The sequence below is a fragment of the Dermacentor silvarum genome, unplaced genomic scaffold (genome assembly GCF_013339745.2).
Source record: "Dermacentor silvarum isolate Dsil-2018 unplaced genomic scaffold, BIME_Dsil_1.4 Seq652, whole genome shotgun sequence".
Taxonomy (NCBI): Eukaryota; Metazoa; Arthropoda; class Arachnida; order Ixodida; family Ixodidae; genus Dermacentor; species Dermacentor silvarum.
This window is the reverse complement of record NW_023606579.1, coordinates 2,017-74,105: the sequence shown is the minus strand read 5'-3', so window position 1 is coordinate 74,105 and position 72,089 is coordinate 2,017. Positions and strand designations below refer to the sequence as shown.

The following is a 72,089-nucleotide window of genomic DNA, read 5'->3' as shown; positions in this document are numbered from 1 at the left end:
GAAGATTATTATGCAGAAGACAAACATGATGTTCAATAGCCTGGCAAGGGAGCAAGAATTCAGGATCGGCAGTCAGCCTCTAGAGTATGTAAAGGAGTACATATGTATCTAGGTCAATTACTCACAGGGGACCCTGATCATGAGAAAGAAATTTACAGAAGAATAAAATTGGGTTGGAGTGCATACGGCAGGTATTGCCAAGTCCTGACTGGGAGCTTACCACTGTCGTTGAAAAGAAAAGCGCACAATCATTGCATTCTTCCCGTGCTAACATAAGGGGCAGAAACTTGGAGGTTAACACAGAAGCTCGAGAACAAGTTAAGGACCACACAAAGAGCGATAGAACGAAAAATACTAGCCCTAAAGTTAATAGTAAGGAAGAGAGCGGTGTGGATCAGAGAACAAACGGGGATAGCCGATATTCTAGCTGACATTAAGTGGGGAAAATGGAGCTAGGTAGGCCATGTAATCCGTAGGATGGATAACCGATGGACCATTAGGGTTACAGATGGATACCAAGAGAAGGGAAGCGCAGTCGAGGACGACAGAAAACTAAGTGGGGTGACGAAATTAGGAAATGTGCAGGCGCAAGTTGGAATCAGCTGGCGCAACACAGGGGTAATTGGAGAGCACAGGGAGAGGCCTTCGTCCAGCAGTGCACATAAATATAGGCTGATGATGATTATAGAATTGAAGACAACGTGTATACATACATACATACACTCATATATACATACACTCACATAGCCTCGAATTTCCAATCAAATCAAAACAAAATCGTATTATTTCAGGGCATTTCCTGTGAAGACAGGATCAGATCGCGGGATCGAATCCCGGCCGCGGTGGTCGCATTTCGATGGAGGCGAAATGCAAAAACGCCCGTGTGCTTGCGTTGTAGTGCACGTTAATGAACCCCAGTTGGTCAAAATTATTCCGGAGCCCTCTACTACGGCGTGCCTCATAATCTGAACTGGTTTTGGCACGTAAAAGCCCAGAAAGAAGACGAACACGGTCACTTTCTATCGCGATTGGGCCCGGTCCACCTATAGCATATCCGTCATATCAGCTCCATTAAATGCACTGCAGGGCAATGATCTCTCTAATGGTTCTCCAGCACCGTTGTCCAAACTCACCCAATACACACCGCAGCCGCAATTCCTTACTGTCCTACTCCATCTAATGTGTAGGGCAGCCGTACAATGCGTTTTCGTCCACACCACCGTCATATAGCACTATGTTAAGCCCTTTCATCTATATTAGAGTTTACTTTTAACATACCGCGCTAACCTACTTGCTACCATAATCCAGGCAAATAACACTTGTTCTCTCTTAACGCACACATGTGATTACACCCAAATTATTGCACGTGTAAACGTGGCCACTCTTCATGTGGATCGCCCATGCTGTAATTACTCAGCGTTTGCTTTCTCTGCATTTTATTTTACGCGGGTCGACACTAACTGGTAGTAATGTATAACAAACATGGCTACGCGACTTTAGCCTTGGCCTCACGTCAACCCAAAAACAAAGGCGATGACTTCATAAGGGACATGCTAGTAGAAGTGATCTCTAGAACAATAATTGTGGTTCGTTGCTCTTGTTAGACGAGTAATAGTCGTTGCCTGCATTTGTGGTAATAATATCTAACAAATAGAGAGATATACAAGGTTTATTAATATGCTGGAGATGTTAGCCTAACTGATCGCCTAACATTGCAACTGCTGGTTATGATTATGATACACAGTGATAAACACACAGAGAGCACGTCCAGTCACACACGCACACATACGCACTATAGAGATATTTACAACGTTTCGTTAAGGCTTGTGGCCCGAAAAAACATCAGCAGCACCGCTTTCGTGGTGCGTAGTGCGCAGGTCGTGCTTTGCCACCAGCCGAGAATGTACCGCAGTTCGAAGCTCGGGCCCCTTACAGGTGTAGCGCCACCTTCAAAGAACGTCTCTCTGGCAAGTAGGGGCAGCAGTCGCACGATTATGTTGCAGGTGTTCAGGGGCGTTATGTCAGAGGACGCTGGCGAGTCCATCAATTGAATCTTGCACTTGGAGGAGTTCGTGTAGGTCACGCTGAGCCTGAAGCTGGGAAGGCATTTTTAGTTTTGCCTGTTGAGGCCTCGTGGCATATAAATGTCACAAGATGGATCGATATTATACATAAGGATCTGTATTTGTGGCTTGCATCTGTCCAGAGGAATCGTTGTAAACACCAAGCGTGTGCGAATGAGAGTGTCACCGCATATCTTCTCGAGACAGGTATCTGGACCATTTCTCTCGGACAGCCGTGTCTAGCTTTCGCAGCACAGTCAGCCTTGACGTTGCCTTGCATACATCATTGGAGTGGTAACAACTGCAATACAATGATGTGATGCAGTTCGAAGGCTTTGATGCATAGGCGTCTGATGTCCATGACGAGTTGCCCCTGCGTGCGCGGCGACTTCCGGGGCTACAGCCGCTCTTCAGTAGCTGAAGATGCCCCAAGACTTAGCTCTATGGCCCATGATGCAAACAAAAGCTGCCCGCATTGCAGCTAGTCTCGTGGCTCTAGCTGAATAGATAGAGAGATAAACTTTAATGCAAAGATAGTTTTGTCTTGCCCCAGTGGGGCATCGCTAACGATCGGGGCCCCTAGTCCAGGGCTCCGCTGGCTCTTGCCATCTTCTCTGCTCTCTGGATCAGCTTGAGCTGGTCGTCGAGGGCCGAGCTGGACAGCAGTGCCTCCCATTTATCCCTCGTGGTGTTCGTGTCATGGTGTTCTATGTTGTGTAGCGTGCACTCCCACGTAATGTGGTATAGGGTTGGTGTGGCCCCACACCACAGGCATTCGTCCCTGTAGGCTGTGGGGTGCATGCGATGTAATGTGTAGGTTCGTGTAAGTGCCTGCCTGGAGCCTACACCAGGCAGCGGCATCCTCCGTCTTTAGTATTCGATGCGGTGGGGGATATCGCAAGCGACTCCCTCTGTGGTAGTTCAGGATTGCTGAATACTCGGGGTCAACTGGGTCAGGGTCATCTGCAGTCGGCGTGATGAGTGCTAGGTTATATGCAAATTCTCGAGCTGATCAGTCGGCATACAGGTTACCCGTTATGGCAGCGTGACCCGGTATCCAAACGATGGTTTGGATGGTGTTGTCGTCAGTGTCCTCCTTGGGTATTTGGGCTAGGACTTGTGCCGCAGGTCTTGCGATTTTTCCCTGTAGGAAGTTGCGGCAGGCCTGCTGGGAGTCCGTGAGGATCGTCAGTGGTTTGTTTGCGTGTTGGCCTTCGCGGATGGCTAACGCGATGGCCGGCTCTTCGGCTTCCGTGATCGTGCAGGGGCGGGTCGATGCACTGGAGGTGGCCTCGGCGGTCGCAGACCACTGCCACTGCGCCCTTTTTCTTCGTTCCGTACATAGCGGCGTCCGTAAAACGGGCCGTGGTATGGAACCTGAATGTTTTCTCTATTTACTGGGCCCTCGCTTTCCTCCTTCCGGAGTGTAGGTTAGGGTCCATGTTGTGTGGTATTGGGACAATGTGATACCTGTCCTGGACGTGACGAGGTATCGTGCAGGTTTCTTGGGTTCGTATTGTTGTGGCTTTGAAGCCCAAGGTTTGTAGGACCTGCCGGCCCGTGTGAGTCCGTGCAAGTCTCTGTTGTTGTGAGACGTGAAGGGCTTCTGTGAGTTCGTTGAGGGTGTTGTGTAACCCCAGCGCCAATAATTTCTCAGTCGATGTACTCATCGGCAGGCGGAGAGTGGTCTTGAAAGCCATCCTCTAGAGCGTGTCGGCCTGTTTCGTCTCGGATTGTGTGAGATGGTAGTCGGTGAAGAGCAGTGACTGAGAGCGGCAGAGATAGTAACACTCGCACACGAAATTCATGCACCAATGGCAGATGATGTATGGCATAGCGGAGCCATCCGTGTAATATGACGATGAGCTCTGTAGCTAGTGTCGATATGTTCTAGAGCAAAATATGCCAGCACTGGACCGGGTGTATTTCTCTTGCTCCTGAACCAAGGCACGAAAGTGTCAATTGACCACGAAGTAATTTTTCATGGTGGCTGCATAGGCACAGATGCGCTTTCATAATGCAACTGGAGCAAGCTCTGCACCACAGGATCGCTGCCTGAAGCAAGCGGATGACAGGCACTCTGGCAGCAAAGCGCATATAAACTCGAAGAAACTCTGGCTGCAGAAGCACTGGAACTGATAGCTGTCTGCTTTCTGCAAGGCTTCCTACACATAATGTGTTTTTTAGTAGGCCGAGGCACGCTCTGATGGGTTTTGCTTGCTTACCGCGCTTGTATGTTGGTTTGGAAAATTCCATGTAGCATAAGAATTCTGTATCGCAAGAGACCTTGACAGAGAGCCGTATACATGCGTAGCAGAGTATTCACGGAGTCGCCACCAGTGTTGCTTAATAGCATACGGAAGATGCTTGCGTACGATTCAATGTTTCCCTTTAATATTCGAACATAAGGTTCCCATGTCATTAGTCTGTCAAATATCACGGCCGGAAACTTGTGACTTGATCCATACACAATGGGAGAGTGGGCAACCTTTAACGTGTAGCGCGAGAAATAATTAGTGAAAGCACTGACAGCACACTTATCTGGTAACATCATTAGACCACCTGCGAATAGAAAATTTTAAATAGTATTGATAGCCTTCTACAATCTTGCACGTAGGACACGTCGGTTGGGACCGCAGCCCCTTATGCAGATATTGACTGCATATAAAGAAATCACAACAGATGTAGGAATACGCAATTCCCCAGTCCAATGAGAAAAATGTTAAAGTCGGACTTAAAACACCACTATGGGGAACTCGTCGATGCAATGTCTGCGGAGCTCTGCCACCTTCCTTTGTGCACATGTAGGTGGACCGATCATTGAGGTAGTCTGTGATTCAGTGATACATTCGACCACCAACTCCAACAGACCTCAGAGCATATAAGATAGCCTTGTGAGTCCCGTTTCCGAACGCTGCCTCGATGTCGAGAAATACGGGGATAGTGATGTTGCGTGCAGCTTTGTTGAGTGTGACGCTGTTAGCAAGGCTAATCACTTCGTCTATTATGCTGCAGCCTTTTCTGAACCCTGAGATTTGCAAAGATAGACATTCATGCTCATCAGCACCCATCTAACAGATGAGAGCATATATTTAGCATAGTTAAATGATCGAAGAACATTCGTCATCCTATATGGTGTCGCGTGATCCATATAAAAGGACAACTTCCAATGTGTCCCTTGTTTACAATGAATTCATTATGGACATGTGACCCGGTGCAGCCCCCAAATGTCAGGTATATGTTTTATTTCATTACCGAAAAAAAAAACGCGATGACATCAGAAATGGCAGGCGAGTAGAAGCGATCGCTATGTCTATACCGGTGGTTTCGTGCACTCTATACACGAGTAATAGTGGTTCCTGGCGTACCTGGCAATATTATCAAACAAATGAGCACATATATTTGGCGAAGTCTAATTTTTTACGAAATGTCGTCATGCGGTGGTGGCGTATGAGTAATATGATACGAGCACTTCTTTAAGGTATCTTGTTTACGTGAATTCATTGTAAACATGCGACCCGTAGCAGCCCCGAAACGTCAACTACATGTTTTGTCTCATTCATCCTAACGTCACTGCTCGTTTTGTTTTGATCATATATTTAGTATGTTCGAAAAACGCCGCAGGACCTACAATAACATGTAGGACATGGATTTCGATGCGCGTTAAAGTGGCATGAACTAAGCAAGCCTGTAGATACGTGTAGGGACCTGCAGCAAAAAAAAGGAGTAAATGCGCTGTTGTGTTTCTAAAGATGAAACGGCGCTCTACGCGACGTGTTATTCCACAAGACGTACAAGGTCCACGGCCATGTTCCTTTCAATCAGCTACGCTGGTAACCATATAACGAAGGCGGATGCCTAGATAACAAAGACGAAGGAAGATACCATGCAATCGAACAGTGACATTCAAACTCTTAAGATAACCCATCGGGTATACCGAGACCCCAAATTAAAGTGCGCGGCAAAAGTACAGTGTGTCAGCAATTTGCCCATCCCATATCCAACTGCAATACATGCTAACGCTTAGTGGTACTATAAAGCGAAACAAACATACACACGCACTCACATACGCACACAAGCACATACACACAAACACACATACACAAAGGAATGTAAGCAAACTCGATAACGAGCGCCCCTGATTTCTAAAAACAGAATAAATATTTGGTTTGTCAGAAAACAGGCACGAGAACTGAGAGTAGTCATAACATGATAGAAAGCTTTCGAGATAGATTTACTAAATCTACAAAATGATCAAAATACAACCATAGTCAAAGAGAAATGGGAGGTTAGTAACCTCACCAGAACCTACCCTTCTGGAAGAAAACAACTTCTTTCTGCATTTTGCAGATTGTAGTGGCAAAATAGCGCGCTTTCTTTTTTCTTCCAAACTGTGATTAGACAAGAAGTCCGCTTCCATAAAAACAGGCTTTCAGTATGGAGCCTAGAGTACTGTTAGGGTTTTATTAGCGCATAATGCGAATAAATAACGCATTAAAGGTTATGGTGTGTTATTAGGTGCACACTGCGTCGACATTTATTTATTTATTTATTTATTTATTTATTTATTTATTTATTTATTTATTTATTTATTTATTTATTTATTTATTTATTTATTTATTTATTTATTTATTTATTTATTTATTCCATACTGCTAGCCAGGCCCTAATCAGGAGTCGGCATACATAATTTTCGAAGGCAAAAAGTTGCATCAGAAAGACATAGCGAACAAAATTGAAAAGTAACTGCACACAGAGAAAAAACATTGCATTTTCTACAATGAAATGCATCATTATACAACCAATACAACAGGAACAAAAACGAGGATCGGTTCCTCAGTGCATTTATAAATAAATTAACTGTTTCACATCCTAAAATATCATCTGGTAAACAATTCCATTCACGAGTTGTTCTTGGAAAAAAGAATTAAGGAATTAACGGGTTGTTCTTGGAAAAAAAGAAGTAAGAAAAAGTAGGCTTATGAAAATAACAGAACTCAGTAATGACAGCTTCTGTCTTCTGTTTGCATATGGCTGATTAAAGTCCCATTAATTCGTAAATGCCGGCGCAGATTCTTTTGTGCAGCGGACAGCTATTACCTCCAAGTAACAATAATGAGGCGTTCTTTTTCGTTCGTTACACAGCAGTACTTCTTTCTTGATGGTGGTTGGTTTTAAACAGAGCAGGAGAGAGCTGCCGTTAATTTGTGTAACTCGAAAAGACCTTCTCCTATACATTGGTATAAGGGTATTATAGCAAAAGAAGGCTGGCGCACTCACCCGACCGCCGGTCTGGTCTTGAATCGACGGGAGAAATGTCTCCCAAACGCGGGCTGCTGCCGAGCACTGATTATACTTATCGCTTCTCCGATTGACTCCAGAGTGTGGCGGGCTAGGGAGATATGGTCGGCACGTGACGGATGGTCGACCTCGAGGAAGAAGTTGATGTGCCGGAGAGGAAACGCAGTACGCGTAGAGAGTACGAGACCGCGCAAAGCCTCAAGAGGATTGCGAACGCGTCTCGAAGTCCGTAATTTCTTTAGAGCGACAGCGTGCAGCGTTCCTTCTACCAGAGAACGCAGGCGAGAGAACGGTGAATGAAGAGGGTAACTTTTGACTGACGCAAGCGGATGAAACACAATTATGGTGTCCGTGTCTAAGGCGTTGCGCTGCCGAGCACGAGGTCTCGGGGATGGAATACCGGCCGCTGCCGCCGCATTTCCATGGAGGCCAAATGCAAAAACGCCCGTGTGCTTGTGTTGTAGTGCTGGTTAAGGAGCACCATGTGGTCAAAATTAATCCGGAGCCCTCCAGTACGGCGTGCCTCATTATCAGAACTGGTTTTGGCACTCAAAACCGCAGCAAGAAGAAGAACGCGGCCACTTTCTATCGCGATCGGGCCCGGTCCGTATTGCGCTCGATCCGGATAGAGTACTGCTACACCGGTCACTTTCGATCGCGATCTCGCTCAACACGGATCCGGGCAATCTCGCTGGGACCTCTTGATCACGATCGTAGGCTGATGACCATATAGTTCTGAGCAGCAGACGTTCAGCATACGAGCCTTACCCACAATGTCAAACAAAAGACCGTATTTACGCGAGTATAACGCGCGTACGAAAATAACGCGAGGGCGGAGTGTACGCACTTAAGAAATAAAAAACATGCACTCGTCCGCTTGAAACAGCGAAGCTGGACGATCGTAGCCCAGCATTTTCCGGAAGTGCGTGCGAACTTTTCATCTGATTACTCAAGATGATGACAATTTCTTTTCTCGCGTCTCGGACTTAAGGCCGTCACAGCGCGTTGCATAGCGCAGCTTGCAACACCGGCAGCGCGTTCCAATGCCGACACCGCGTTCCAGGAGACTTGCTTCGTGAATGCGTCTCTCTCGCTCGCTCTCCTAGCGCGCAAAACCGCTTCACCTCGCAGAGCACCAGCGTACGAACGCGCCAGCTGTGAACGAAGACGACGACGCTCGAACGCATTCAATATGGTTCGCATTATAGCATGTTCTGCAAGCGTGGATCTATAGCCTAATCAAAAGTGGATACCAATCCTTTCAAGTTTTTGTTATGATGGACGGTGTTGCTGTGTGTGACGTTTTCTCTATATGGACTGCTCGTGGACGTGTCATTACTTCTGCTCATATTATTCTAATAGTTCCTGTACATACAACATTTCATTCATTGTAATAAATGCCATGTTAAAAAAGTGGATCTATAGCCTAGTGGTTACGACGCTCGCTTTGGTACCGGGAAGAAGAAATAAACTTTATTATAACGTGAAAGGATTAATGTGGTTGGGGCCCTTAGTCCAGGGCCCCATGGTACCGGGAGTAGACGGGCTCGAATCCCGCGTTTCCTGAAACGAACCACAAATTACGGCTGGCTTAAACAGCTTCGCTGCTAAACAATATTATTACAATTAAACGCGAGCGCGGGAGTTTTAAAGAGCCCCAAACCACCTCAGACATTTTTGAACATTTCAAGCAAACACGAGCATCGAGTTCAGAATGCCATCATGATCAACGATGCCAAACGCGACAGCGATATATATGTATACGCGCCGCGGGCGCGCCACAAAATCAGGAAAGAATGGCGTGCTCCTCTCCGGGACTTTCCCAGCGGTCGTCATGATGTCACCAGGGTGCATCTGGTGATGTCAACGGCGGCGACGATGTCGATTGGTCGAGGAAGAATCTACGACTTCCGGTTAGTCTGCTAGCAGATACGCGCGCTCTCTGTTCTTCCTCGTTGTGTTGCTCGCTTGTGCGCACTTGCGAATAGGTAACTACAGCCCGCAACGCAAGTGCGAAATTGCTCACGTCCCAGCACAGTCGTGCTTAGCGGTCTGATTGCGTAAACAGAGTGCGATAGTGTTGGCCTTTCTAGAAGTGTTATGTTACACGATTGAAGCAAGGATGCCCTCTGTCACCATTGTTGTTTACGCTTTACGTTAAGGGTATAGAAAGACGACTGGAAAACAGCGAATTAGGTTTTGATTTATCCTACATGCGTAATGGACAAATGGTGCAACAGAAGGTCCCCGGACTGATGTACGCAGACGACATTGTGCTACTAGCGGACAACAAAAAAGATTGACAGATACTTGCGAATATTTGTGGGAATGCAGCGACAAATCTAGGCCTTAAGTTTAGCACAGAGAAATCAGGAATTATGATCTTTAATGAACACACGAGTAACTTCGTGGTGTCAATTCAACAGCAAGTAATACCCATAGTGAAGCAATATAAGTACCTCGGCGTACACATAAACGAAGCAAAGAATTGCTCAAACAATCACCAAGATAATCTGAAAATAAAGGGGAAGCGGAATGAAGCAATAATGAAACACAGAGCACTGTGGGGCCACAATAAGTATGAGGTGGTGCGTGGAATCTGGAAAGGAGTAATGGTGCCAGCGCTAACATTCGCAAATGCCATTATATGCTTAAAATCGGATATATTGGCGAGTTTGGAAGTTAACCAAAGATCAGTAGGCCGGTTGGCTTTGGGAGCCCACGGTAATACCACAAATGAGGCAGTAGAGGGTGAAATGGGTTGGGCCTCTTTTGAAGTCAGAGAAGCACAGAGCAAAATTAGTTTTGAAGAAAGGCTCAGGAACATGGATGAAAATAAATGGGCGGCTAAAGTGCACAAGTATCTCTACATGAAAAGCGCTAGACACAGAATGGAGGAAGAGATGATGATGATGATGATGATGATGTATGGTGTTTAATGGCGCAAGGGCCAGGTATGGCCAAAGAGCGCCAGGCCAGTGGTTATGAGCTGACAGTGGAGCAATGAATTGTCAAAGGTGTGTCGTGGCTGTAAAAGGGCCTAAAACAAATCGCTGTAAAATGCGTAAGATATATATGTAATAAAATTATGGCAGTGACTAATGAGGTGCACTATGATCACGAAAGAACAAATTGCAAGGTAATGACGATAAACGAAAATATATAAGTTTTTTTTTTCAAAGCACTACTGCCTTAACAGACCCTTTGAAAACGTAAGGGTCTGGAGGCGCGCTCTATGCAAAAACTACTATCGCGGCGACATCCTCTGAGGAGAGGATGCGCGACAAAACTATTGGGCAAATAACATGCAGTACAACATCGCCCAGAAAATCTAGAACAGCTTTGGTGTTGAAGAGAGGTTCGTCACCAAGGAACACAGCAGGGTGGAGAGGGAGACGGTACTGGTACGCTAGAGGAAAGTGTCTTTTTCTCTCTCTTTCGGCTTCCCTGCACTCCACGAGCACGTGGAGCACGGCAAGCCTCTCTCCACATCTACCACAGGTTGGCGGGTCATTTCCAGTTAAGAGAAAATTGTGGGTGCCGAATGTATGTCCTATTCTCAGACGAGAGAATAGGACATTAGTTCTTCGAATTTTCGTAACGGGACGCCAGGGACCTATCTGTGGCTTAACCAAGTGGAGCTTGTTGTTCGTTTCGGCATCCCACAAGCGCTGCCAGTGACTTCGAAGTTTCTTTCTCAAGTAGGGCTTGAGATCTGTGGCAGGGATAGAAGCGGTAGGGTTAAAGGCTCGCGATGTAGTTGATGTGGCCATTTGATCAGCCAGAACATTGCCGTCGATGCCTCGATGGCCAGGCACCCAGCAGATAATAACTATGCTGGTTAGACATGTATGCTTTGCACAGAGCAGAATACAGTTCAATAAGTACAGGGTTTTTGTGTCTATGTAGAGTCATGACGGTTTTTACGACGCTTAGGGAGTCTGTAAATATTATTGATCTTTTAAGTTCTGATTTGCCTATACTCTTCACAGCCGATAAAAGTGCATAGGCCTCAGCCGTAAAAATGCTTGTTTCCGGGTGCAGTACATCGGACTCGGAGAACGACGGTCCGACTACTGCGTAAGATACCCCTGCATGTGACTTGGAAGCGTCAGTGTAGAACTGAGTGCAGGACGAGTACTTGAACTGAATTTCTAGAAAGTGCATTCGAATATGTGCCTCTGGAGCGTCTTTTGTGACCTCTACAAACGAGGTATCGCACTCTATGAGTTGCCACTGCCACGGTGGCATTGGCTTTGCTGGGGCCATCAGAGCATTTTCAGGTAGTGGGATATCCATTTGTTCACTAATTTTTCTTACACGTACTGAGAAGGGATCTCTTGCTGTGGGCCAGTTATTAAAGAGTGTGGCACTGGTCATGTCATTTACGGTTGAGAAGGACGGGTGTTGCGAGTTCGAATTAACTTTCAGAAAATAGGTGAGGCTTAGGTACGAACGTTGCATGTCGAGCGACCACATGTCCGCCTCTACATACAGGCTTGCCACAGGACTTGTCCTGAAGGCACCAGTGGCTAGGCGGATGCCTAGGTGGTGTACAGGATCCAGCATCCTTAGGGCGCTTGGCGTAGCGGAATGGTACACTATGGCGCCGTAATCTATTCTTGTGAGTATGAGGCTCTTATAAAGATTCAAAAGACACTTTGTGTCACTACCCCAAGCAGTGCGTGACAATACTTTTATAATATTCATTGTTTTCATGCACTTGTTTCTTACATACCGTATGTGTGCCACAAATGTTAGTTTCGTATCTAAAATCACACCTAAAAATTTATGTTCTGTTTTTACGGCCACACGTTTTCCCTGCAACTCAATGTCAGGATCGGGGTGCAGACCCCTCTTTCTGGAGAAAAGGACGCAGGTGGTCTTTTGTGGGTTAAGGCTAAATCCATTCTCATCTGCCCACTTAGACACCTTGTTCAGACCAAGCTGAATCTGCCGCTCACTGACTGCAAGATTGCACGAGGCGAAAGCTATCTGTACATCATCGACGTATGCAGAGTAAAACATGTTTCTTGGGATGTACAGACGCAAAGAACTCATTTTTACGATAAAGAGAGTGCAACTCAGCACCCCGCCCTGTGGCCCTCCAGTTTCCTGCACAAATGGTCTTGATACAGCATTACCCACACGAACACGGAATGTGCGATTAGATAAATAACTTTCTATGACATTTAACATGTTACCACGTATACCAACGTGTGAGAGGTCTCTAAGTATTCCAAACCGCCACGTGGTATCGTAGGCTATTTCCATATCAAGGAATACAGACAGAAAGAACGGTTTATGGACAAAAGCTTCACGAATTTGCGTCTCAATACGTATTAGATGGTCGGCGGTGGATCGACCCTCTCGAAACCCGCATTGGTACGGGTCAAGCAGTTTGTTTGATTCGAGGAAGTGTATTAGTCTGCGGTTTATCATTTTTTCGAACAGTTTGCAGAGACAGCTTGTTAGTGCTATAGGCCGGTAACTCGAAGCAGACGATGGGTCCTTGCCCTGCTTCAGTATAGGAATGACAATGGCCTCTTTCCAGGCAGAGGGGATCTCGCCGGAGGTCCATATAGCATTGTATAGGGAGAGCAGAGTTTTCTTTGTTTCATGGGGAAGGTGTTACAGCATTTGATACGCTATGCGGTCAGGGCCTGGGGCAGACTTGTTGCAGCAACTAAGCGATGCATACAGCTCAGCAATGCCGAATGGCTGGTTGTGTGCCTCGTGTTCGGTACATTTTCTTTCTAGTTTCAGTTTTTCTATTGCGACCTTGTGTCTTTTAAATATATGTGAATAATGGGATGAGCTGGACACATGTTCAAAATGTGCTCCCAGGCAGTTAGCTTGTTCTTCCAGACTGTCGCCTTGTGTGTTTCCCAACAGGGAGTTAATAAGTTTGTAGCCCTTTTATCTTATTAACTTTCTTCCAGACTCTGCCCTCGTCTGTATACGAGTTGATGCCTGATAAAAACTCCCAACTCTCTCTCCTGGCCTGTCGACGCGTTCTTCTGCCCTGCGATTTTATCTTCTTAAAATTGACAAGATTCTCCACAGTTGGGGAGTCCCGTAGCAACCCCAGGCTTTTTTCTGTTTCCTACGAGCGTTCCGACATTCGTCGTTCCACCATGGGACACGGCGTTTGCAGGTCGCACCACTTATTTTAGGTATACATTCAGAGGCGGCATCAATTATAAAAGATGTAAGATACTCGACAGCAGCATCAATTCCCAGCGAAGATATGTCAGACCACGAGATACTACTTGTAAGACTTTGGAATTTCTCCCCAGTCTGCCGTATCCAACTTCCAGCGAGGTGCCTGTGGTGGTTCGTTTTGTAGTGGTGATCTCAGCAGTATCGGGAAGTGGTCACTCCCGTAAGGATTTTTTATACTTCCCATTTAAGCTCAGCAAATATAGACGGGGAAGCTACACTGATATCAATGGAAGAAAACGTTTTGTTTGCGAGATTGCAGTAGGTGGGTTCCTTCTTATTCAGGAGACACGCACCAGAGGAGAAAAGAAATTGTTCGATTAGGCGTCCTCGTGCATCGATACGCGTGTCGCCCCACAAGCTGATGTGTGCATTGAAATCGCCAAGAAAGAGGCTCTGGAAATTCATCTATAAATGACTGAAATTCATGCTTGTGTAAAGGATAATGTGGGGGTATGTAGAGCGAGCAAACGGTTATGAGCTTACCCAGAAGTGCAGCACGAACGGCTACCGCCTCAAGTGCCGTATTGAGTGGAAGTTGCTGACAGGCTACACTTCTGTCGAGTATGATGGCCACACCACCAGATGATGCGGCAGAATCCTCGCGGTCTCTTCGGAAAACAATATTCTGACGTAGGAAGTTGGTGTTTCTGGAGTTTAGGTGTATTTCTTGAACACACAGCACCTTTGGATTGAATTTATTGATAAGTTCTTGGATGTCGTCTAGGTTGTGGATTAGTCCCCTAACATTCCACTGCATTATTGTGTACATGTTTGAGGAAAATGAAAGGTGCTGTGTGTCTCAAAAGGGAGGAGAGTAACTTACTTTACAGAGCCTTTGTTAGGCCCTGTAATTGGTGTTTTGTCTTTTTTGGAGCGGTCGAGAGAACCTCGCCGCTCCATCGACGCTACTAGCGCCGTTTGGCTTGGACTGGTGTCCATAGCCTCTTGCGAGGCACTGGACACCCGCTCCAGAGAGCGATGTGTGCGTCGCGTAGACTTCATCTCGAGCGACGAAGTCTTTGTCCCCACCGGGCTGGAGGTCGAAAGGACCCCTGTGGCCTCTGCGGTGCCCTGGCTGCTGCCGGAGCTTGTAGAGGCCACTGGTGTCGAGAATTTGAGAGATGGCAGGGCAGCGTTGGCTGCTCCCACCTTAGGGGCGGGTGGCGTTGGCCTCGGCACGCTAGGCGTGGTCCGGGTTACCGCCAGAGGCCGTTGTGGTGCCGCCCGCCGTTGCACCACTTCGGCGAAAGATGTTTTGAGCAAGAATAAAGAGGAGATACGTTGTCGTGCTTCAGGGAATGTTTTGTTCTCCTTCACTTTTACAGTAATTATTTCTTTTCCTTTCTTCCAGGCTGGACAAGCTCTGGAGTATGCAGGGTGACTGCCATCGCAGTTAGCACAATGTACCTCATCATTATTGCAATCGTCAGAAGAGTGACCGGTGCTGCTGCACTGTGCGCACATAAGCTGCCCTCGGCAGCTCTGGGATGCGTGACCAAATCTTTGACATTTGAAGCAACGTCGCGGGTTCGGAATGTATGGTCGAACATGAAGTTTTACGTAGCCGGTTTCAAGAGTCTCGGGTAAAGTAGTTGAACTGAAAGTGAGTAATAAATGCTTTGTTGGGATTTCGCTGTCATTCCGTCTGATTTTGATGCGCTGCGCATGGATTACCCCTTGGTCCTTCCATCCATCCAGGAGTTCTTCATTCAATGTCATTAGGCCTTCGTCTGATACTACACCTTTTACTGTGTTCATTGTTCGATGTGCGCTTACAGAAACAGGAATGTTACCAAAGGCTACGAGGTGTGCGAGTTTGTTGTATTGTTCCTTGTCTTTTAGTTCGAGGAGCAAATCTCCGGTTGCCATTTTTGTTGCCTTATACCCAGCTCCAATGGTCTCTTTTAGGCACTTGGCCACAAGAAATGGGGAAATTGCTCTAGCTTTCGTAGATGGTTGCTCACAGTGAAGGACGTGAAATTTCGGGAAAGTTTCTTTGTTTTTGGGCCAGAATAGCGAGGTTGCGTCGGTGCGTACCCTTTTCGAGGCACGATCGGTTGTAAAAGGGTTTGAGGATCCCATGGAACGAAGTGGTTTATTTGGCAACGGCGTCTGCCACCCACCACGGAGCTCAACAAGGGGACATGGCAGAACATGTAAACAAGTCTGCACAGCGCCAGCAGTATGCTGTTACTATAACCCAATATGGTATACCCAAGGTAGGACAGCCACACCAGGTTAACCCTTGCCGCCAGGGAAAGTCGAAGTGAATGGAAAAGTTGATAAGACAGGAAAGATTAAAAGTGATAGGGAAAGACGAAGATTGGAGAGAGAGCCAGGAAAAGGCAACTACCGATTTCCCCCGGGTGGGTCAGTCCGGGGGTGCCGTCTACGTGAAGCGAAGGCCAAAGAAGTGTGTTGCCTCCGCCGGGGGGCCATAAAGGGCCAACTCCCGGCATCGGCTCAACCCCCAGGATCCCTTTTTCCCCGGACACGGCTGAGCCACGCACGATTAAGCGTGGGAGGGTCCGACCCTCATGCGCAACACACCAAACGCCTGTTGACGCAGACGCCCCTGCGGGGGAGAATGGAGGAAGAGGTCAAGGAAGTTGGCAACCAAGTACAGGATAATCGAAACTGCAAATAGACAACCAGGAGTAATCAGAAAGAAAGTGAGAGAAATAGAGACCGTGAATTGGATGCAAAAAAAGGAAACAAAAAGGACAATGGAGATTTACAAGAATGAGAAGAAAGAAATTAGAAGGGAAAATCTGTACGATAACACAAAGGGCAGTGCCTTGCTATTTGAGGCTCGAGCCGGTTGCCTAAGGACGAAAACATATCGGAACAAATATTCGGAACTAGATGAGACATGTGCATGCTGCAGTAAAGATCCAGAAACCACTCACCACATCCTGATGGAATGCGACGGGATCCACCCAGCGAGAACCGTAGGTAACGTGCAACTCCCAGAAGCGCTTGGTTTCAAAGTGGAAGGAAACATAAACAGATCAGCCGTAGAGATCAGCAAGAGACGATTGGAGTACTGGTAGAAAAAAAGCAGGGAAAATAGGGATACGACCTGATCTCTTAAAATCATAGGCAGCGGCACAAGGTAAATTTTTGAAAAAGAAAAATAATAATGAGAGGTATACAAAAATGCTAGATAAAGAACATGTATAGTATACCTGATTAAATCAAGCAGGCTAGGTGACTATTTGTCGCCGCGCCGTTTCAAAGGGGATGCCAATAAATCATCATCATCATCAAGCAGTCGGCGAAAATCGCCATTAAGTTAAGCTCCTAAGGCGTCGCACTCGAGCGTGCTCCTTTGGAGTTCGGAGCGCGCTAACTTAACGCGCCCAATTACTGTGTTCTGTAAAGTTGACGCAGATTATGCCTTTACGCATATTTTAATTCATTTAGAGAACGCGTAGTTATCTAGCGGAAAAGCTGATACCAGTATTGACACCGTTGGCAACTGAACGAGGCGGTTCTTTACGCTACTGTACTGGAGGGGCCTCCGCTTGCTGCCGATTTGGGATACGAGGCAAACAGTGCACATCGGAAGCTAAATAATGAGTCAGCGTAACAATCCGTAAGGATGCACTTGTATACGTAGTCGCATTTAATTTAAGGAAGTGCCGGCAGGTGCGACTGGCAGCCTTCGAGAACGCCAACGTACCGATGTTGATAGTGCGCCAAGCCGTCGCTTCTAGCTTTTTGTGTGTAAAATGTACGAAATGAATAATGGTGTATTTCAAATCCGTATGGTCAAAACTGAATTATAAGACCAGTTTACTTCATCCTAACGGATTAATTAGCTTCATGTCAGATGAGGTGATAAGCCTAACCTCGAACTGTGTGTGCGGAAGGCGAGGGCTAAATTAAGTTCGTGCAGCCAGCAACGCACCACCGTGTGGCACCCATCTCTTGCCCGTAAACAAAGAACGTAACTTTTCGCGACAGCAACTTCTCATGCCAAACACCAGCTCTCTATCACTAGCTCTATCACCAGCTCTCTATCACTATCACATGCGTTGCGGATGCCGCGCTTTACGTCATAACACAATGTGGCCAGTAGCTGAGGAGTATGCGACAGGTGCTTCGAGGGAATTAACGAAATTCATTTGTAAAAATCTGTACTACTCTCAAGCCTAATCTTTTCGAGAAATGACGGCAGGGGGCAGACGAACGCATTCAGCAAATTTCATTGAGATACGTAGATCTCTAAAAATCGCTGGAGCTGCCCTTTAAGTGGAGCACGTAGGAGGTCGGTTATTCGCCAATTTAAAAGGGTAACCAGTGTTTTCCCACCAAAAGTTGCAACTTAGACTTTTTCAATCTCCTTTTGGGGGACTAAAATCTCCTGCACTCATCTGAGACACCTGTTACTGCCTCTGAAATTGCCTCGCTTTACGGCTGTCGGCTATGTCTTTTCCTAAAGCGAAATAATTTTTCCGTGCTCAATTTTACAGCTACGCTGTTGAAAGGAGACCTATAACGGCTCTCGCGTGATGGCGGTGACTTTGTCGTTATTCTGTGAAAATAAAGGAACAGCCAGCAGCGCAGCTCGCGCTGAAACCCCGAAGTAAACATAAGTATCGAGTGTTATAGAGTGAAAACCTACCCTGCACATACCTCACTCGAATAGGCAATAACTTTCTTATAACCTCCTAAGACCTGTTGTACAATATATCGTACATTGTCTTATTTTTTGTCAATAATCGCTCGGAAGCGATTACTCAAGATATTCATTCTAGATATGAAGTCCGGTGCATGTGTAACTGTAAAGAAGGAGTTTACTCATATTCTTGTAATGCGTTTTCGTAGAATTTGACACTAAATTGAGCTAACCCTCCGTGTTATTACAGACAGCGGAAAGCAACCTTGAAGTGTGTTTCGATTATTTTGACATTTCGTGAAAATCCAGCATGCAACAGCAATATGGCAATGAACAACACGCTGCTGCATCTTCATCTCTGCGTCTCGGGAATGAAATGCCGTTCTTGCCATAGAAAACATAAGATGGTTACTTGTGCCACGTACATGGAGATGCTGCTTTTGGCACCTAGTCGTGGCATTTATTTTTTTTATTATTATTGTTTTCACGTGCGCAACTTGCCAGTGAACAACCAAAACCATTTTGAAGAGCTACTATGTACCATAGCTGTTTTCAGGGCTCAGGAAGATAACAGGGGCGATAAATGTTTTTTTTTTCGGTTTTCTTTTTTCCTTTCCGACAGCACATTAGTAGGTTATTTTACATTCGACGTGGCAAAGACTGTTCGCAGCGTACGCGCACCACCGCAATCCGGGAGGGGGGCGGTGCAATGTGCGGTAATTTTTCAATATTCTTCCTTAATCAGGTCATGAGTTTGGTTCATAAAACCCCAGAATTTGAACCAATGTATCTACTCTAGACGACGGCATTATTCAGCTGTTGGCAGAAGAGGTTCGGGGCGTGTGCTTGTCTTTCCCACGCGTCTTCAAATAAGCGACAACAAGTTATCACCGACTTTCAGCTTGGAGCTTTGCGGGTCTGTTATCAGCGGTTTCGATAAACGTCTTATCAGAAGTGTTCAGCGGCGGAAAGGGTAATACCCGTGCCACACGGGTAAAGTAAAGTGCACTTTGAGCGAGTGCACTTCAGCGCGCTGAGTGTCACTTTGGCGGTGTGCTGCTACACGAGAAAGAAAAGTGTTCTTTCAAATTGATGACCATGGCGACCGGGAGTCAAACGGGAAAGCATATGTTTATTAATATAAAAATGTGTGCACGAAAACAGTTGATTATTGTTAAAAACAACATTTACAATCCACCTTTATAAGCGCCGGCAACAACGGAAACTTGACCAGCAACAGTCAAAACGACTCGATTCGCCAAACTGCGCAGTCATTATCGGGCGTGGTCGTGAACAGCCCGAGAGCAAGAGTAGTTTTTTTGCTGTTCTTGGTTTTTTTGCGGTGTAGCACATTTTGTTATCGTGTAACGTTGGCAATTTAAAACAATGTTATTAAAAATTACTCCTGACTCTTCTTTCAATATCACTTTATGTATCTTCTAAGCATTGCTAACGAGGCTACACACTTTACCGCCGCGAAGTGAGTTCGCCGAACACACTCGCCGGCGAGTGCACTCTGCAGCGAGTGTCACTAAGCGTTCCCGTGTGGCAGCCTGCGAATGACACTAGCCGCGAAGTGCACTCGCTCAAAGTGCACTTTACTTTGCCCGTGTGGCACGGGTATAAAAGACACAGATGATGCTTTTTGTGCCAGTGTTCTTTTTTTTTTCTTTTTTGCGATAAAGACTTGCCGTTTCTGTTCGTCTATGCCAGCACCACTTAGATAGCACAAGACCTGTTCAATCTGATACATGACGTCATGATACCTGGCCCGCAATGTTCATTGCCAAGCCTGGCGTAATGAATGCGGGGACGTCGAAATCCCCGAAATCTCCCCGGGAGCACCCCCATTACATTCTATGGCAGGCGGGCCAGGTGGCATGGCGTCATGAACCGGAGTGAACAGACTTTGTGCTATCTAAGTGGTGTTGGCTATGCGCAGTTAAACAGTGCACGGCAGCAGGCTGGCACAAGGCACACCAAATGAAGTAGTAATACCCGTGCCACACGGGCAAAGTAAAGTGCACTTTGAGCGAGTGCACTTCGCGGCTAGTGTCATTCGCAGGCTGCTACACGGGAACGCTTAGTGACACGCACTGCAGAGTGCACTCGCCGCCGAGTGTGTTCGGCGAACTCACTTCGCGGCGGCGAAGTGTGTAGCCTCGTTAGCAACGCTTAGAAGATACATAAAGTGATATTGAAAGAAGAGTCAGGAGTAATATTTAATAACATTGTTTTAAATTGCTAACGTTACAAGATAATAAAATGTGCCACACCGCACAAAAACAACAAGAACAGCAAAAAAACTACTCTCGCTCTCGGGCTGTTGACGACCACGCCGGATAATGACTGCGCAGTTGTTTGGCGGATCGAGTCGTTTTGACTGTTGCTGGTCAAGTTGCCGTCGTTGCCGGCACTTATAAAGGTGGATTGTAAATGTTGTTTATAACAATAATAAACTGGTTTCGTGCACACATTTTTATATTAATAAATATATGCTTTCCCGTCTGAGTCCCGGTCGCCATGGCCCTCAATTTGAAAGAACACTTTTCTTTCCCGTGTAGCAGCGCACCGCCAAAGTGACACTCAGCGCGCTGAAGTGCACTCGCTCGAAGTGCACTTTACTTTGCCCGTGCGGCACGGGTATAAAACGCCGCTATTTTACGTTCGCTTTCAGGTGTTTTCTTTTCAGTCTGGAATCTAAATAAAAAACGGGCGATATTTTTCGCACTAGTCAGCGTCGGAAAATAATTTAATTATTGCCTCCTCTAAAAAGTGATTACCCGCAGAAACTGCTCAGCATTATATCAAATAGAACCACTGAAGCGCGGCATGGGAAAGTTGGTTAGTAAATCGCAGTGATGTGGTCAAAGAGTCAGTAATCATCATCATCATTTAATAACTCTTAAAGGCCCCTTTCAGGGTATTACATAAGGGGGGGGGGGCAAAAACAGAAATACAGAGCAGTCATGATATCAAAAAATTGTATGAACGCTAAATATAGGAAAAAAGAAAAATAAATATACATATACAGATATATATATATATATATATATATATACATATATATAAATAACTAAAAATACAGCAATAGTAGTAAGACGTGGCACAGGTGTAAGCAAGGTGATTAGGTTTGATAATGGGCTGTCAGTAACTGCTTGAATTTTGAGCTATCACGCTTAATAACTATTGATTGTGGCAGTTCGTTCCAGTGCTCTATTGTGATGGGCAGGAAAGATTTATGAAATGCGGTGGTAGTTCCATGAAGACGTTGTATACTTAAGCTGTTGAAAAGTCGACGTGAAGTGCGGTGAGGAGGAAGAAGAAGTGTATTACGCAACTAGGGAAAATAGTAGTAGAGTTTGTGAAAAAGACACAGTTGTGCAATTGTGCGGCGAGCTGACAAGGACTGGAGATTAAGAGAAGATTTAATGCTACTAATGCTTGTGTTCCAATCGTATTGTGAAGCTATAAATCGCGCAGCCCGATTCTGTACAGATTCTAATGCGTTAATCAAGTAAGTCTGATGAGGGCTCCAAATTGGTGAGGCATATTCGAGTTTAGTGCGGATGAATGTTTCGTAGGCAAGTTTTCGAATAGAAGCGGGTGACATTGATAGGGACCTTTTGATTAAGCCGAGCGATCTAGAACAATCAGCCGCTAGTTGTAAGATGTGGTCAGACCAGGTGAGTTTGTTTGATATTGTGACGCCTAGGTAGCGGTATGTATCTGTGGGTGAGAGGACCGATGAATTGAGGGAATAGGGGTAAATGCTCCACGGCGGCCGCATTTCGATGGGGGCGAAATGCGAAAACACCCGTGTACTTAGATTTAGGTGCACGTTAAAGATCCCCAGGTGGTCCAAATTTCCGGAGTCCCCCACTACGGCGTGCCTCATAATCAGAACTGGTTTTGGCACGTAAAACCCCATAAATTAATTTTAATTTAAAGGGGTAAATGCTGTTCTTTCGCTGCCGAGAAATGGACATGAAATTACATTTTGAAGTGTTAAGTACCATAAGCCAGCGTGAGCACCAGTTAGTTATTTTGTTGAGGTCATTTTGCAGCGACAATTGATCAGTTTCCGAGGTTATGCGCCGGTACAGGACGCAGTCATCTGTAAATAAACGCACTGAGGATGCTATGTCGTTAGGGAGGTCATTAATAAAAATTATAAACAAAAGAGGACCAAGGACCGAACCTTGAGGAACGCCGGACCTCACGGTCTTGCTAGCCGAGCTACGGTTGTCAATGACTGTGTACTGGGACCTGTTAGCAAGAAAACAATGGATCCATGATAATATTAAAGGGTCAAGGCTGAGGCAAGAAAGCTTGGTCAATAGTCGACGATGGGATACACGATCAAATGCTTTTGAAAAGTCGAGGTAGATAACGTCTGTTCGGAAGCCGGAGTCCAGATTGAGGTGAATGTCTGTGGTGAACTCGAAAAGCTGTGTTTCACATGAAAGACCTCGCCGGTAACCATGCTGATTAGGAAAAAAAGAACGAGTGATTATCCAGATGGGAGGCTACGTAGGAGTATAAAGCATGCTCTAAGAGTTTGCAAGCTATGCATGTCAGAGAGATGGGGCGATAATTCGATGGATCTGAACGGCTGCCAGATTTGTGTATGGGAATGACATGGCTGATCTTCCAGTCTTCGGGAATCGAGCTGGTGGAAATGGATTGACCAAAAATAAATTGTAATATGGCACTGGAAATTGATTTAGTTCCTTTTAGGAGTTTAACAGGTATGTTATCAGGGCCAGGAGTACTTGAAGTCTTCAGGTTATCGATAAGTTTGGCTATACCTTCTGCTGTAATTGTTATGGGTGGCATCTGCGTGAAGTTGAGGAGAGGTAAGGGAGGTATTACTTGGTTAGGTTCTTGAGTGAAAATTGAACAAAAATAAGAATTCATGGCATCGCTGCGTTGATGAACAGGAACTTGGGAGCCATCTGGGTTGAGTAGGGTGATGTGTTGTGAGGGAGCAGATTTGTTTGTTAGTATATTCCAGAACTTTCGGGGGTTAACGCGAAGGATATTCAACAGATCCTGGTGATAAAATTTACGATTTGTTTGTTTTAAAAGACAGGTGTACTCGCGCAAAGCCTTGAAGTAATTGTCCCACTTTTGTGAAGAGTTCACTTTTTTGGCTTCGTTCGCGGAACACACGTTTCTTTTTCGTTGAAAGCTTACGTAATGTGTTTGAAAACCAAGGTTTATCAGAATTTCCGCGAATGCGCACGAGAGGCACGTACTTTTCAATCAGCGATATGATCTGTTGTTTGTACGACAGCCAGTTCTGTTCGACGGTTCTTGATTTGGCTATCCTAGTGAAGTGCTGAAGAAACGCAGCGAGTTCAACGTTAATTTGGTTGAAGTTAGCTCGGTTGTAGTCCCGGATATATTTCGTTAAAGGCAGAGAGTTCGGTACCATAATTGAAAGCGAGAATAACAGTATTTTATGGTCACTTATTCCATCCATTATTTGCATTTGAGTAATTAACTTAGGATCGGAAGTCAGTACTAGGTCCAGAACGTTGTTTCCGCGAGTTAGCATGGTGACAACTTGGGTGAAGTTGAACAGTAGAGTTAGATCAAGAAATTGATTAGACAAACGTGAGCTAGTAGCAAGAATGTTCCAGTCAATATCAGGAAAGTTAAAATCGCCGCATAATACAACATTTCTGCGCGGAAAACGGGAGTGGAAGTTGGATAGGATGGAATTAAGTTCGTTAGTGAAGGATGCGTCGCAGTTGGGTGCACGGTAGCAGCAAACTAGAATGATCGTGCATGATGCTAGGGATATCTTTAGGCAAAGAATTTCGTGGCTAGAAGTTATAGCGAGGGGAGAGCAGAGTAGGCCATGTTTCGTGAATACCAGAATTCCGCCTCCCCGCCGACCTACCCTGTCAAGCCTGAGAACGCAGTAAGGGCTATTGCTGCTTAGAAGCTTCTGGTCTTTTACGCCCGGGCTTAGCCATGACTCCGTAATTATGGCGATGTCAGTATTATTGTCAGTGATAATGGCTTCTAGTGCTTCTTTTTTGGGCATGTAGCTGCGGGCGTTAGTTAGCATGACGGATAGATTATGGAAAGTAGTGGCATTATTCTGATGCTGACAGGGGGGTGAAGGTTTGGGAGCGCGTGTTGCTAGCTATTGTGACGTTTCAACTACTGTGTCAGTTTCAGCGTTGTAAATGAAATGCTTGCTGCCGATTATGAGCTTATCGAAATGAATTTTAAATTGTGATTTGGTATGTTGCGCATAGGAAAAATGTTTTTGCCGAGCAACGCGCACGCGCGCAGAGTAATCTTCCCGGATAGAAAATCCCGTGCCTTTCAACTTCCCAGCAGCAGAAAGGATGGCGATTTTGTTCTTAAACTGCGCGAACTTAACAATGATAGGACGATTCTTTGTAGAGAGAAAATGGCCCAACCTGTGTGCGCGTTCAATGTCAGAGGGAGCAATAGAAATATTAAGTTTTTTGGGACACGAAAGAAATTACATGCGTCTCGGACTGCGCCCAAGTTTCATTGTTGGACTCCGAAATACCAAAAAATAAAAGATTGTTTCGACGCAGCCGGTTTTCTGAATCGTCGCATTTAGTTGCGAGAATCTTCACTTCTGAGGAAAGGTTTGCAAGCTGGGTACTAGCAGCGGTAGCGGTAGCAGAAGGTGAATCAGTTGATTGCATCTTTTCGACAGTTTTTTCCAAGATGTCGACCCGGGATGAAAGCCCGTTAACCAGGATTTCTATGTTTGATTGGGTAGAGCGTATTAAAGCAAGTTCAGTTAGTACAGTGGTTTGAGTCAGCTCTAAGCGGGAAAGCGCTTGAGCTATGGATTCAAGGGAATGTGATGTGGCATTGGTTTCAGGGCCGGGGTTTAACTCAACATCGCCCGCCAGTAAGAGCAGGGCAGAACCAGTGTAAAAGTTTGATACAGAGAGCATAAGACGCACTGCAATCGTCGACGACAGTCAAAGAAAGCAGGGGGGCACGACACCGCGAATAAAAAGGGTCACTCGTACGGGTACAAGCGGCATTGTCGAGGTAACTAACCTGTAGTGGAAAAGGCAAGTTCATGACCATGTTCTTCGCGGTGGCGTGCCCCGACTGAGAGCCGGGCATCAGGGGTTTAAATGGTTTGGCAGATTGGTCTGTGCTGGTGGCGGCGCCAGGTGTCCAACCGAGCATGCGCACTTCAGCAAGGAGTGGTGGCAGGGCGCAGTTGAACCCGTTGACAGCCGGTGGAAGGGTCAGGTAGTCGTGCTCGTCCGTGAGAGGCACCGTAAGCGCCTCAGCACAGCCCAAGCAGACCGACGGTGGGGCAAGGATCCACAGCAGGGTGAGCTGTAGTGGAAAAGGCAAGTTCATGACCATGTTCTTCGCGGTGGCGTGCCCCCGCGAAGAACATGGTCATGGTCAGATATTGGCTATCCTCCATCATTCCTTAGCATGTGTCATATATATATATATATATATATATATATATGCGAATTATGATGATATAAACTAAGCAACCTTGTAGCTAAATATATATATATATATATATATATATATATATATATATATATATATATATTGTAATGAAGAAAAAGACACACCTAGGCTCGGGCGCTCGGACTGCGGGCGCGCACAGGAGAAGACGACGATGCAGAGAATAGAACAGCCGGCCCAGGAATGGGTGCTGTCTCTGTGTCTCCGTTATTGCATTACAATGGCGCAGCCGACTACAACGGACCTGACTTTCCAGCCTTAAGTGTTTCCTCGCACGGTTCTTCAGCGTGCCCGGTCCCTCCTGCGCAGGAACGCCGTACACGCTTCCTCAGCTATGGAGCCGGCCACCCTACCACCGTCGCAAGCACCCACCGCACCACCCGGGGACGGCGTCCAAGCCTCCTCATTGGCTCTTGGACAGGACTATACCGGTGATCTGGTCCAAGCCATTGCCAAGCTGAATCACCAGCTCACGCTTTTGACGAACACCTTCGCATCCGGCGGTGGTTGCGCCGTTGCACGTCACACTGAGACAGCGCTTCGGCCCCACCGTCTTGGACCTGTCCTGCATGGGAACGCCGTACACGCTTCCCTTGGCGAGAATATCATCGTGAGCACTACTTCGACTCCTCAGCCACCCAGGTATGCCGTCCATGCTTCCTTGGTGGTAGAACCGGCTGCCGCGACTACCACAACGACCGCACTGTCCGTGGACACCGGCACTGGTTCCTCGGGCAGCTGGACAAGTAGCCTGGCTGATTTGAGCCGCTGCGACTTCCAGCAGCCGGCTTACGTAAAAATACCGCCTTTTCGCGGCTTTGAAGATGACGTCACCCTTTGGGTTCACACCATCAATGCCTTAGGTGATCGTCATGCCTGGCCAGACCACACAAGATGGCTGGTTGCCGCAAAACGACTCTGCGGTGCCGCCAAGGCATGGGACAACTACGCAGGCATTAAACTTGGGTCGTGGCCCGAATGGAGTGCAGCTCTGATCGCTGCTTTCGACCCGCCCACGTATGCCTGCGTCGAGCCCGGCCAGCAGTGCTCTACGGCCGGAGCTCATGAGGAGCACCACCTTGACGCGGCAGTACTTCCCTGCAGCGCCTCGCCATGCAGGCCCGCCGGCTCCCCGAGTGTCGTCCTTGGCCCCATCGCAGACGGTGGGAAGCGCACGGCGACGACCGCTCCCGCTTCGAGTCACCACCGAGCGGCAGATCACAAACCGGCGTCATCGGCTGCGCTACTACCCATAAGCACGCAGCAGAGCACCGCTGCTACTTCGACTTGGCATTCTTATGGCACCCGGGACTCAGTACCTGGGAGGGTTTTGGCAGATTGCCTCGGCACCTGCCCCGCTGTAGACCCAGGATGCGAGCCAGTTTTCCCACCACGGGTCTCGGACTCTGCGTCTACCACTTCCGACGCTTTACCATTCCTTCGAGAGACCGAGACCACTTTCGGTCCGCAGCCGTCAGCGAAACGGTTCCGAAACACATCAACGCAGGGGTGCATGGAGGTGCCGACGCTATCACTCCAGGAACCCGACCTATCCACGGATCGTGGCAGAGAGATGCTTCCTGACTCCTCGGAGCCACATCGTTGTGTGTCCACGGAGTCGTTCGCCGACTTTGTTGCCGTTCACAGTGCACTGAGAGAGGCCTCGCTGAAGGTAGTCATCAGCAGAGAGCTGCCCGCACGCGAAAGACTCGTAGCACGCGCAAGACACCGAAAGAGGCGCGCAAAAGACCAGTCGCGCAATGCTCGCGGTTTTTTGTCAAGCACGGCTGATTCGCGCGCAACTACGAGCCTCGTTCATTTTGTGGCAACGTTGCGAAGAAGTACGCGACGACTGAGCAGAGCGGCTGCACATTGTGCACGATCTCTTGCCCTACGTGGTGTCCAATTGCGACGGGATATACGTCAACGAGACATGCGACCCGATCGTAACACGCAGTGCCGACCCCCAGAGACGCTGGTTGCGCGCAGGACGGCTTTCCCTGGTTTCCACAATCAGCGTGTCCTCACAACCACCTGAGCTATTTTCGGCAGCGTGGCCGAGTGTAATGAAGAAAAAGACGCACCTAGGCTCGGGCGCTCGGACTGCGGGCGCGCACAGGAGAAGACGACGAGGCAGAGAATAGAACAGCCGGCCCAGGAACGGGTGCTGTCTCTGTGTCTCCGTTATTGCATTACAATATATATATATATATATATATATATATATATATATATATATATATATATATATATCCGCACATCTATATGTTGTACTGACAAATACGGGCGCCAGCAGAAGACGAAGGCGTTTCTTATTGTTGGTGCTCGCGCTCGCTGCGTTTGGCCATTGCCTGTTTCTGCGCATTCATATAAACGCCGAGTGCATCTACTATTAAACGCGTACTATCGATTGGTGGAGGTTCGGTATATGTGTGTGTGTGTGTGTGTGTGTGTTTGTGTGTGTGTGCCTTTTACTGGCTGCGTCTTTCCGAAATGTTCACTAGACGGACTAAAGGTCCTGTGTATTCCGCAAGACCCGAATGACTATATGCCTGCTCTCTGAGCCCTTCACGGCATGTTTTCACGTGACACTGCATTTTCAGAGCTAAGACTGACGTCAGCCAAGCAGCACTTGAATCCACAAACTTATTGGAGCATAATAAGTGTTTGTGATTTGAATTGTTAGTACAGTGGCCACTTGCAAAGCAAGACACAATCAGTGATGCGAAAATAGCGATGCAAAATACGGCACAGCGGTCAATGACACAGGTCTTTCGCGTGCGAAATTCTCAACTTCGATTAGGAGGCTTACACCAACCCCAACTAATAAACCGTGCCCGGGTAGTGAAAGATACCGGATCACTGCCGCATATCAGCCTGTCATTACAAGCAGCGTTTGATATTCACAGCCGACATGTGTGTAATCTCATGACCTGTGCGGGAAGCAAACTCACAGAATTTATTGTTATTATACATAATAGTTATGAGGAATGCAGCGACATCGACCTTGTGTGACGCTGCACCTTCTATTTCAACACGAAACAACATCAGAGAAATGTACGAACAGTAGTTGTGGCGTGATCGTTGACATATCAGTGAAGTGGTGGTGACAGTCTTTTCTTGCGTGAACGCTGCATATTTGAAAACAGAAGAGTTGGAACACAAGTACTATAGCCGTGCCCCGACTAAGGTCTTTATTTCCCTGTGCAGGGATATAAGACGCGTAGTACTTTCCTGATAAAAACAGTATTCGTTAAGTATTAAGCCACGTTCTCTGGCTTTATTGAAAGAGGCAATTATTTCGCTGATAGCAGCACGGTTTGGCAGAAAATGCTTGTTTACGCAACGTTGTGTTTGTTCTTTCGAAGGTGCCTACGTGCTTCACATCTGCCGCCCAATGGAAATGCTCACCTTGGCCGCTACTCCATCGTCGTGTGGCCAACAAGCATTCTATTGCGAACCTGGTCGTTTATATCATTCCATTTGCCACATGGAAGTAAACAGCCATCTGAAAAAAAGAAAATGAAGCCCTGCCAGAAATGTGTACACATGCGCTCAAAACACTGCACAGGGTTTGTTGCAGTAATATGCAACGCAAACATACTCCAACCCCGCTAAGCACGAGTACGCTCTTTCGGGAGTGTGGGGCCGCATTCACCAAAATTTCCGTTTGTTGCCATTGGCAGGCCGCCTTCTCTGATATGTCCAATATGAAAGTTGACTGGCATTTGCTCTTACAATCACTTTTAGCGCAGCAATTCTTTTTTTTTTTTTTTTTGAATACGAGCCCTGGGGCCTTTCATCACAAAACTTCTCAGCCTCTCATTCGTAGTTGCTCTTTGCCATTGGTCAGTCGCTTTAGCTAATAGTATAGGTCCAACAAAAGGATTGATTGAGATTTTCTCTTACGTATGATTACAGCGTAAGAGATATTTGTAAATACGAACGCTGCTGCTTATACATAACAACCGGCGTGGTCATCGTAATCACGTACATACCCATACATTTAGTTTATCTTGTTTGTTCCACTACTTCAGATTGCTCTAGGCTTGTTATATTAAAACTTCCCATAACGGCCTTTTGGAGCATGTAGGACGCTATCAATAAGTATACGCTATCAGCCTTCCGCCTTAACCGAGTTTTTTTAGCTAATCCCGTAGCTCGTAAAACGCCACATCAGTTATAGCTCCCAGTGCCATCGCGTCCAATAATTCCGACGTGGCGTGTTTCTCACGGCTATATTTTGGATGTTTATAATTGCACTCATAAGTCACGTTATGCTTGATAACATTACCTCAATTCTACATTTCAAACGAACAAACAGTGTTCGTAGCTAGACTTGTGCCGCACAATTGACAAAGACATGCCAGAGGCGGACAAGGTTGGCCACGTGCTGAAAGGCATAGCTGACGATGCCTTCAACATACTCATGTGTAAGCACTGCAGCATGGTTCACTCCATCATAACAGAATTCCAGCGGTTTGAACAAGCAAAAACCAGGCGGATTACTCAACACTTTAACAGACTCCCGAACACAGCTGCGACCTCCTCGTGCGAAGATCCCGTGACGCCCCCTCCGTTCTCGGCGCCTACACAGTAAAAGTTTTTACACCCAAAAGGGTGTAAAAAGGGTGTATTCTCATTTTAACACCCTTGAGTACACCCTTTAACACCCTTCTGCCATTATTTTACAATACTACACCCTATCAGTAGGGTGCGTACATATTTAACACCCTCCGATTTGCACCAAGGGTGTTGCTTTATGCTCAAGAAGGGTGTAAGTGACACATAAATATGTATATGTACACATATGTGTACGCATGGGTCTTTTACAAAGGCTATATATAACATGCCCAGAGCATTGGTGATAATAAAGGCGCTTTATTCGGTAATACAGTATTCAAGGCAATTCATGTCAAGTGTGGATATATCCTATAGTAATTAACTCCATATGTACTTATTGCAATCGGCTAGCTTTTATTTTCAATTTAAAGATCATGCGGTAATTACAAAATTCAAGTCGGCCTGTATGCAAAATGTACTCAATAAGTGCGAATTTGGTGAGCGACGCAAGTTTTTAAGATATTCCTTCTAAACGAGCTTGCAATGATGTTCTACTTTCTATTTTTCGAGAAAAACTTTATGGTGCATGTATCTGGAACAATAATGCATTATGCCACACTATGTAGGTGCATATTTTGCGAGGCTGGTGCCGCTGACAGTATTTCTGTCAGATGGCTAAACTTCCCATATTATCTGGCTTCAATTTTGAAATAATATGCCCCATCAAAATGTTAATGAAAAAAGTAGTAGTTTTGTGGATATTAGTCTTTCTGAAATATACGTTTCATGGCCACGACCATAAATTATTGATGGTCGCGGCTTTGAACTGTATCACTTGTTATCTTCACGGTGCTGTTTTTTTTTTTCTTTATATATCTGGTGAAATGTCTGGTATATACAGAGTAAATTCGACAGATATTCCCTTTTAAGAATCGTGTTAGCCAACATGAACATGATTCTACAAGAGCCCACCAGCTGTTCTAGCTTTTAGTCACAGAACTATGCAAATTACCAGTATGTTGAATACATTTTTATTCCGTTTTCACTGTTTATGTACTTGAGTACATTGCAAACAAAGAATAACAAATTATTGGAGAATAGCACTACAATAGAGAATTTGTTTTCACCAGTATCATTTCATCATATTAAATAAATACACAATTCAACTACATAACCACAGAAACCACCAGTAGTCCCAAGGAGCAGACAGATCACACTACAACCATGCAATTTTTAAAAGTTCTGGGTGAAAAAAAGCAAGCTTGCGATTTGACATGAAGAAATTAACAATTAGTAAGGCAAACGCAGTCAACATATGTTTAGAACAAGGAATGGCGCGCGCTTATAACACGGCGTCCCATGTGCTTATGTATGTACAGTGGCTCTGTTGCAAACTCTGAAAATGAGGTTATAACTTTGTACTTATCAGTAGTGCTAACAACAAACACATGGAAGTGTTCATCGAAGCGAACAGTCTCAAGTAGCTCTAGCATGATCAAAAGAACTTTGTCCACATAAAACAGTCCACAAACATGCACAAACTCAGGCAAGCTGTCATCTGGAACATTAAGAACAAGGCTGCATCCTACTCGGTATGATCTGCCATACACAGTCACACAATTTGCACTGAAGGAATTAGTGCACTGCAGGTCATGTTGCGAGATGAACTCTTTAACACAGCAAGGCAGGTGCTCATACAGCACAGACCGACAACCACTTGTAACTGGCATGCTTTTGTCATCTCCAGAAATAAAATAAAAACACTGACAGAACTGGTGCCGCATGGCAAGAGTGTGCGAAACGCGCTTCCAATTGTGAACTTTACGTAAAATATCTTTAAAGTATTGGTGTTTTGCCTCAAAACGCATCGCCCAGATGTCAACTAGTGGTCCAAATTTCTCAATACAAGACGGGTAATGAATGAGGTAATGCATCTTGCAAGTAAATGAAGACGATGGAAACAGTGTCCTAAACTCTAGACAAAAAAGGTGGATTTTTCGCTGCAAGTAAGCTATGTACGAGACTGGGATTTTGTGGCTCATGATGATGTCCACGATTTCTCGAAGAAGTAAGTAGAGTTGCCAGACTTCGCTCCCCGCTGGTACAAGATCACCCACAAAAAGAGAAAGGTGGCGAAATAGGGCAAAAACTTGCGATGCAGAACCCTTAATGGTAGTTTTTCCATAAAGAAAATCCTTAGAAATTGCCTCTGGTTTGTTCCTTGCGTCGCACGGATCGTAATTCCATTCATTAATCAATTTGTTCAGCTGTCCGAGTGAAAAACAACCTTGTGAAATTAACGATGAAATAATGTGCTTCAATGTGAATGGTATAACACCTTCATGCAAGTCGTGCATTAAATCTGGTGGCAAATGTTGAGATGGGTCAAAGCCCTGAAGTGCAAGCAGTGGGCTAGCGTCCTTGACACCGTACAGTGATGCGGTTGGTAGCCCTGCCTTCAACATGTTTAAATGGTGCTGGTGACCTTCTGGCGTTCGCATCACAAAGTCAGTTTCTAAATGCTTATAGTTGACCTCGTGGCGCAGTGCCAGGCAGAATCTACATATTCTCCCTTGATTGAACGACGCCTTAAACCCACCAATTCTGTGGCTAGAAAGGTTATCACCAGTTAATATAAAAACAGACCCTTTCATTAGTCTTCCGTTTGCAACTATGCCATCGTTTTCTAATATGGCCAGATCATCCAGCAAAGGAGCAAGAACCTTGGTAAAGCCATATGTGCAAACGTGCTTGTCTTTCACTAGAAGCACCAAGTTAATGCCTGAAAGTGCTGAGCGATATTGTACACCCAAGTTTAGCACAGAAAAGTACACAGCAGTTAACTTGTGCTTTCCTCGTTTGCTGCCTAGTGGGTTGCACACCTCGAATTCATCTGTGTACAACTGCAAGCAAATCTTGCTTTCATCACCAGCAAAGAAAGGATGCTTCTTAAAAGCACTACCATCAAACACTGAGCACATATGATCAGGTATCTTGACGTCACTGTTGAAGTCACCTGAAAGGTGAGGATGTTCCAGAATACACTTTAGCACATCACATAGTGGCACATACTCCATAGTGTCCCGCTTTCCATTAGACTCTCCGAGCATTACAGTTCTCGGCTCAACAAGTGCGAAATGATTTTTCCAGTATGTGTAGCGACCACATTCGGTCATCAGCCCGCGTAACTGGTCTTTGTATGCTCCTCTTTGGCTGGACGACATTTCACCATTCAATTTGTCATCTTCCAAGACAGTTGTAACAAATGTGATGACGTCATTTGCTATTTCATTCAGTGTTGACTCTGGAAGACGTCTTACTTCCTTCCACTTTAAAAACATGATGGAAAGATGCCTTACATAGTCACTGGGAACATCAGCGGATTCACAAGGGGCACCTTCGTTGTGGATTTCTTCTTCTCCCTCCTGGGTAGATAAGGTCCCTTCTGCTGCTCCCACACTGCTCTGAGCTGTTTCCACTGGCACATTTTCTTGAAGTTGCTGTTTCACTTCCAACGCTTCAGAGTGCTTGCGATACACATGTCTTTTGTATGAAACGAAGAACCTGAATGTCTGCATGCAACCTTCTAGGCCACACACCCAATTTTCTTCGTGGCCATGGGCTGAGTGCAGGTGCCTGAAGAGCAACTTCAGTGAGAACCTGTGGCAGCCACACCGTGGGCAGCGATAGTAGCGAATGCTTGGCATCTGAAAAAAAGGCATGCCAGAATTACACCCAGTGTAACCCTTTGTTCTTGTAACAAGCAAGACAATGTACATGTCTCTCCTTATAAAAGAAAACACTGAGCAGCTATGACATCCTTCTTTAACAGTGAAATTGAAACAATTTTTAATTACAATACATTATTTCCAAAGACAAAATCATGTCATTAGACAAAATTTACAAGTAAGAAGTTCGTTTATGCAGAAATTCCTTCAAAATTATTCGTCTACTCTTATGTGCTGAGTGTGTGGGCGCGTACGTTTGATATTCATGCGCCTCTATCTTTTCCTCTTCCCCTTCCCTCAACGCCGAGTAGCTGGCTAGAGAAATTTACCTCAGGCCGACCTCTCTGCATTTCGTATCATTAAACTTCTCTCTATCTCTCTCTGTATACGTTTGGTATAAAAACACATATGTCAGTACTTACCTTTTCCACAATTCCCTTCGACCGAAGGCGGCCTGTGCATGCGAGCCTGTAGGGCCGGGATTCACTTTTTGCAATAGTGAGCACACGACGTACAAGATCTGCACGTACCAGCGATCTTACGAAAGCGCACAACAGGGAACAATTCCGTGCGTACAGCTACCGCCGCAGCTACCACCACTTCAGGCGCCGAGGGCCTAGGATCTGGAACGTACGTACAAGTCGTGGCGAGTAGACGCACAGTGCCTTTGTCGCCGCAACGCGAAATCAGTAGTATACGTGGACGCGCTGGCGAAGTCGCGCTGCATCACGGTGCTCAACCATGTTAGCCGCCCAAACGACGCACTCCGGTGGTGGCGCCATTTGCAAAGAGCTAGGCCGGATATTTACATCACGTGGTTTACGTATCCAACTTCCGTCTAACGTTCTGACTTTTGAGGAATCGCGGCAAATCATAATAGTATTGTTATTCTAGCCACCCTAGTACTGTCAGCTGCAAAAGTTTGCGCATATGCAATGCGTGATGAAGCGATACAAAACTGATTACTGCGCCATCTGCCGTCATACAGCTTGGTGTCGAGGCTCCCGGGCGCGGAAGTGCCGGGAGCTGTGTTACGGCATGCTGTGCGACGGCGGATGGCGCAGCACTCAGTTTTGCATCGCTCTGCCACGCATTGCAGATCGCGCAAGTTCATGAAAGCCAACGTTACTAGATTGCCTCTTTGAAGTAATCTAGTAAGGGTGATTAAAACGTCAGGAAGATGCCGATAGTGATGCAATTTCATGTTTGTTTTATTCATTCGAAGTGAGCCCTATTAACATCCTCTCGCCCGCCGTGGTTGCTCAGTGGCTATGGTACAGTGCCTAGAATATACTTACAAGTATATTCTAGGCACCGTAGCTATGGTGTTGGGCTGTTGAGCACGAGGTCGCGGGATCGAGTCCCGGCCACGGCGGCCGCACTTCGATGGGGGCGAAATGTGAAAGCAGCCATGTACTTAGATTTAGGTGCACGTTAAAGAACCCCAGGTGGTCCAAATTTCCGGAGGCCCCCACTACGGCGTGCCTCATAATCAGATCGTGGTTTAATTTGGCATGTAAAACCCCATAATTTAATTTTAATTAATCAACATCTTCGTCTCCGTGAATTGAGCAATATGTGCTTTATTTGTTCCTTTTTGTTGCCGGGTGCAATTTTTATCCCATTCAATGATGTCATTCCCCTTAGTGTGCATGATGCACGTGAGCAGGATACAGCAAGTCGTCCGAGGTGGACCACCTTGCGATCGAAAGGCGCTGACAGGGAATGGACGTGCGGCTGAGTGTCAGTGCAGGCCATGCGCAAAACGGTTACCCTAAAAGCATGTGGCTTCAACTTGGCCACCCGTGTCTCCAACATGCATGCAAGTGACAATCACGGCGTTTGGATTGCAAGGGGGTGTTACATTTGTTGCGTTTTTCTCTGAAAATCGCATACGCACGATGCTCATGGTGCTCGCCTGTTCTTACTAAAATTTTGCAGAAAGATCATGTTTCATGTTTTGGATCATTTGATGTAACGGTTTACACAGTTGATTGGTTTATTTCCTAGAAAAACAAAACCGAAGTTGCCTTTATATATGGGGAAAGCAAAGTGCCACCCCGACGGTGCAAACATAAACTTGTTTCTCCGTCTGTTGGCCGCTGCTAAAAGCAGCCGTTGCGCTTAAGTTATTGCGTTATCCAGAGAAGCGGGAAACATACGGTACAACCCTCCCGGAACGGCTGCTTTCGGAGCGGCCGATAGGCGGCGAAACAAGTTTATGCTAGAAGTGGCTTGGCAGCACCTTTATGCGCAATATTTTCCCTTACAAGCTAGGCAAATACCAGCTCCAACCTTATAATGAATAATCCAGAGTATGAAATTCTATCTTTCCACAAAATTTCATTAGGCGGAAAACTGCGGTAACCACCATATCATTTTTCTATGATGTTAAGGGGAAAATGCATGTGTCTGTATGAAGAGGCACCATCGACTCACTGTACATGCCACTCAAGAGTAGTATGAGAACCTCTGAGTTTGTTTCCGGCAACAGTCGCAGCATAACAGCGTAGCAAGCATTGCGCCACCCACGACACTCACGACTGCCGACGACTGTACGCCACCCACCGTGCCCCGTATAACCACATTGTCGATAGGTTCAGCCATCGCCTTGGCCATTCAGGACGCCGAACGCCAAACCAATTCGGCTGTCACATTACCAGACTCACAAGCAGCTTGCCGCGTGTTTCTAAATGGGACGGCACCCCAGTCAATAATAAAAAATTTGGGCAATCGACTAGAAGGGCACCACACTATCATATGGTGTTCAGCACACGAGGGACTGGCAGGGAACGCGAGGGCAGACCGTATTGCTCGAGGATTAAACGTCCGACGACCTTCCAGGGCCCAGCGACGACCTTCCACCGAATTGTCGTGACATCCTTTTACAGCGAAGGCAGCAGCGGAGACGTTTTGGACATCTTCAATGGAATTTTACCAGCCAAGAGGAGAGGGACTGGCGTCGTATTCAGACGAATACATACCCCAACTTGCACCACCTACACAGAATACACCCCACGAGGTTCATTGACGAGTGCCCGTGGTGCACAGAAATACCCACACTAAAACACATCACATGGGAGTGTCCCAAGAGGTCTCCGCATATAGACAGCCCAATAATATTGAAACATCCACTCATGAGGAATAGACAGTGGGAGGCATGGCTTGCGGACGAGGGCCGGGAGAGCAAATTGGCTCTTCTGGATCAAGCGCAGCGAGCCGCTCGTGCCAGTGGAGCCCTGGAATAGGGGCCCCAACCAGCGTGCCTTCTTTTATTTATTTATTTTCAATAAAGTTTTTACTCACTCACACACTTCATTCTTTCTGATGAGAGATGGATACCGAGTGTCCTTAAATATGCAACTTGAAGCACTGCTCCTACTTGTTACTGTCATACATGTGGTTTCAGAGGGCACAACTGAACTGCACCTTCACGAGTGGAGTGACCAAAAGGTAGTTTGCCAGCGTCGCGGCGTCGTCTGCTCAGGCTTTGCGCGCACTGAGAAATGAATGCCGGCAACCATTGCGTGAAAAGTTAATTTCAATCCAATCCAATCCGGTTTATGAGCAAAAACTAGAGTGAACTATAGTATAGGGGATTGGGCCTTGGCAAACGGCGAGGGTGATGCAAAGAACGCTGAAATTGTGGCGACGCTGCCGTCGCCTTATCCCGAAGCTTCGGCTGTTTCGGCAGCGCCCATTGGCTGAACCGAGCTCGCGGGCTGAGTAGCTGTTGTCTGCTCGACGCACTCTCGTTCTTGAGTCGTTTGCAATGTTTCCGTCGCTATATCCATTTTATTTACTGCAGCAGGATGAAACGCGTGTAATAGCTCCGTGCTGCTGCGGTAGAGTCTCCGACGCGACAAGCGTTCGGCCGGCGCGCGGGGCTGCTCATTTAGGGGAAGGCGATGGTTGCGCCACCAACTTTTCAATAAAGAAAGCCTCAGTGGGGAGCCCGCGATGGACCCACTCTCCCTGTCTAGTACGCTCTAGCAAAGGGGCGCGAAAACGTGATCACAGCGCAGTGAGGCAGCTTGTCCAACGAATGTCCCACGTGCCTCTTCTGTAACGAACATACCGCTAGCTTTGTATGCTGCTTCCTTCGCCGGACGGCCGCCTCCTTAAGCGCAGTAATGTCAGTGCGTTGTTTGGTGACCGTGCCCGACCTACAGGCCAAGCGGTCGTACACGATAGAAGTCGGCAAGCTGGACGCGCTGAAGGCTGCAATTTCCACGTGCCCTGTCATCGGCGACAAGCTCAACTTATCGACCTGCACATTCAAGGCAAGTCTCTGCTCATGCTGTCTTTTTGCTTAGACTGTTTGTCTTATGTCGCATTAATACGTGATTTATAGATGTGGGAGTCGTCGGGGTCGTACGCTTAGGTCACGGTGAATCAAGCGAGCCGGTTAGGGCAAATAGAAACTTTAGGCACAATAACCTTACCGGTACGTTACCTTCTTTTTTTCCGACAGTGTTACAATTTTCGTGGTGTTTGCTGGGCTCAGCAATTTAAACGCGATTCTCGGATCGTTACCTTCTTTTTTTCCGACAGTGTTACAATTTTCGTGGTGTTTGCTGGGCTCAGCAATTGAAGCGCGATTCTCGGATCGCGCGGTGGTCGGCGCTTTTTGCTCCACCGAAGAGCGGTGGCGCAAAACCGCTGGCAGCCATACGTTACTCGTATCGCGTTTCGATCGCACGTTGCGTGAGATAAGTGCACTGCAGCGGGCTCCGAAAATAATGAGTTTTTTGTGGCGGTAAGGTGCAGCTTTTGGCGGAGGCTAACAGGTGCCCCACTTGTTGCCTTGCGACCTCGCTATGTAAATTCATGTAACATTACAGTTCATGGTTGCGTCGACGTTACTTGAGTTGCATTTTGAACATTTTAGTTGGAAGAAATTAGTCCTTGCGTTATAATACGTGGGTATTGGTGTGTCTCTATATTGTCAGCGTCTGAGCATAGTATGATTGTTTGAAGCATAAAAACAATGTTTTATGTCAAGTAAAAATATATTTTATATGCAACATTTAACAATCATTCATTGTAGACTACAGTATACAATGTTAATGTTTTGGGCTCGGTAGGTTAGCAACACCGATCAGCAGTTGGAATTCACAGGCTAGCGCCTTGAATGTGTTGGGCGCTAACTTGCTCTTTACTTGTATAGGTCAACGTAACTCTAATGCGAATGTTAATTGGAGATGAGTAGCTGGGTATAAAAACAAATGTGTAGAAATTATATTAGCTCGGCCATAATTGTGTGAATCATTTGCAGATTCTGGAACCCCACTTTGGAGAACAAGTTGACCTTGCCCCCGGCGATGACATTCATGATTTAGCTCGAGTGACGGTGCTGTCAAGCCAACCATTGGAAACCGAGGCTTCATCTGCATTGGTGATAAGCTGAACTGCATGTTTAACATAAGCAGTTTTACTGGGAGCTTTGATCCTGCCTGTTCTTGCCTTCTATTCCATTTAGAGCAGTTGTAGTTTTGGGGTATGTTGTAGGGAGAGGTTGCATGGGCAGTTTTTGCATATGATAATTTTAAATGCTGCAATTTGCATAATCCTAAAAAGAACAGGAACATTGTTGCTATCGTTCAATGAAGCTTGCTTAAATTTTAACACTGTAAAACTTTCAAAAATTAATTTAGCTAAATCTTCAGACTTCTGTTGACTAAATTTCTGATTTGACTGCATGTAAAGCTGTAGTTTCTATTTCATTTCATTGAGCTCAATTGCATCACACCTCCTTATATCAATATGCATCAAAGTGTTGAGCCAGGCTATGTTAATGACAAACTAAAATGACTTGTCTCTTAGAGGAAAGAAGAGGACAACGAAAGTGAGACTTCGGTGGCTGCTTCTGTGGGAGCTGGTAGCAGCACAGGCCTGGACTGCTTTGATCTGTAAGTGGCCACAACTGGTGGGTGGGTTGGTTGTTTAGGGTGGGGGGAATGAGACATTCTCTGCGGTGGGGACTGTCACTCTTGTTTGAGGCAGAGACCTGCACTATTCAGCAATAGTGTCGGTGTTCTTGGATGTGGTCACCCTGGCTTTTTAGGTACTGACCGAGCTTAGTGATGCTTAGCTTCAGTGATTGCATGCTGGGACTCGTGCAATGTGACATAGCTGGTGGCTACATCTGTAGCGAAATAATACATGCACTGCAGTGACATTATTGTGTGAAAATACTTGCATTCTCATAAAACATGTTTATATATTTACATTGAGAATCGAGCGAGCTGTCGCAGACAATAATTGTCAATCTTGAACACCTTTACTTGAGTAATGAAAGACTAATGTAAGCCTATAGAGCATCCATGTAGAAGCATATTTAATGTTTTCTTTTTAAGCCAAGCAATGGAAGCTTTAGTTCACTGGTTCCTATACTGAAATGTTCTTGCCTAATGACTGTCAGGTATATTTCACGCTAAAGTATGACATTTTATTTTCTAGGCCTTCACGTTCAGATGATGATGGCAACTCATTTGTATTTCCGAGCTTTGGCTCGCTTCATGACGCCATAGTCAGTAACAGCCCTGTGACCTCAGCTATGTTTCGGCAAATCGTGGACTTACTGTTCCAAGCGATGTTGAAGATAACAGTGTAAGTAGAAAAGCTACCTGCCTTGCTCTAGATATTGATGGTAGTGATTTATATGGAGCCATCCCCTGATAACTTTATTGTGGCGATATTTCGTTTAGTTTTATTTATAACTTCTACGTCGTAATATTCAACAGATAGGACAGTTTTGTTTATAAATTTCAAGAGCAGCAGTGTGCGCCCTGATTCCATAGTTTCCTGATTAGGGTTGAATAAATCAGGCATCAGTACTGTATTCAATTAATTTTGTTCTCTGAGGTGGACTATATTTGCCCTAATATTGTGGTACACTTCCCAGTCTGATGTTCCTCTACACCCATTTCAATTTCACACACCGTTGCCAATAAGTTCATTAAAGTTGGCAAATTATTTTGGCGTAATTGGGCACAGCAAATCCTATCAGTGACCAAGACAGTACTTCTGACGACTGATAGTTGCTTCTGTTTGTGTGCAAGTCCTTTGTTCCTTTCTAAATTGGAACGGCTATTATGGAGTCAGGTGCGGTTAAAGTAAAACTCCTGACCATGGCTTTGTATCTCTTTATACAGGGTCCCAACTCGGCACTTTTATAACAAGGTAATGGTTCAACTTTTGGAGAAATACCCACAATTGGAAGATGCCATGGGAAGTGGTACGGTAAGGAAAGTTTAATTCAAGCAAAACAAATCGAGTAAATTATTTTTGAAGCTAGGAGATATGTGGTATGTGCTTGTGTGGCAAATTTTTCTTGCCTTGTGCAGAGGATTAAGGGCCCATGCAACACTTTTCAAACTGATCATAGAGTAAGCTCACTTTTATTGTTCATTGTCCCACAAATTTCATGCCATAAAAAAATGGAATTCTTCGACCCTAAGTGGAGTTACCTAGGAAGCCTACATGCAAGCACTGTTTTAGGGTGGTGACAGCCTTTGTAACGGCACTTGCCGCCGCCAGCTAAATTGGCGGGTTAAATCTGGGGCACAAAATGGAGAAAGACCAGTTGACAGACCACATTTCCCACAACCCTTGGTGACATGAAATTAATTACCTTCTTTTAATAAACTTTGGCCTCAGCAACCAGAGACTAATGGTGCGGCTGAGCGTCGTACATGGCACGTCTACCTTTTAGTTAAACAGACTAGTAAGGACAGTCTTGATTACAGCACACTTCAAAAAGCACCATATTACAGTGGGGCCTGGGAGCGTCCTTCATCCTGCCGATGCTTGCCATCACGAGCATTCTGGCCCGGGAAAACGTTAGAAACACAGTGGAAAGTGCGTAAAGCACCATAAAAATGCCAATTGCATTACAACACATGAAACTTTCGGAGAAAACAATATTGTACTATTCTTAAAACAACGCTGACTTTATGCACCTACCTATATTTCTACCATTGCATGTAACAAGAATATACGAATATCTATTATTGGGTCCCCTGTTTGAAAAAAAGCAACATGGTATTCAATATTTTGGTCAACGCTGTATATGTTTAACAACCTCTGAAGAACAGTGAACAAACTCCAACGTTATATTTACAGGACTCTTGGAGGTGCTCACTCCGGAACAAATTTAAGAACCAAAGGCGGGCACTCTCGAATGATGTCCGCGTAGCTGAAAACCGGAAGAAGTTTAGTGCAGTACGGAAATCCAATGACAACTCTGCCATGGAGGAACTGAAGCGCCACAAGAAGCGTAAGATGGTAAGGGATATGAAACAGATTGTTTAATCTAAGACATTATTTCAGTGTTTGCCGTTGTCTATAAATACTGCAGCCACTCAAACAACGTTCAAATTTTCATCTTGGTAATGTGCCTTTACCTATTTAGCATGCGTGCAAAACTGCTATCATAATCTCCAAACCTTTAAACATGAAACGGAAACATGAAAAGGAGGTTAAAGCACCTGCCCCGGGCATGACATGAATCAGGAGCTCTCGAACATTAAACAAAAGCAGCAGCATCGTAAAAGTTAATATATGGGTATTGCTGGGAGAGTTCCTGTAGTGCCAAGGAGCGGTTGCACCGAAAGGTGACTTGTATGCACGTGGCAACCTGTCTGACGTGAACGGCCCCTGCCTTCCTTTCAGAGAGTGCTGTTTATTCTTTCCATCACTAGGATAGCTAAATAACTTATTGCAAAATTATAGCACAGCATCTCTTGAGAACTGTGCTTTTTTATTATGTGACAGAATGTAGTATCTCTATTGGCATTCATGCATAAGCCGACCAGTTTTTCTCAATTATGTTTGAAAATTCGGGGTCCTACTAAAATATTTAGGGGATCCACGAAAATGTTGAAAATTCTCGTGAAATTTGTACTACACAATTACAAAATAGGCAAGGCTCTAAACAAACATTAATTTTTAAAAAATCAGTAGCCTTATGCTGCTTATGCTTTTATGACAAATACCATGGTGTGGCTCTGGCACTCCATTAGCTGCATCACAATGTCATCATGTAAATCACTGGACTTTTCTTTCACTGGGCTTGCACTTGAGCATAGTCAGTAAAGTTGGCCCTGAGTTTCGTGTTCCGGACAGCCTGTTGTATTTTGACTAAGTGTGACTTCTTCACACTGCAAAATATACGCAATTGGGGTACATCAGAGAGTGTTTGAGAACTTAGCGTCTCATCTTCATGATGTCACTAAGACATTCATTCTAGCTTACCATGGGTTATCTGTGCCCTTCTAAATAATATTTGTCTAAATCTAAGCTTTGTAGTGCAAAGTAGAAGTCGGACCAAGTTTTATGGATATGATTGCCTTTCTTTTTCATTTAACTTTGCCATCTTGCGACATATTTTTGTGGTCTCACAAACTACCATTCGGGAAAGACAGAACTGTGTGTGCTCTCCTATCTCACACCACATGCATTGGCTTGTCGCACAGCAACACATCTGTCTTGCTTATTTCAGGATGTCAACATTTCAACACTTGCTGGGGAAGACCATAATAGTCTGACCGCACATGAGGAATGGCTGGTGGCCGAAACATTCAAGGCAGTTCCCGACGAAAAGGTGATTGAAGAAAGAATGAACCTTACAGCTACAACAAGACTTGCTGATGTGGCGTCAATGAGTGTGGAGCACATGAAGCGGAAATACCCGTATCTGATGGACTTCGAGCGAGTAAGCTGTCCTTTGTTTCTTTTTTTTTTGGGGGGGGGGGGTGGTAATGTTGTAGAGAGCCTCTTGCATCATGTTTTTCTAGAAAAATGCTTAACAATTTTATACACAGTTTGTACTGCCTACAACATAGACTTTTTTACTGGGGAGAGAGGGGAGTGCAAGAGTGCTGTCCTGCTGTTAGCTATGCTTCGTGAATTGGGATTATGGGCAGTAAAGATTTAGCAACTACAGCGAGCTATTCATTAAGTGCACTACACCATGTATTTTTTGTAAACTGCCAGTTTTGTAATGTCGTGCTTCAACGCTTAGCAGTCAAGTCCTTGTTACTGCGGTTATCTATTACAAAGCAGGTAAATGACAGTACACAAACTTCAAATGTGAACAGAATCAAATGGGTACATGCCACAGTGTTGTAATTGAAACATGTACATTTCATGATTCAACTTGTATTCCTTTTGACAGAATATCATGCTCTGCAATTTCTGTGCTTCCACAACTTGATAATATTCATTTACCCTTTCTTTGGTTTCATACAGTTTGTTGCAGACTTCAAGAGACTCACAGGAGTTGAAATCAAAGAAAAGCTTAGGCTTGGATTGGACCTAGTTATTTCTTTGGCAAAGAAAAAACACATCAAATGTGAAGATCAAGTGCTCCAGATAATTGCAGATGCAACACAGTTGCAAGAGGAAGGACGCACGCTTCGAACACGACGTAAGTTCACCAAAAGAAATACTGCAATGCGGGGGCCATTAATATTATTTTTCATATCAAGTATGTTGATGTTGCATAATTGGTAGGCAGCTCATTGGGTAATTCATATATTTTTTAGCTTGAGCTAATAGAGGACTCTAATGAAGCGAACAAGCTCAACTTGGGTTGCTATAACTGAAGACTGCAGAGGATGCCCTTGACGAGTTGTAGAGTGACCCAGTTGGAGTGCTGTTTTCACACTTCTATTTGCTACTTGCAAAGTCTTGGTGCCCCTTAGAAGTAATGTTTTATTGCCTCCTGTAGGGTGCTACTACAAACTGAATGTCTTGCCCTAGGTTCTGACTGGCATTCTTATTGCAGTTGCACTTTCTGGTGCCACAGAATCTGGTTTACAATACTTAACCCCACATACACCAAACTACATTCCACATGAAGGCATTGGAACATTCATTTCAAGAGAGTCGATTTATAAAAAAAAGAAACCGTTTCTGAGTTCATCGTATAGTGAACCATTTTTAGTAATTCCTTTCCCTAATCATCTTGAAACTGCAGAGCACACACAAGAAACGAGGACACAAGGCAAAGGTAACACACAAGCACCGACTCGCAACTCAGTTTATTTTTCAGAGGGAAGTTACACACACACACACACACACACACACACACATATATATACCCAGGCTGACTGAAGTAAGCATGTGCAAAAGCATGCGGAATAAAAGTAATAGACACGTTGAAAAAAACATATATATATATACAGGGCTTCTACGTATCTTAACAAACTCGGGTGGCACTCAAAAAGGCAAATTCTTTGTCAGTTAGGGCTATCTATGGCTCACTTACGCACATATCAGCACACTTTTTGATATGGAAGGCCTCAGTTATTTTGTGTCTTAGTTTGTTTCTATGAGTGAACAAAACCATAGTATCAGAATAAGACAGGTTTATAATGACAGCTTTTGCAATGGTTGGCTAGGTGTAAGTTGTTATCTTGGTCGAGTGAATTTTGACGTTCTTTTAGATGAGTATTAACATACCAGTCGGTCTGACCTATGTAAACATTACTGCAAGTTAATGGCAACATTTACACTATATACCAATTTTGCATTTTACGAGCTTGGAATTTTTCTTTAAGGCGCAGACACACTCAATCTCGTTAGTTTGGTCAATCTTTTTTAACAGCGCTTGTCATATTTAAGGGAGCCATCTATAGCTGTAACTGACAAAAAATTTGCCGTTTTGAACGCCACCTGATTTTGTTAAAATACGTAGAAGCTTTATGTATATACATATGTATAATTTTTTTCACAATGTCTTTATTACTTTTATTCCGCGTGCTCTTGCTTGTGCTCACTTAAGTCAGCCTGGGTATATATATATGCATATATATATATATATATATATGTGTGTGTGTGTGTGTGTGTGTGTGTGTAACTTCCCTCTGAAAAATAAACTGAGGTAGTCAGCGCTCGTGTTGCCTTTGCCTTGTGTCCTCATTTCTTGCGTGTACGCTGCAGTTTCAAGATGAATAGCTACCAACTCGCCCACCTTTCAGTAGTTCTACATTTCTTTCCTTAATTATCTACAACTACAAAGATGCTCCAGCATATAAAAAATGCTACTGTTAACTTTACAATACCTTTCTGTGCTTAAATACTTGAATTTGTCAGATCAAGTGTATCAAAAAAGATGTGTTGGGCTATGTGGTATTCAGAAAACAAAGGTATTGTTGAATCAAAGGTAAAAAGAGCTTTTGCAAGCAAGAAACATAGTTTGTTTATGAAACTTATTTTCCAGCCAGGAGCCACAGAACAACGTCCCAGCTTAAAAGTACTGCATGGTAAAACTATAACGTTGTACTCACTGATAGGGCACATGAACATTGGCAGCCAGTGCTTAACTTTTCGTAACCTGCTGCTTGGTTAATATTCTGTATTTTGCGAATGTGTATTGCACATGTGTTGCACCTGCCCAATACAAGTGAGTTTTTGTGTTCATTTTGTGCAATTGTATTGCACATGTCTGATCATTGAAGCTAACACGAATTGTAATCTTTTTACAGACCTCCTTGCTGTTGCAGCTTTGCGGATAATTGCTTTGAATTTGAAGGAACAGACAGCAGTGCCAGCACTATTTGTGCATGAGGACGTAAGTTTCTTCACATTTTTATTAATAAAATCGGTTCTAAACAATGCCTGAATTCCTCAAATGGCTTCAATCGTGGAAACAGTTTGGCAACTGCATAGATATGTTTTTGTTTTATGTGAACTGAGGTCCTACTTAATTTCAGCAGCTATTTATTCATGTTTATTTATTCATGTTACTCCTAAAGGCCCTCACGGGGAGAGTATTGCATAGGGGAGGGGGTTAATAATGACACAATCATTAATAAACGCTGTGTATATTAGGAAGAACAACAATACTTAGAACAATAATAAAAAACCAATTAAATCATAAAGCATTATACGAAAGGTAAGGATGAACAAAAGAACAATTACGCACTGCTCCTGCACTCAATGTGAGGAGCATCTGTGCTGTAGAAATGACCTTGCTTGGATTACACTTGCTTTGGATTACATTGCTTGGTTATTGTAATAATGCTGGGTTGTGTTAAGCTTCTCTACAGCCTAAATTGTTTGCAGTTAAGGCTGCATGACATTATACTTGTTCGCTTAAGCATAGCAACTCCTTTATATTGCACTTACACAAAAGCATGAATATACTTTCACGATCAGTAAGCCTACTTTGTTGCCATTGCAGGACGAGAGGGTTCCGCTCACCCCCTGTGTGAAGTACTCTGGCCACAACCTAGAACAGGCAGACTTTCTTCACCTCTGTGTTGACAAGGAGCAGCTGTTCACGGTGAAAAATGCGGAGGAAGGGATCATCGCAGTCATGAGTTCATTTTTTGTTTTGAACATTGTATATGGGCCGAAATCCTTCAACACCAGTACAGTACTGGAACGATTGTTTCTAGGTTTGAATGTGACAACACCAAGGGTGGTTGTTACGAAGTTTGTAAACAGAGTTGTGCAGGCAATGCGACGCTGAGGTTCATGAACTATGCTAACCTGTCAATTATGTGCAAAAGCTTGAGAAATAGTTTTGTTAAATTTTTAATATAACATTGTCTTTCTGTTCATAATAGCATGATCCAATAACTTTTTCCGCTGCCTCTGTGCCAATCACATTATCTATAGACTGCCCTTGTTTTATGACATTGCAGACAATGTACCGTATGTACTCGTGTGACAATGTACCGTATGTACTCGTGTAAGGGCCGCACTTTCTTTTTTTGAAATTTTTGCTTGGTGCAGCCCTTACAGGAATCGGGCAGACAACAGCTCACCAAAGGTCTATACTGTTTCCGCAACCGTAGCAGTGTGTAAGAGTCACAAATGACATGCCAGGAATTTTTTTATTACGATTCCATGTCGCTATCGCTGTCCTCGCGCTCGAAAGAGCTTGCCTCGGCGTCTGCATCCCCCCAGAGACTATCATACTCAGTACCGTCCATGCTGTTCGAAATTCCAGTCACCTTGAAGCTTTTCGCAACTGTTTCCAATGACACGGCACGCCACGCACACACTTGTTGGAGCGATGCCCGCTTCAGCCGTCCCGTAGGGGTCTTCTCATGATGGCCTCCAGCCATCCATTCCGAGTAGCATTGGCGAAATTCTGTTTTGAAAGGACGGTTAATGCAGATGTCAAGCGGCTGCAGCACACTCGTTAGCCCTCCAGGAATAACGGCCAAGTCGTGGCGAGTCGGTCCTTGACGCGGTCAGTCAAGTGGACCCTGAAACTGTCCAGAACTAGGAGGGCTTTCCGTTGTAACAGGCCTCCAGGTCTGTTTGCCCATATGGTCTTGATCCAGTCTACGACGAGTTCCTCGCACATCCAACCCTTTTCCTGGGCACGTACGATAATTCCCTGAGGGAACTTTTCTTTTGGGAGAGTCTTTCTTTTAAACACGACATACGGCGGAAGTTTTCTGCCATCTGCCATGATGCACAGTATCACAGTGCTTCTTCGACGTTCTGCGCCGGTCGTGCGCACAGACACACATTTCTCGCCCCTTAAATCCACTGGTGCTTTCAGGTGCGTCGAACCACACAGGAGTCTGGTCCGCATTTCCAATTTGGGAGAGGTCGTACTCATGTTACCTCCTGAGAGCATTCACAAAGCGATGAAATTTAACCACATGGCTTTCGTATTCACTTGGAAGTTTTTGACAAATCGTCGTTCTGCGGCGGATAGAGAGCTGGTTCCGGTTCATAAACCGTGTAGCCCACCCTCAACTTGCCTTGAATTGTGCCTGGGGTATTTCCATGTGGCGAGTGATGTTCAGGGCTTTCACGGGTACCATGTCAGTTGATACAGCGTAGCCGTCAATTCGAGTGTCGGATGACATATTTGACGAGTTCACCTTCGAGTTCTGGGTATTTGCACTTCTTGCCGGAAACGCCTTTCGGCTCCTGTTGGTAGCGGCGATGGCATCTTTCTGCTTTATCCAGTAATGCACGCGCTTCTCGCTTGCCGTGCTCCTCGGCATATTCAGTCACTTGCAGTTTAAATGAAGCAGTGAACAATCTCAAATGCCGGCCTATCTTCCTTTACCTACGCTGGCTCAAACAGGGCTCACTACTACTGACGGAGTGACACCAGTTCGCCGGCGACACGACGCAAATGATGCACCACACAAAGCAATCATGGCGTCGTACGCCAACGCTCAACCAACGCCTCCTAGGAGGCATTGGCTCAATCAGCTCAACGGCTTGGCCGGCGGAATCGGAAAACTGGCAGTGCCATCTAGTTTCGATTGAACTAACTACAACTTTCTGGCGGGACTTTTTTTTTTAATTTCTCCTTTCAAAGTAGGGGTGTGGCCCTTACACGAGTATATACGGTAATACTGCCCAGGTGTTGGTCAGCGAAAAAGAAAAGTGTATTGTAGTCTGCACGGATTTATGAAAAACGTTGCTGGATGTGGCTATGTACTGATCAGAAGAGTACATCCGTCTCGTTCTTATTAGGTCTGCCTTAACATTAATGTGTGTGAAACAATTGTCAGCAGTCTTGTACAAAGATAATAGCTTGCTTGCTCTTCCTAAACATAGTTTGTTTATGAAACTTATTTGCCAGCCAGGAGCCACAGTACAATGTCCCAGCTTAAAAGTACTGCATGGTATAACTGCAACGTTTGTATTCGCTTATAGGGCACATGAACAATGGCAGCCAGTGCTTTTTAATATTTTGTATTTTGCGGATGTGTTGCATAGTGCAACCTGCCCAATACAAGTGAAATTTTTTGTGGTTTGACGGTCCTTTTATCAACAAAGTTTTATGTTTATTGTGTATAACATTATTTAGCAGCTGAGAGCTGACATACTAGTCAAAACGTAAAAGAAAGTTGACGCGAAACAATATCCAGTTCTTACAAGGTTTTACAAGGTTTTAGAAGGTTTTTACAAAGTTTGGATTAAAAATATTGCGTGGAACAATTATCAGGCTGAAGTACTCTTACACTGTCATGAATATCGGCAGCCTTTGGTTACCTTTTATGAATCTGCTGGCAGGCTGCAGTATCTTTAGCTCGTTTATTTTTTGTACATGTGTTGCCAAATGCCTCATCCGAGTGAAAGCTAGTCTCTTTATATACTATATATACTGGTGTTTCCACAAAGAATTTACATAACATCAAAACATAGCCATTCTGAAATATAAGGACGGTTTTTTAGAAGACATGCTGTCAGCAGTGCCGACCATGGGTGGATGGGTGATATGTGGTAATTAGTTGCTAATTAACAGAAATCAAATATATTTTACTTTTAGTTTCAGCAGACTCATTCTAACTGGGAAATTACAGCAAGCTCTCTGCACACATGTCAACTTTTGGATCTGGAAAAGTGCGATTACCCGCAGAACTGTGGCGTAATAAATTTTGGCTGTCGGAGCATGCGAAACTGAAACTGGGATGCTGCTCAAGCTAAAAGCAACATTCTGCTTACGTCGCCCAGCAGCGGGCAACCAGTGCGCTGCATGGAGCCCCATTGCTGCCCACTGTTGGGTGATGTCAGCAGAACGTCACCTCGAAGGGGTGCGTCTTTGCACTCACTGCAGCCTTGGTACAGTTTCGCGTGCTGTGATAGCCAAAGTTTATCGTGCCACAATTGTGCGGGTAATTGCATTTTTTCCCCAGATTTTAAAGTCTATATGTCTTGTGCAAAGAGCTTGCTTCAATTTCCCGATTACGGCGAGTCCACTCAAACTAAAAGTAAAATGTATTTTATTTTTGTTAATTAGCAGCTAATTACCATGTATCACCCATCACCTCATGGTCGACACTGTTGACGGCATGTCTCCGAAGGAACCGTTGTTTTATTTCAGAACGGCTGTTTTTACATATCAGCATAAGTCTTTGTAGAAACACCCTTAAAGAGTTGTGTTATAATACTGTTGAACAAATCTTATTGTGTACTCAGGTGAAACATGCACAGATGATGAGCAGATATATACGTGGTGTTACCTTTGTTAATGTACTATAATTTTTTTGTGTGAAGGCCACCACAGTTTTTGCAAATGGTTGCTCTGCTTTTAATCACTCGTACTCGGTATATATATGTTATGCCACAGATATACTGTGATCCATGTGAATTACTGTGATAAGTTGCAAACTATACTGTTAACAGCAATGATACTTTACAAATGGCATTTGTATTTTATTGCTTCTTCTATGACTACAATAAAGTTCATTCACATTTTGCTTTCAAATCGTAATATATATAGGTCCCATATATACGCTTCACAATTTAGTTACGCTTTGCATTTTTGTACAAATGCAGCAGTGACGTATTGCATGCCCATGGAGTGCAGCAGAATACATATTCTACAGCCTTGCTATTCTACAGACTATTCTACAGACATATTCTACAGACTTGCTATATAAACGCGATGTTTTTGTGTGTGTATAGTGCATGTGTACGTAACTTGTGTTTGAGTTGTGTAACTTGAACCAGACTTGAAAAACGGTGATACACCTCAGACGACTGAGACCATGATGCATATTGTTGAACTCCCGCATGAGACCATTTGCACTTTCAAAGCATGGCTCATGCATGGAATAATGTTTTAAATTTCTGCATGCATATGCAGAATATGCCATAGGTCTCATTCATCCATAAAGTGTTGCACTTTAAAGTTCGGTTCAAGCTATTTGACACGTGGGTTGGTATTTTGTAGCGATGCTTTATGCTTTATTTTATACTAGTCTTATCATCCACCGCTCATGGGAGGCTGATCCCATTGATAACGTGAGCAGACCGTCGCTCTGACCACTGACCAAGCGCGAAAAGGCATTAGCATCGGCAAGGCATCGCTACAATATACCGGCCCTGGTACAGGGGCTGTACACCCATCTGGCACCCTTCACAGTGGGTGTTAAATAAGGAAAAATAAGTGAAGGGTGTAGGTGCCACCCTTTGGTTGGGGTGTTTTCACAACACCCTACAGTTTCTTTACATAGGCACCCTTGTTGTAGGGTGTGCCAAAAAGGCACCTTGTAAAATAGGTGCTAACTTACACCCTTAGGGTGTCGTCTCTGCGACAAGCCTATTTACACCCGTTTGGGTGTAAAAACTTTTACTGTGTACGTATCGCAGAACACTACAGTTTACATTCGCAGTTATACCGGTAAGAACAATGGGAACTGCAACGCCACGCTACACAGACGAACTTTTAAAAATTAAATTATGGGGTCTTACGTGCCAAATCCACGGTCTGATTATGAGGCACGCCGTAGTGGGGCACTCCGGAAATTTGGTCAACCTGGGGTTCTTTAACTTGCACCTAAATCTAAGTACACGGGAGTTTTTGCATTTCGCCCCCATCGAAATGCGGCCGCCATGGCCGGGATTCGATCCTGCAACCTCGTGCTCAGCAGCCCAACACCACAGTCACTGAGAAACCACGGCGGGTATCCAGACGAACTGTATATATCTGCATTGCATTACGCGCGTCACGCAATGCATTCCCTGCCGTCACCATGGGTAGGCCGCGGGTGTAGCGCACGGCAGAAGAGGATGCCGTACGCGATCGTGCCCCTAAGGCTGATCCCATGTATCGGCAACGGCAGAGCCTCTGACCATATACCACAGCGATCACAAGGTAATACTGTGCAAGTGTAGAGCCGTTCGTGAAAGTGTTAGTGTGTGCGTGTAATGAAGGGCTACGTGATCTAAAATAAAGGCTATGCAACTTAACCAAATGTATCGTCATTCAACTTCAACGCAGTGTTGCCAGGTTTGGCTATTTATATCCAAATTGGGCTGCGGGAAAAAAATTTTGGCGTCAACGTGGACGAGTTGGCTATGTGGCTATATTTGGGCTACTGAAAATCTGCGACTTGGCTTTGTTTGGGCTATAAGTGGCGCCAAATTCACGCTCCAGAGATGGCTCTGATCGGGTAGAAGCACATCTAGAAGGCTATGTTATAGCTGGCTGAGCCGGCCGCGTGGCTGTGCGTGTGTGCGTGCGCGAAATGACCCCCTCCCGTACCTTTCCCTCTCTGCGCCGTTGTCTGAGCCGGTGGCTTTGATCCTTGATGCACTTAAACTTACACCCCGCTTGACCGTTATGCACCCGATCCCCGGGAATCGGGATGAACCTGGGAGTAGTGGGTTTTTCAAAGTACATGCACTGTACTAACATGGCTATGCTCAGGAAGGGAGAGCAATAACATAGGGTCAGGGCCGTCGAGCGATCGTGGCGCCACCATGAAAGAAGGGGAGCATGGGTGGATGACACGCTCCAGTGTGTTCATGGCCATGTCTTCTGGGTGAAGTATCGCGCAAGGCACAGCTTCCGACCTACTCCACGTTTCTCACGCGAAGCTTTACTGCCATTTTAATTCTCCTTTTAGACGAATTTTTGTTCGTGCTTACGTTCTAGATTCATTTCGATAGGTTGGACGTAAGATCGGATCCTCCTCAGAGAGGAGAATCTAAACATGGGGAAGTGGGCCAAGAATGCGATAACGTATAAAAAAGAGTGGGAGCAAGACCCTGAGCCAAAGGTGGGTTCTGGTTCATTTACTTTTAGATGGTTTGCCCGTAACTTCACGGATGCAGATACTCATTCTGCTAATATCGAAACGTGTTTGCTACGATGACATCAGTGCACCACGTCATATGAACTTCACCCACCGTGTTAGCTTAGCTTGTGAGGTGTTGCGCTGCTGGCTCGAGGACGTGCGTTTGAATCCCGGCCACGGCGGCCGCATTTCGATCAAGGCGTAATGCAGAAACACCCGTGTACTTAGATTTAGGTGTACGTTAAAGAACCTGAGGTGGCCAAAATTAATCCGGAGTCCCCCACTGCGTCATGCCTCCCAATCATATCGTGGTTTTGGCACGTAAAACCCCAGCAATTATTAGAGAGTTTTAGAATAGGGTCCTCAAAAGTTTTGGGGCGCCAAAGAAATAGCGTCGAAGCCACTGCGCATGAGCATGACGCAAGCTGTGTTTGGGTTTTGTGTCAGGCACGCTATTTCATCGATTTAGCGGGAGCCCCAAAAGCTGCCCCAAAACAATGCCTCCTTTTAGGAGGCATTGCCCGAAAGCTTTCGTCAACAAGCATGACGGCGCCCATCGAAGCGACGACTCTAACCTAGCACCAAACTGGGCTTGATTCGTGGTAACGCGTGAAGTTCGTAAGCTAGGAGAAGTGATTGCGGTTCAACTAAAATGTCAACTAAAATGTGTGATGAAGACTGATTCATTAGACGCCACTGATTCCGAATTAAATTGTCGATTTCATGGCTCGTAGGCCTATCACGGATTGACTTGGCTAAACTAAGCGCCACAAGTTGCTTGCTGCTAATAGAATAAGTTCTAAATTGTAATTAAGCGCGAAAACCCGAAAATCTAGATTACTCTTTTTATCACCAAATAATATATTTGATTTTAATATTTATAACAGTTTTTCTTTGACGCCGTAGTGACGCTGCAAGTGCAACACGCTATCAGCAGACGCAAAACGCCTATTCTAAAAACTGTTCACTCCAGCATGCCCCAACGCTAACACTCGCAAAGCTCTTTGGGGCCTGGTTGGCTCTAAAACTTTATTAGCACATCAACATGGTTTTTTTACAGTAACCGGTTTTCACAGTATAACCACTGTAATCAATTTGTTGTTTACCTTTGCCCTTTGTGCGCCGTCGTGGCTTTTACCATTTCGAGCGAGTTACGTTCGGGACGTGCTCGTCGCCGAAAAGGACTGCGCGCTTCTTACACTGGTGTGCCGTTTTGCGCAGTAATCTTTTAAAGCTTCGCTTACACCGATTTAGACAGTGAGTGGCATCTGTTGTCTGTCAATTTCTTTTAATGCATGTTCTTGCCGTGCTAGCGACCTAAGATGGCGACCAAGTTGATGTAAATGGACAGTATATAGAGCATGTACCAGCTAAGCCGGGCCAAGCTAATTGAAAAAAAACGAGAAAACAAGATAGGACGATGAGACAAATAACACTATATATCATAGCACGAAACGCACTTGTTTTAGCTCATAAAAAAAGAAGCCGTGAGCACGTCGCCGTCGCAGATCCAGCTGAACTCTACGTCGTAGGCAGAGATGACGTGAGATCGATGATGCTAAACATTACTTTGCGTTCACGACAGCTAAAAAGCAGAGTTCGTAGTTAATATTACTGTAAACGACTAAAAATAATGACTTAGTACTATCTGTCATAAAATAAAAGCACTTATTTCGCCCTCTGCACCGATTAGCTGGAACTTAAGAGCTTCCGGGGCCAACCAAAAAGTGTTTTGTGCAAGGATGATGTCGCTGTTGTTGATGTCAAGGGCTGACCCTCACGGCGGCACGGACATTTTGTTACGACGGATTGTGCAAAAAAGGATTGCTGTAGTCGAATGTGAAAATGTATACACAAATAAAACTGCAAATAAAAATGGCTATATCTGGCTACGAAATTTTTTGCACTTTTTTTGTGTTTGGCTACATTTGGGCTACAACTTCTCTAGCTTTTGGCTACGCCGCCTCGTCGGACCTGGCGACACTGCTTTAACGTTCAAAAAGTAGAATCCTAAACAAGCAAGCAAATCACATATGCATTGCATCGGGTCGCTCAGCATTTCTTGGGTTCGTTGCTTGGTCGTTGGCTTTGGACTTTGATTCAGTTTGCATGGGTGAAAGCTTAGCGGTCAACCATCTTTCTTTAAAAAAGTGGCTTTGAATTTTTTAAGAGATTTCGTTTGCTAACCCATTCCAAAGTCGGAGTTCCTACATGCCGTACCATCCAAGCAATGACTAAAATTATCTCCTTCCTTCCACTGCTGCAATTACTGAGGCTGTCGCTTTCAAGGAATCTAGGTTTCAAACTTTCTGTGTCTGGGGGAAAAAACAATCCTCTAGATAAAGTTTACGGGCCTTTGCATTACACATATAAATAAGTAAATAAATATGAATAACTAACGAAATAAATATATAATAATATTATTAGTTAACCAAATAATACCCAGGAAGAGGCATTGCCTCTTCAGAATGTTGCCGAACTTCGCTGCACTGAACCAGCTTACTCCATTATAATAACATGCAGGGTGTTTTAATCAGGATAAGAACAATGCTATAACGCAGCATGTAAATGCGTACGTTAATAAAAAGGAGTACCCCACGCGCATCGTCCACAAGAAACACGCAATATGCATGTATCATTATCCGCGGGGGCAGAAGCACCGCCCGGTGCGTCTAAATATCGTTGGTAACAGGAGAGTAATATGGTTTGAGGCGTGCGACATGCACAACGTCAGTTAAACTCGGAGAAGACGAGGCAATGGTACTAACTGGGACGATTTCGTAACTAACTGGAGTCAAGGCACGCAGCACTCGATATGGGCCTCTGTACCGAGACAGGAGTTTTTCTGACAGGCCAACGTGACGAGTCGGGGACCACAGGAGTACCAGAGATCCAGGCGAAAAGTGGACGTCTCTGTGATGTCGATCGTACAAACGCCGTTGGTTCTCTTGGGAGGTCAGGAGGCGAGCGCGGGCAATTTCGCGTGCTTGGGCTGCCCTGGTGACGGCACCAAGTGCATATTCACTGGTCTCTGCTGCGGCGAATGGAAAGGATGTGTCCGATGGCAATGTGGGTTCTCGGACGAACAACAGAAAGAATGGAGAATAACCGGCAGTGTCGTGACGCGAACAATTGTAAGCAAATGTAACATAGGGTAGGGCAAGGTCCCAATCAGTATGGCCGGACGAGACATACTTTGCAAGCATATCTCAGGGTTCGATTCAGACGCTACGTGAGACCATTAGTCTTTGGGTGGTAAGACGTAGTCAGCTTGTGCCTGATTGAACATGACTGCAGGATGTCGGCGATGAATTTAGAAAGGAATGTCCGACCACGGTCAGTGAGCAGTTGATGTGGAGTTCCATGCTGCAGAATCACATCGTGTAAAAGAAAATCGGCGACATCTGTGGCACAGCTTGTTGGAAGCACTCTGGTGATGGCATAAGCGCATGGCGTGATCTGTCGCCACAGGGACCAAATTGTTGCCATACGTTGATAGAAGGAGAGAGAGAGAGAAAAAAAACATTTATTGTTTCATCACGTGGGGTGACTTCCTTGTAGGGTGGAGCCCCATTCAGGGTCCCATTGGCTCGCGCCACCCCGCGTGCCCACTGGATCAACCGTCGCTGCTCTTGCGGATCTGAGCTGGTTAGCGCAGTCTCCTAGGTGGAAGGTGAAGGTGAAGGAATAGGGGAGTAGCACGGAGGGTGTGAGCACTCCCAGGTGCAATGATATACTGTGGGCTTTGCTCCGCAGTAGAGCAATATGACGATATTGTGTGGGGTGGAAGAGGTGAAGGTAAAAGAGACACGGGGAATGAATTGGTCTGTAGCTGTCGCCACGCGAAAGAGCCGAGTAAGTCTAAGCCAACTCGAAAGAACGGCTCCGAAGGAATGTCGAGCGGTTGGAGGCACCCGGCAGGGAGCGTCCATGGTGGTTTTCGACACTGGCATTTCTCATACGCCGCGACGTATTCCCGGACGGAGCAGGCAAGACCTGGCCAAAAGACGCGTCGGCGAATCCGGTCGTAGGTGCAGGAGACGCCAAAGTGAGTGGCCATTGGTAAGGCGTGAAGTTTTGCAGCGTAAGCTGTTATGGGCTCATTCCAATAGCCGTTCCGGGTCGCGATGATGCCGCCGCCACCGCCCCGTAGCCGCTATTGCATGCGAAAAAAATGTCACAGTTTCGCCCTAAGGGCGAAGCAATGAATGCGATAGCAACACAGCAATGTCATACGAAGTAAGGTGAGCGGCTTTGGTAGCAACAACACGCAGAACTGTTGTCGACGCCATCGGCGTTTTGCCCGCGTTAGCTCAAAATGCGTGCGGCGTTGGTGACTGTTGCTGGAGCCTCTGATATAAATAGGCACTTGGTGCCGCAGCTAAACGTCGCCTCCCTTCCCTCCCCCTCCCCCACGGCCTCTCGCGCGTCCGAAGAAGGCGCGTTTGCTCTACATATATGGTGATTGTAAAGGAGAAAAGAGACGCCTACTTCTGCAGCCCTTAAGCGAGCACGGCGCAGAACGCGCGTTTGTTCTCCGCCGTGCGTTCACTCCCCGTGAAAGACGCGCCCCTCGCGCCCTTTCACTCGCACATACAGCGTTCGGCGCGCGGCGACGATTTCATCTCCAAATGACGTCATACGGAACCTCACGGCGACGGCGACGGCGACGCCGACGGCGACGGCGACGCCGACGGCAGAAATCTGCTTTTGAGTGTCCATATAATTGCTATCGCAATAAAAAGTACCCGCTGTCCGCCGGGGTCGAGCCCGGGCCCGCTGCGTGGGAGGCGCATACTCTACCACTGAGCCACGCAAGCGCTTGCTATCCGAGAGCGGGAAAATGTATAATAAACGCGCCCTATTCAGGCGCGCAGGCGCAGACGATGAGATGCGATTCAGGCGCGTAACGCAAACAACGCCGTCCCACGCCTCCGCCGGTATGGTGGCTCCATCTAGTTAAGGCGCCGACAAACGCAACCTTTCAGGCACTGTAAATTTTGCTGCCCCCTTAACTAGATGGCGCTAACATACCGACGGACGCTCGGGATCACGTTGATTGCGCTAGATTGGGCGCGTTGCAATGACAGCGAATGTGACAGCCGTAGTTGCATTGTCGGCCGCTTGGTTGCGCCGAACGGCGCTAGCCATCGGCGATGGAACGCGTCGGCTTGCACGCGCGACGGCGTCCCAAGCGCGTTCCGGACGCATTCACTCAAATTACGTTAGTACTGTCGAAACGCTCGTCTAGCTTACGCTGTGACTGTGGTGCGTGTGCCGCGCAAGCCAGGTATTTTTTGGAGAACAGCTGATCCGAGGTGCTTAGGAATGACGAGGAGTATAGGGCACGACCGTCGGGGCGTACGTTGTGATGGTATAATACACCATCCCGGAGAACAAACAAAGGAAGGGACGAATCAGAACGCGAAGATTCCAAGCGATCAATGAAGACGCGCAAGGTCGTATCACGGCGTTGCTCGTCAGAGACTTGTAGCAGCTGAGAAACGGAGAAAACGCAAGCGTCGACATCGCGGTCAGGGTCGGCGGGTGATTCGTCGACTGAATAGCGTGACAAACAGTCTGCGTCTTGATGTAATCGGCCCGACTTGTACACTACTGCATAGGAATATTCTTCCAGCAGTGGAGCCCTGCGACCAAGCCACCAGTAGAATCCTTGAGTGAGGAAAGGCAGCAGAGCACGTGGTGCTCCGTGATTACAGAGAAGTGCGTGCCATACAAGTACGGGCGGAATTTGGAAACCACCCAGACGAGACCCAGGCATTCACGATCTGTAATCGAATAGTTGCGCTCCGCTGCTGTGAGGAGGCGGCTAGCGTAGGCGATAACACTATCTTGTCCCTGTGGGCGTTGGGCTAAGACGGCTCCGATACCATGACCACTGGCATCGGTACGGACCTCTGTATGAGAGGACGGGTCAAAGTGGGCCAGTATAGGTGGCGTGGTGATAATGTTGGTCAGGTGGGTAAACGCGGCAGTTTGAGCGGGACCCCACGTAAACGGCACGTCCTTCTTCAGAAGATCAGTAAGTGGTCGGGGAATCGCGGCGAAGTCTTTAACGAACCGTCGGAAGTAGGAGCAGAGTCCGACAAAACTTCGGACGTCTTTGACAGACTGAGGTACAGGAAAAGACTTGACAGCACGAATTTTTTCCGGGTCTGGTTAAATACCAGAAGCGTCGACGAGGTGGCCCAGCGCTGTAGTCTGCCGACGACCGAAGTGACACGAATTTAGTAGAAGCCCAGCCTCGCGGAAGACTTGAAGAACAGCTGATATATATAAGCACTCAAGATATGTCCCAAATGTAGGCGAAAATACGAGAACGCCGTCGAGGTAGCAGAGGCATGTTGACCATTTGAACCGTTGCAGTAAAGAGTCCATCATACGTTCGAACATTGCTGGGGCGTTGCATAGACCGAATGACATAACACTGAATTGATATAGACCATCAGGGGTGACGAATGCGGTCGTCTCTTGGTCCTTTTTATCCACAAAAATTTGTCAATAACCAAACCGAAAGTCTATTCATGAAAAGTAGTTGGCACCGTGGAGACAATCGAGGGCGTCGTCAATACGAGGCAAGGGGAAGACGTCTATTTTGGTAATTTGGTTTAGCTGGCGACAATCTACGCAGAAACGCCATGTGCCATCTTTCTTTTTGACAAGCACAACGGGTGACGCCCAAGGGCTCGACGACGGTTCAACAGTGCCTTTGGCATGCATCTTGTTCACTTCATCTTGAATAACCTTACACTCTGAAGCAGTAACTCGATATGACCGGTGATAAATAGGACTTGCATCACCAGTATTGATGTGATGCTTAGCATTTGAATTCTGGCCCAATTGCCGATTCTTGAGGTCGAATATGTCGTGGTAAGAAACCAAAAGGCGACACAGAGCTGATGCTTGTTCACGCAATAGGTCCACAGCAATCATGGGACTAAATATTGCGTCAGGGCAAATAGCGTCATGTGGACATGGTGAAGAATCAGAGCAGATGTCTACTGAAAACGTCGTGACGTGGTCATCTCCTATAGCACGCAGCGTTGCAACCGATATGCCTTGGGGTAGAACTTGCTTTGTCAGGCCAAAATTGACGACGGGGAGGCATGTGCAGTAATCGGCGACGGTTACGACGGAGTGGGGCACAGTTATATTGCGCATCAAAAGGACATCAGGAACAGCTGTGGCAACGTAATCATCATCGGGCACAGGGAAAGATGATAGCAAATCGACGAAAGTCAAGGCTTTAGGTGGCAGGCGGACGAAGGCGGTCGTACTAAAGCAGTTCGGCACGAATATGCGCGAGAAGAGGAAGTTCGAGGCAAAGGGTACCGGCAGAACAGTCGATCAAAGCTGAATGCGCCATAAGAAACTCGAGTCTGAGATTTAGGTCACGGGGACAATTGGTCAGCACTGTAAAAATAACTGGAACGCGGCGGTCGGCGATACTTGTACGGGAAGTACACATTCCAGTGACGGCGACTGTGCCGCCACCGGCGTCGCGTATACGGCTCGTGTAGTAGCAGGCGTGAGAACCTTCTTCAGTCGACTCATTATGGAAACCTGGGCTCCAGTATCTATTAACGCCGTCCGAGGCACACCGTCGACGTGAACATCAAGTAAGTTCTGCTTCGTTGGGAGCGTCAATAGAAGATTTCGATATGATGAAGATAATGCAGCAATATCAATGTTACTAACCTAAAGTTCTTAAAATTACGGCGATCTTTTGAAATATTGCTTTTTTTAAGTACTGCCCATAGTGTTACATTGATTCATTGTGGTTGAGCTCGACAGATGGACCAAGGGGCGATGTCCAGCATTCCTGGACATGCCAGTATGTGCCTGAAGCTTCCCTAATGGATAACTCCACCTAATACTTTACCACCCTCGACACTTTTCTCTCTGCACCAGAATGCTATTTTGCTAACTTGTCCTTATGCGAATCGCCCCCTGTTAAGCTATGTTGATTTTCTCTCATTTGGCTCTTAATTCTTGCTTTCTGTTCGATTTTCGTGATGAGCTAATGCGTTGACAAGCGGTCTTCGCGTTTATTTTATTTTTCCTTGCAATGCGGCGTCTAGACGGGGGTCTTAGGTGATCCTACCACATCTCAATGAGTCAACAGACTGTGTCACTGCTTTCTTCATTTTGTATTCTCGTAGGTTGGCTCGTGGACAGCAGCGGCCGCTTCCGCGCTTGGTGGTCAGAGAGCGCGCGCAGCGTCTACGACAAGCGCACTTACTGCCTCGTCAAGCAGTACGCCGAGCACAGCCTGCTGCCGGTGATCATCTTGCTTGTTCGCTTTCGGCTGGTATATAGGCAATATGTATAGAGTGTAACATCAGGAAGAAGGGCGATAACATTACCATCAGAATCCGCGCATGTAACCGCTGTTTTCCACTAGATCTGTTTGCGTGAAATTTCTCCCAAGGCAAGGTCAACAACACACCTGCCGTAATTTCCAAAACCTACTTATTGAAGGTTAATTTTTTTGCGACGAACAGCAAGCAGCAAGGAAACAAATCTACTCTTTTTTGCCTGCACTGTTTCATTACGAACGGCCAATACGTTCTGGTCGAATTGGCCTCTACGACTGAGACTTGTGTACTGGGCTAATGCAAAAAAAAAGCAAGTTGGGACGGGTGCATGGTTGTTGGACGAATGTAACCAGTGCTATTGGCGTAGATTTTTTTTCAACGCTGTTGAGCCTGTACACCTTCTGAGCTATAAATGTCTGCTACAGAAATCGTTATCCATCTTGCGGGAACTTCCTTTTTCTAAGGATTTGTGACGGGCGCTTTTTATCTCAAGAACGCTACGTGCAACGCGTTCATAGCGTTTCTGACAGGCAAGCGCCAGGTGCACAACGCCAAAACGAAGAGAACACATTAATTTTAGAGGATGGCACTTAGTACTGTATGGGTCCAGCGGGACGCCCTAAAGGGAGTTACACTTTCTACGGGTAAATGCAGCCTCCTTGTAAGAGTCACGTTGCCCTACCGAGGAACCAGGAACTTCACGCTGTCTTTTGCACTTTTTTCTCTCCTTTCAAAACTGGCCACCACTGCAATCTTAATCCATCAAAAGCAAGTGTAAGCGTGATCACGTTCGTTCAGCCTCACCTTGGCTTCTGCCTCGACCCACATCGCGTAGGGTTTATGTAAAATAAACGTTCGTTTCCCATTCTTTACACATGAAACACCGGGAACATTCCTTTGGACCTTCTGAAGCTCGTCTTGCAGTTTAGCCAGGATAGAAGTTAAAACCCGTGGCGTGCACACCGTTACGTGCAATCAATTGAGCGGTAAACCTTCGAGATCACTTTGTGAGAATGCGCGATCAAGCAGGCTGGTTAGTCGGCACGCATTCGGCATACAGGCTGTGTTTACCGCTGTCTAAGACCCTGCCGCAAAGAACGATGTCGCTTTGCGTGAGAAGTGCTCTCAACACAATGCGTAACAAAACTACACAGATGGCGTGTTCTGTGGCCATGTTGGCGATGAGAAAGAAAACAGGGAATTAATAGAAAAAAAAACACCGCATATCCACGGGGTGAATGATGATGAGTGGGCGAAGCTCCGGAGGGCATCATCGGTAAACTGTGAATCTTCCGTGTAATTCGCCCAGTCTCGCCGCACTAAATCGAACGATTGACTTCCACCAATGACACGCGCCATATGTGACGTCATTCCTATTTTATAACAGCGCCCTTCATTCTAATTGCACCATCTCCCGCTTAAGGGGACGCTAGCACAAACGCGTTAGAAACGTGCAGTACTCTCTTGTAAGGGGGAGAGGCCACAGCGTCTTACGCAGCCGTTTACACATGCCGGAACGTGCACCGCGTTTCCCGACGCCATCAACGTTTATGAGTACGGGGGTAAGGCGGAGAGGCCACAGCGTCTTACACCAGCTTCTTACGCGGGCCGTAACGCGCTCACACAAACGCGTTAGAAACGCGCAGTCTTTCGTTAATGTTGGGTATTTATTGTCATCGTGGTGCGTGTGTCCATGTGCGTTCTCGTGTCTTTGTTCAAATTGAATGTGTTTGTTCAAAAGTCAAAGTCAGTAGTAGAAGAGGGGTTCTGCCGATTGTACTGATGCGAGCGCTGGTGCAGGGCCTTCTCCATGGCGACATCTTCAGTGAGAAACTCTGCAACCAATTTGGGCGTACTACGAATGAGTCTACCAAAAAGCTGCTCTTTCACACCTCGCATCAAGTGACGCAACTTTTTGTCTTCCGACATGGTAGGGTCAGCTCGCCTGAAGAGACGCACCATGTCTTCCCCGTACATAGCCACACTCTCATTAGGCTTCTGAATGCGCGACTGGAGGACCCATTCTGCTCGTTCCCGGTGATCGGAGCTGGCGTAGGTGTCCAAGAGCCTGCGACAGAACTCACGCCATGCTGTCAGGACGTCTTCGCGGTTCTGGGACCACGTGCGAGCACCATCCAAAAGACTGAAGTAAACGTTTCGGCGCTTGGCTTCATGGTCCCGTCCATTGAACTCAGCTACGCGCTCGAAGTCGTCTGGATCCCAGGCCAGCAAGCCTGGGCTGCGGAGCACCGGAATCAGTGCTCTACCTAGCTTGACTCTCGTCAGAAAAAGGACGGTACTGACACGAAAATTAAAAAAAAACATTTCTTGCGTTTAAAAAATACTACCTTTATATTACTTCCCACGTGCATAGTAGACACGTAGGGCTATCTAATGATGTAATGCATATACTTGAGGCCTACCACCAAGGCACCTTTTTACCTTGAATATGGAGCTTTCCCGTGCGAACTGCTAAACAATCGATACTTTAAATACTTTTCAGCTATACTATGTTGACTGGGCTACCATTATATATTTTATATGTGATTTCCATGTTTTTCCACCTTCCGAGAAAAAGACTCAAACTTTGCAATTTTACATGCTTTTGCTAGTGCCAGAACCAATCGAAGTATTTAAATAATTATCAAATTGGCAAATTTTACAGTCACATCGCATCTTTGGCTTGCGATAAACGCAATTTGAAGGAATGGATCATACAATGTGTCTTTTAGAAAAAATGTTGATTGATGCCGTCTAGCGCAGCTTGGCAGGAAAAGCAAATTGTCGTCAAAATTCTACAAAACTTTCGGTAAGGAAAACTAAACTTGGAGGGTGAGTTTTAAACTCCAACAAACATGTGAGAATTTTTGAAGCTATATCTGTGATAGTCAAAAAAACACTTGTTGATTGGGCGTGGAATGACCCAGAGCTTAGAGTGAGCTTTTTGTAATCTTATGTGGAGTATGATATTTCGTGTTTTCTGTTTTCTATCTGTTAAAGCTGCAGGAGCTTAATTCCTTTTCTTCTAAGCATGTCCTGACAGAAAGTGTTGCCGAATGTAAAGTAATTAATAATGTTTTGACGCATGGAGAAATGATCATCCGCCGGGCACGTCTAAGTACATCATCGTAACAGGACACTGAGTATGGTGCAGGGCAGGGTAGAGGATAAAAACGTGTCCATCATTGCAGCATAAATTTCTCTGCGGCAGGACTTGAAAATATAATACACACTAAAGCTACCCTTAGGGAAAGCAGCAACTATCAACCACTCCTACAAAGGGTCCCAAGGGGCCGTAGGCATCCATCTGCCAGCTGACGGCACGACAATTTGCAGAAGGTAGTGTCATAAGTAGAGTTTTGAAAACCTGGACATGAGTATTACTGAAATCTGGACAAAATCTGGACAGAAAACGCCAAAAAATGAGGCACGTTCAGAGACCGTATACATGTAGCACCGAAATGCGTTCAGTTTGGTTTTAGTGTCATCAGAATGCTCAACATGCTCTGGCAATTACAACACAGGCTGCTTTATTCTCTATCGCAGAAGGATCGATAAGCGAACGAGCTGGAATCGATCCATTCTTGGGCAGCGCAGATAAAAATAAAAAGGAAAAAGGGACCAGCACAAGCACTGGTCAAACAAGTGGAAGTCTTTATTCGAAGAAAAAGATTATGTTATTATGATTGTCACGTGAATGAGATGCAAAAAGTTATCACGTATTCACGAGCAATCAATGAACGCTATCGCTTCGTTTCTCATCTCACCCACATGACTTTCATAATCACTGTATATATGATCTTTTTCTTCCGATAAAAATTTTCAGTGCTTAGACCTGTTTCCTTTCAGGTGTATTGTTTCTGTGTGCGCTGCCCAAGGATGGATTTATTCTCTACCATTAAATTCCATTGTCAAGAACTCCTGAAACGACTGCATGCACAACGTGTGTTTTTTTTTCTGCGTTAAGATGTTTTTAAATGTTGCTGGAGAACAAACGCTTCGCTTCTATGGAGACGGAAGGTTAAAACCAAAGAGCTTGTTTTACGTCCAAGTTGAAATCCCCATTCATAGTTGGCGAATTCACCCACTCAATGTCAGGTTAGACTACAAAATTTATTTTTTCTTCCTTTTTTTTTTACAGCGAAGCTGTACTTCTCAAGGACAAACCCGTGTTCCGCGAACAAGAAACACTCCCCTCCACAAAAGAGCATTTCCCTCGCATCGTTTCCTTCGCATCACATTCCCCTTCGCTTTCCCGCTGACAGAAGCGGTGGGGAATGTGACCGTCGTCTTCTTCTACAGCTGGCTCCGTTGCCGCTCATCATTCCAGTGTAGAATTTCACTTCTGTTGTCGTAATGGGGAGGCCGCGTTTACGGGCGTATGAGCCATTGCTTGAGAGCAGTGGCGTAGCCAAGGGGGGGGTTGGGGGGGTTCAACCCCCCCCCCCCGAAATTTTTTGCACCCCCCCCCCCCCACTAATCCACCCTTTGCTCTCGTCGCTTCGCGCTGACATTTTTCCAGAAACCGGTGCTACTTTCACACTTTCATTCCTGGGCGCTTCCGTTTGGGTTGGTAATTTACAGCGAATCATGTCTGCATATGGAAAAAAACTGTCACGGCGTTTGTCAAGGCCTTGACACTCTATGAGGTTTTGGGCGCGAATGTGGCGGCCGCATTCTGAAACAACAAATGCGCAACAAATGCGCAGCAAATGAAGCAACAAATGCGGCAGCCGCATTTTAGATGAAGGCGAAAATGCTCGAGGCCCGTTTACTTTGATTTAGGTGCACGTTAAAGTCCCCAGGTGGTCGAAATTTCCGGTATACATTTCCGCCGCTTCCCTTCAGGTACCGGTTAGGCCGCGTTCGCGTAGGAACTTGGTCTCGAAGCTGGCGGAAGCGGCAAAATCTTGCAAAAATCCGCCCGCCTAGGCGGCAAAACAGGCAGAAAAACAGGCGGCGAGCCAAATTGGTCTCGGACCGATTTTTTCGCCATGGCGAAGCGGAAACGTGGCGGAAAGTCGTTCTGCTCGACCGGAAGCTACACTAGCATGTAAACTTCCGGTTGTAACATTGAACATGGCACCAAAAGTGTAGGCTGCAATGCTGATCGATGCGATCAAGAACCACCCCTTGCTCTACGACAAGAGAAGTACTAAAACGTACTGTCAGCAATACTCGCGATAGTAATCAACGTCGCGCGACAGGAGGTGCGGCAACGAAGGCTTGGCGTGACCCAACTTCTAACACTTTAGCAAAGCCAAGCAAACCCACCACCTCCGTTTCCGAGGTGTCCGCGTCTTCCGTTTATTCATTGTCCATTTCTAGAAAACAAGTAGGTAGAAGTATAAAAGCCATTTCTTCTTCCACTTCCACGGCAGACAATAGTTAGGCAGATTCCTCGTTGGCGCTCCATAATTCTCCTCGCACGTGCACGGTATGTTGCAGAAGTCGCGGGGTGCTTTTCTCGTCGCGACGATAGATTGGGAGCGTAGGTGTCACGTAGGACGCGCAGGCTTCGGCGAACCTCAACACAAGGGCCAGCCCGGGTTTTAGCTTTGGTGTTCCCGTTGCCGCTTTCGTGTCCTGGAGGCGCTGAAAATAATACGAAATGATCGAATGTTATTACAACTTGTAAATAAAAACTATTAAAGAAATATAATCACGCCTAGGCAGCAACCTGTGACACAGCGCTACCGCGCCCGTGTGAGGAGAATTACGGAACGCCAACGAGGAACTTACCGAAGGTCGCAGATGACACGCGAAATTGCGCAAGATGATCACTTTTGATGACGGGTGGGTCAGTGAATGAACATACCGCTCGAAATAATGCGATAATGAGCGCCACCACGCCGACAAACGTACGCAGACTAGATGGATGTGGACGAAAGCGGCAGCGGCGGCCGCGGTGGTAGCAAAACAAATGTGAACTTGGCCATGCGCGGAAAAGATTTTCCGTCCGCTTTGGCCTTTCCGGCCGCTTTGGCTTCTCCACCCGCTTGCCGCTTCCCAAGTGTGAACGTAGCCATAGTCTGCAGCGCAAAACGCCTCTCGTTTGCGATTGCGCCCCTACGGAAGGCTGTTAGGTATACTGTTGTGTTGCTGAATCCCAAACCAGCAATTACGAATGGGTGGTAGTTGCTGTTGTGTTGTGGAATCCCAAAGCAGCAATGTACACACGCAAGGGTTGATGCCAGCAGTGAAATTCCACCGACTCGCAACAGAATGCATGAAACAGACAGCCGACAAGCATGGATTACTGCTGTGCGCAGTACAGCGTAAGTAAACTCTTGTTGCAGGCGCTGACAGTTCTCGTCGGAATTCACGCGTCCTGAGAAATTGATTATGTGCACTATGCACTGAACAAGACCGGAGTTCATTCCTGCATCACTAGTACACCAATCAGTCGAGATTCTGTGACGTACAAGGCCGCTTCCTGCTTGCACCGGCCTAAGTGAAGCAGAAATGACTCGCACGCACTACTTAGAATGCGTACACATGCCATAACTATGCAGTGCGGTGAAATATTCTGTACAATTCTGAATCTGTTGACGTAAAGGCAAATAACGGCTGCACGCTCGCACACAGCGGAAGACACAGCGGCCCATGCACTTGCCGCAGGAAATGCAAGGCGACGAAAGCTTCGTAAAAAAAGGCATTACTCGTTTTTGCGCGTATTTAAGTTTTCTAGCGCAAGGACGCAGCGAACAAGCTATTGCTATGGGAGTAGGTATAGCCTGGTAACACGTGCATTTTCACATGTATAGCCGTCCTTGACCTGTGAAACGCACTTCGCCACGACGAGGACGACGCCATCTACGCTTAACGGAGATTAACAATTAATGATGTCTTCTCCGATCGGGCGGGTCGTCTCAGTGATGCGTTTTCGAAGACTGGTCCATTCAGTGGCGCGATGAGAGACGGTTGCTCCAAACGCCCACTGTACCTGTCGTGCTTACTGTATTTTACTGAGCTTACATTACTTTTTACTTAATTTCTTCACAAGCACACACACACGCGAGAGGGGGGGGGGGGGGGTCCCATGTCTTTGATATCCATGCATAGAGTCTGCTTAAACTACCGATATTTATTATCGATCATGTCACGTAGAGGAAAACAGACGCTTGCCCCCCCCCCCCCCCTCCGGTCGGGCCGATGAACCCCCCCCCCGAAAAAAATTTCTGGCTACGGCCCTGCTTAAGAGGGTATGAGCCATTCACTTTCTTACGTGACGGACATATTTAATAACACAGACGATACGCGAATGTGTCCGCGTACCTATCGTCACGATGACCACCAAAAAGGACAATAACTATGTTCGTACCTTCGTTGAAAATTCTGTGTCACCTCTGTGTCTTGTGCTAAATAGCTTCACCGGTGATTCACCTTCACAGGGTGGAATGGCTCATTTTTTTAGCAGGACCATCCAAATGTTTCTCCTGCAGAATCTAACACTTCAAGCTGAGCTTGTACGTCAAGTCCCGTAGTTTCCAGGCTATTTGTTGAACTCGATATATGTTCATGCTCATCAATGCTTCTCGAAGCCACTTAAATGTGTCGCCACAAGTGAAGGGCATATCATGCTCGGAGGGAAGGAGCTAATAAGTCTGCAAGGGACCTAGAGAAATGCTTCTCTTTTTTTCTCGCATTTTATATACTGAGATGGCCTAAGCGCATGCGACATTACGGGACTTCTTAGTAGGTGCCATCAATAGCATTTGAATGACTTCAGACCGTGGTATAAACTAGAGAACCTGTATCATACACTGGATAGCACAGAAGACCCAAGGTGCTGCGCGTCAAGGTGGAACAGGCGGAAGGATTTACGTCAAACATTTGACATTTCGTAGGTATGACATTTCGTCTTGAATGAAAATGTAACTATGTAGTTGCGATAAGGTCAACCTTTCAGTTTAGGTGCTATTAGAGTGCGGACGCATGCCTATCATGAGCCATAGCGGCAGGCGCTGTATGACAGATGACGCGCTTAAAATTAATGTAGTACTTTTACAGTTCTTGCAATATTTAAGTAATGAAAGCCAGTTTACATAACAAGTGATTCGGATGCAATGTGCCAACAGGCAGAGGAAATCACTGGTGCTTCCTTCCAAGAGTAAAATATTGCTACGAAGTTACCACAAGAGAGCAGACGATTTTTGAGAGCAGACGAAGTTCCTTGGTCTGCTCCCAGAGAAGTTCAGTCATCATTCCTTACCTCTCTGAAATTGGTCTTCTCGCAAGGCTATAGCTGAAGTTGGCTTCATGCTGTAAGAATGTCCGAATTTATTGCCGTTGTCTCATATGCAAATATCATCAGCGTTTCTCGCGCATTGTTGCTTTTTCATTTAACCGAGCACAATCTCCTAAAACCTTGTTGATATCTACCCATGCTGGGCAGCGTGTGCCGCAGGCCACAGAAATTTAAGGCCATCCGTTTTCTTGAAATGCATGGCATAGAACTTAAATGTCACGTAGTGAGAGTGGAGTATGAGAAATCATGTGCATTTCATGTTCAAAACAAAATCTTTCGAAACTTCCGTGGAGCATTAAAGTAATATATGATCTACGGTTTCTGAACAGCAATAGGCATCAGAGCATGTATCGGTAATTCCTGTTACGCATCTGCAGAAGTCACAAGAGCCTCGTAAAGGAACGGATTGGAAGTTTAACACTGTTACATAACACGATAAGGCCACATAGAGTGAAGACACACGAGTGCAAACGCGAAGGTCCCAGGCGCTCATTCAACCAAATACGTATGTCTCCACTTAACTAAGCTACTCTGCGACAACTGAAGACGTGCACCTGCAGAGGGCTGTAGCAAACATGCAGCGCAATTTGCGAATGCTACGTTCAGTCAAAGACGTTGACGTCAAGTGTCCGACTTGAAATCAACCAGCCATGGACGCTCTTATTTTGTTAATGTCTCGAAGACGCGGTCTTGAATCGGTTCTACCTCTACTTGAGCTGTGTTCTTTGTGTGACCCATATATCTTAACGTCTTCACTTGCCTTCTATAATTATTTCTAGTTTCAACGTAATCTGACGGTGGTCGAAATCGCTTTCCCACTCCTTTCGTTTGCTAGTCTCCAGTGTGGACCAATCAATTATTTACAAATGCGATACGGCAGTTATGTGCCATCAAAATAATAGTGATGAAGATGAAGACCACTGACGCACCCATTATCCTCAGGCTACCCAGGATGCTCTTCATGGTGTTACTCCATTGTACCAGAACATCTCGGACGTAAGGCAGTTCGGCCGGGGAGGCATTCTTTGTAGGTCTCCAGACCAGACATGTGTTGCGGACTTACTGAAGTGCACATCTTTCGCTGCCATTCCGGTGAGTGCATTTATCCCTACTCACCTCGCGTGCACCAAGGGAGTAGTACGAGGTGTCGACTCAAGTCTTACCCCGACAGAAACATTAGAAACGTTATCTGCAGCTGGAGTGATTGCTGTATATCGATGCAATCGAGTGTTGGGCAATACCAGAGTACCAACAGAATCAGTGATAGCCACTTTTGCTGGCACTTCCTGCCCATCAGAGATCAAAATATGGCCCCTTATATTCAGAGTAGATCCACTTGCACCGCGTCCGCTTCAATGTCGCAATTGCTGGCGATTTGGCCATAGTATCGGTGCATGTAAATCAAGCCAACATTGCTGCACATGTGGGGAAAGTCACGCTCCCAGTGATTGCACTTCCGAAAATGAGAGATGCTGCCTTTCGTGAAGTAAACCATCCGGCCGATTTCTCTAACTGTTCTGTGCGGGCCCAAGAAGTGCAGATCCTCGAAGTTATGGATAAAAGACGTTGCTCCAGAAGAGAGGCTGCAAATATTGTAAATGAAAGAACATCTGGCTATGCAGGAGTTACAGCTAAACAAAATACGATACCTGACTCATCTCTCACTGCAACCATGTAAAATGCAGTTCAACAGGCCGTGGCTGAGGCAATGGATCAGTTGTTGGTAAATCTTGGTGAAAGCATCGCACAGGCTATTTCCTCGCACGGCTGCGGTTAATGCAAGCTATTGGTCTATGCTCGGTAGCAAATCAACTTATAAATTCGGGGCAGAAATCTGTCGATGGAAAGAGGGAGACAGCTGTCTCGGGAGATGGCACAGCGTGCAATAGTTCCCCTCCCACTCATTCTGCTTCCGCCAACCAGACCATTCAAGATTGCGAAATGAAAGACGCAGAACATAATGCTCGTGC

At 45.9% G+C, this 72,089-nt stretch overlaps 3 protein-coding genes across 3 annotated transcripts; 2 read left to right on the top strand and 1 right to left on the bottom strand.

The window, feature by feature from the left end:
• Positions 1-30,313: 30,313 nt before the first annotated feature.
• On the bottom strand, positions 30,314-34,773 carry LOC125941935 (uncharacterized). The gene is made up of 2 exons (XM_049659814.1): positions 34,432-34,773; positions 30,314-33,988 (listed from the first exon to the last, which is right to left on the bottom strand). Exon 2 carries the CDS (start codon positions 33,986-33,988, stop codon positions 31,601-31,603), a length of 2,388 nt encoding a protein of 795 aa, XP_049515771.1. The 5' UTR covers positions 34,432-34,773; the 3' UTR covers positions 30,314-31,600.
• A 3,369-nt stretch (positions 34,774-38,142) lies between these two features.
• On the top strand, positions 38,143-40,665 carry LOC119435362 (uncharacterized). The gene is made up of 4 exons (XM_049659815.1): positions 38,143-38,292; positions 39,288-39,407; positions 39,836-39,921; positions 40,472-40,665. Exons 1-4 carry the CDS (start codon positions 38,143-38,145, stop codon positions 40,623-40,625), a joined length of 510 nt encoding a protein of 169 aa, XP_049515772.1. The 3' UTR covers positions 40,626-40,665.
• Positions 40,666-42,188: 1,523 nt separating this feature from the next.
• On the top strand, positions 42,189-49,171 carry LOC119435363 (uncharacterized). The gene is made up of 5 exons (XM_037702252.2): positions 42,189-42,298; positions 43,515-43,727; positions 44,264-44,441; positions 46,504-46,589; positions 47,202-49,171. The coding sequence occupies exons 1-5, from the start codon at positions 42,263-42,265 to the stop codon at positions 47,490-47,492; spliced, it is 804 nt and encodes a 267-aa protein (XP_037558180.1). The 5' UTR covers positions 42,189-42,262; the 3' UTR covers positions 47,493-49,171.
• Positions 49,172-72,089: the final 22,918 nt, after the last annotated feature.

Bases quoted from the DNA above. Each gene is read 5' to 3' on its own strand.
- LOC125941935 (XM_049659814.1), bottom strand. From the start codon at position 33,988: ATGCCAAGCATTCGCTACTATCGCTGCCCACGGTGTGGCTGCCACAGG.
- LOC119435362 (XM_049659815.1), top strand. From the start codon at position 38,143: ATGTCAGTGCGTTGTTTGGTGACCGTGCCCGACCTACAGGCCAAGCGG. The intron at 38,293-39,287 runs GCAAGTCTCTGC...AATCATTTGCAG, and splicing joins TATCGACCTGCACATTCAAG to ATTCTGGAACCCCACTTTGG. The intron at 39,922-40,471 runs GTAAGTGGCCAC...TTTATTTTCTAG, and splicing joins GGCCTGGACTGCTTTGATCT to GCCTTCACGTTCAGATGATG.
- LOC119435363 (XM_037702252.2), top strand. From the start codon at position 42,263: ATGGAGGAACTGAAGCGCCACAAGAAGCGTAAGATG. The intron at 42,299-43,514 runs GTAAGGGATATG...TGCTTATTTCAG, and splicing joins GCCACAAGAAGCGTAAGATG to GATGTCAACATTTCAACACT. The intron at 44,442-46,503 runs GTAAGTTCACCA...ATCTTTTTACAG, and splicing joins ACGCACGCTTCGAACACGAC to ACCTCCTTGCTGTTGCAGCT.